The following is a 70,121-nucleotide window of genomic DNA, read 5'->3' as shown; positions in this document are numbered from 1 at the left end:
TGCCTCAGGACACATATGTGATTGGCTGGGAAACCGTGCAGGCCCTGATTTGAAAATTTGAATGTCTAAGTCCTCACAGAGGATTGGCTGCCTGGGGACCTGGCAGAAATATATAGAAATACTATGATTAAGCATAAATACTACATTTAGTAGAAATACTATGTTTTAGCACAAATCCTATAAAAAGCAGAAATACTATAATTTAGCAGAAATACTATATTAAGCACAAATCCTATAAAAAGCAGAAATAGTATGATTAAGCATAAATACTACATTTAGTAGAAATATTATGTTTTAGCACAAATCCTATAAAAAGCAGAAATACTATAATTTAGCAGAAATACTATATTAAGCACAAATCCTATTAAAAGCAGAAATACTATATTAGGTACAAATCCTATAAAAAGCAGAAATACTATATTAGGCACAAATCCTATAAAAAGCAGAAATACTATAATTTAGCAGAAATACTATGTTAGGCACAAACCCTATAAAAAGAATAAATACTATAATTTAGCAGAAATACTATATTAGGCACAAATCTTATGAAAAGCAGAAATAGTATGATTTAGCAGAAATACTGTATTTAGCACAAGTACCGAAAAGTACCAGAAATACTATGATTTAGCAGAATAGTAATAACTTACAAAATTACAAATATGGAGGCATATTGAAACAGAAATGCACAGAGGGACACACAAACACAGGCTCTAATCCAGTCAACCAGTCTAACTATATTCAATTTAAATCCTACAATGATATGCTGCCAAATAAGGGCAGGGTCCTCTCTCTCCCACTAAACACACACACACACACACACACACACACACACACACACACACACACACACACACACACACACACACACACACACAGACAGACACAGAGGGAGAGAGATGCCGCATTTAAATCCACCAATCAGAGTGGCTGTTTACATTTTCCCGCCAAAACAGGTGCATCTTTTTACACACGCAGCACAGAGACATAGACCTGCTTCTTTCAGTTTATTTCACATAGTGAGGATTCCCCTCAAACAAATGACCATAATTTCCTAACCATAGGGGCTAGAGCGGTCATTCTTACACCGTTTTGTTCAGAAGAGATGGGGGAATCTTCAAGTGTTGACAATTTATCATTAAAATATGAATTTTTAGAGATATATGACATGGATGACTTGTTGACTTAGAAGCCACGAATTCCCCAATATGCAAATTTGAATGCCTGAGGCCACATATATGATTGGCTGGCTGGGAAGCCGTGCAGGCCCTGATTTGTGGATTTGAATTCCTCAGCCCTCAGATATGATTGGCTGGCTTAGAAGCCATGAAGTCCCCAATATGCAAATTTGAATGCCTCAGGACACATATATGATTGGCTGGGAAACCGTGCACGACCTGATTTGAAAATTTGAATGTCTAAGTCCTCACAGAGGATTGGCTGCCTGGGGACCAGGCAGAAATATATAGAAATACTATGATTAAGCATAAATACTACATTTAGTAGAAATACTATGTTTTAGCACAAATCCTATAAAAAGCAGAAATACTATAATTTAGCAGAAATACTATATTAAGCACAAATCCTATAAAAAGCAGAAATAGTATGATTAAGCATAAATACTACATTTAGTAGAAATACTATATTTTAGCACAAATCCTATAAAAAGCAGAAATACTATAATTTAACAGAAATACCATATTAAGCACAAATCATATAAAAAGCAGAAATACTATATTAAGCACAAATTCTATAAAAAGCAGAAATACTATATTAAGCACAAATCCTATAAAAAGCAGAAATACTATATTAAGCACAAATCTTATGAAATAGCAGAAACAGTATGATTTAGCACAATAGTAATAAGTTAAACAGAAAAATTGGAAAAGCAAAATGGACAGCTGAAAAAATGCTGAACATGCTGAGGGTCCCTCAAATATACTTGTTAAATGAAAAAATCAGCATAAAAATGCACAGGGAGAGAGAAGTAAGTTTCTAGGTCAGCCTGGGAGCTGCTGAATTTGAATCCACCAATCAGAGAGCCTGTGTACTTTTTCCCGCCAAAACAGGTGCATCTTTTTACACACGCAGCAGAGAGAGGCACAGGATTATTGCAGCCTATTTCTCATAGTGAGGACTCCCCTCAAACAAATGACCATAATTTCCTAACCGTAGGGGCTAGAGCGGTCATTCTTACACCGTTTTGTTCAGAAGAGATGGGGGAATCTTCCAGTGTTAACAATTTATCATTAAAATGTGAATTTTTAGAGATATACGACATGGATGACTTGTTGACTTAGAAGCCACGAATTCCCCCAATATGCAAATTTGAATGCCTGAGGCCACATATATGATTGGCTGCCTGGGAAGCCGTGCAGGCCCCGATTTGTGGATTTGAATTCCTCAGCCCTCAGATATGATTGGCTGGCTTAGAAGCCATGAAGGCCCCAATATGCAAATTTGAATGCCTCAGGACACATATATGATTGGCTGGGAAACCGTGCAGGCCCTGATTTGAAAATTTGAATGTCTAAGTCCTCACAGAGGATTGGCTGCCTGGGGACCTGGCAGAAATATATAGAAATACTATGATTAAGCATAAATACTACATTTAGTAGAAATACTATGTTTTAGCACAAATACTATAAAAAGCAGAAATACTATAATTTAGCAGAAATACTATATTAACCACAAATCCTATAAAAAGCAGAAATACTATATTAGGCACAAATCCTATAAAAAGCAGAAATACTATGATTAAGCATAAATACTACATTTAGTAGAAATACTATGTTTTAGCACAAATAGTATAAAAAGCAGAAATATTATAATTTAGCACAAATAGTATAAAAAGCAGAAATATTATAATTTAGCACAAATAGTATAAAAAGCAGAAATACTACATTTAGTAGAAATACTATGTTTTAGCACAAATACTATAAAAAGCAGAAATACTATAATTTAGTAGAAATACTATATTAAGCACAAATCCTATAAAAAGCAGAAATACTATATTAGGCACAAATCCTATAAAAAGCAGAAATACTATATTAGGCACAAATCCTATAAAAAGCAGAAATACTATGTTAGGCACAAATCCTATAAAAAGCAGAAATACTATATTTAGCAGAAATACTATATTAGGCACAAATCCTATGAAAAGCAGAAATAGTATGATTTAGCAGAATAGTAATAACTTACAAAATTACAAATATGGAGGCATATTGGAACACAAATGCACAGAGGGACACACAAACACAGGCTCTAATCCAGTCAACCAGTCTAACTATATTCAATTTAAATCCTACAATGACATGCTGCCAAATAAGGGCAGGGTCCTCTCTCTCCCACTAAACACACACACACACACACACACACACACACACACACACAGACACAGAGGGAGAGAGCTGCCGAATTTAAATCCACCAATCAGAGTGGCTGTTTACGTTTTCCCGCCAAAACAGGTGCATCTTTTTACACACGCAGGACAGAGAGGCACAGGATTATTGCAGCCTATTTCTCATAGTGAGGACTCCCCTCAAACAAATGACCATAATTTCCTAACCGTAGGGGCTAGAGCGGTCATTCTTACACCGTTTTGTTCAGAAGAGATGGGGGAATCTTCCAGTGTTAACAATTTATCATTAAAATATGAATTATTAAAGATATTAGACTTCTAATGCACCATAACTGAGCAGAGCGAAGCAAAAACTGCCTTGACTTGCCCTCAAACAACGCTTTCTAACTCTAAATCTATTTGGAGTATCGATATCATTCTTTCACCGTAAGAGACAGCAGGCTTTGGTGAACAGTCATAGAAATTTTCAGGTCTCTGTGGAAATCCAACAAAAAGTTATGACGAGAGAAAAAAGTGGTTCATTTCCACAGTTTGAAATCTGAAGAAATCTGAGCGAAGGACAAATTACCTACCCTCAAACAAGTCCAACTCATTTCAGAACGGTAATAGGTGAGAAAGAAATTCTTGAATTGTGAGCGTCAGGAGTGTCTGAAGATATACGGGGACAAGCCTCATGTCTTAACTTTGCTTCGTTAAGGAGATATGACGATTCGAATATGCCTCTCATTACAGAAATGCAGCGATGATTTTGAACAAGCTCTCCATTCACTTTATATGGAGAGTTTTCTGACATTGTGTTAGTCTGAGGAGATTTGCAAAAATTCTATAAATCCCACAACAATGATAGTGACATTTTCTGAAAGCCAGCAAAAATACCTACGTTTTGATATATAATTTGTGGAAGTTGAGTGAAAATTGAGCAAGTGGCAAACAGTTGTTCGGACATGAAGAGAAGACTGCAAAAGCTTCAGTGTCACACTGGAAGCCAAGAGCATAGCAACCATAACAACGCATGTATTTTGTGAAAAATCACAATTTTGCAACTCAAAACTTTAAGAGGCATAAAAGTAAAACAGTAAAACATTTGAAAAAGCTGAATCATACCAGAATAGCCCAATAATTTGTGAACATTTTAAAATTTGAATGGTTGTTCTAGGTGAAAGTATGAGGAAGTAGTTAAGTTTCAAAAACAAGCAAAATTTAGCAGAATTGCAGAAGTTTCCCATTCATTTCAATGGGACAAATTAAAGGAAAAAAGCTTAATATTTTAAAAAGTATAATAGTATAAAATACCAAAAGTCATAGCAGGAATTAGCAAAAATAGCAGAATAGTTTAAAATTTGAACGGTGAAAATCGGCTGAAAATTGTGGAAGTAGTTTAACGGCGAAAAGTGTACGGAAACACCCGGAATAATAATAATAAAGATAAAGAATAAAGAGAAACAGGAACTCAATAGTGTGGATGCTTAAAGCATCCACACAATTAATTGCCCAACATTGGTCATTATATCCTGTATTTTGCAGACAGAGTTACAGACTCTCTCCCAGACCACAGACTCATAATACAAGTCAGAGCTTTATTAAAAAAAAAAAAGAAAGAAAGAAAGTTGTGTTTTCAAAATTAGAGTTATTTTTTACTTCCAATAGTGTTAACATACTGCACAGGTCAGGAACAAGATTTTTTGTTACATTTTCATTGTAAGTGGGCTGAAGCAGTTAATTAAAAGTAGTCTAACATGCCACACCTGTGAGGTGTGGCATGTCAAGGTGCTGATTAGACAGCATGAATATTGCACAGGTGTGTCTGAGACTGCCCACAATAAAAGGCCACTCTGAAATATGCCGTACATGTGTAGCACAATGATACATGTTGCAAAACCAGTCAGGATCCGGTTCAGCTCATGGAAACAAAAGTGTTGTGTTTATATTTGTGTTCAGTGTAACAAATACTGAGACGTCTAATAATGTTGTGTGTTGTTCATCTGAGGACGCTGCAGAGAACCAGATTATTTTTATTATCCTGTTTGTCTGTTATGTGAACCTTTAGAGGATGTACCTTATAAAGACTGAGTGTGTTTATCGCACTATGTTAAATGTAACTGTGAGCGACACGAGGCTTACTGCTCATGGTTACCTCATCAGTGGTGAAGTCAGCCAGCTTGATGCAAGAAAGAGGAAGAACAAAAGGATGAAAGAGCAACACACAGATGAAAAACAAAAACAGACTTTCTAACCGACAGAGCTGAAATCTGAACATGTCACCAGCTGCAGGAGGCAACGCTCTGAACCACGTCGTTCCTCCTCCAGATGGAGCTTTTACTGCCTATAGTCTCTTGACATACAATGGTTGGATTGTCCTATGATACTGTATCAGCTGAGCCTCAAATTCTTATGATCTCGAGCTTCAGTCTCAGTGAATCCTTAGTTGGCTCAGATGCATCATCTGGTGTTTGAGTGTAACAAGGTGGTTGTAACACAAAAGGTGTGTATGTGTTTGTGTAAACAGGTGAGTGTGGTTTGTAGTGTCCAACTAAAGCAGCGTGTCTAACCAACCACATCTCCAGGGCTGAATCAGGTGACCACGAGCCATCGCTCCACAGCTGCTGAGGGAGCTACAACCCTCATTCAGCCTTTCATAGACATACGGCAATGAACTGTATGAACAATAAACTTTATTCATACACACAAATCCCTTTAGGGTTGTGTCAGCGAGGGCAAACGTGCCACATCAAATACATGGAGCTACAAGCTGTGGTGACCCACTGTCAGTAAGGGAGCTTTATTACACACACACAGCATCAAATCATAACAACAGTTACCTCAAGCTACTTCTATGTTATAAGGCAAAGACCCTGCAGTTACACAGGGAAACATTAGGTGACCGTCTGTGAGCGACAGTGGGAACCAAAGCCTCTAACAAACATCCATCGATAGATGAGGGGCAGACGGGCTGAATGCAGAGAGGTCTACTAACACATGTTGAGTGAAGAAGAAACACCCAGTGCATTATGGGGAACTTAGACCTATAACTTAGACCTGTGTGCGCCTTAGCATATGCTACTTCCGGCGCATAGCGCTTAGTTTCCGGTGTGATATTCGCTCCTTGTTCACGGTCGGGTTTTTCAACCAAATGGACGAATCAAGTGGCAATTTACATTTTTCGAGATGTCGAATGTATCTGTAGATGATGTTGATCGACTTGTCGATATTTCCCCCCCGCGCCTCAGAGCAAACGAGAGAAAGGATTCAGATTTTATACTTCTCAGTATCTGTAAACAGCGCTCCCTCGTTTATGTTATAAATAATTATAAATTTGTTGTGTTTTCTTTAACAATGTCAGAAGGAGAGAGGCACTGAGGCACCGTCTTCCGCCCCCCGATGCTCCTGCTGCGCCTCCTCCTTCTGACAGGAACTACCTACAGAACAAGCATGAATGATGCCTGAGTGGACACACACAACTCACAAGTTCCTGGCTCTGTCAGCTCCTCTGCAGAGGGTTTCCCTAAGAAGGTGGACCTAGCAGGGTCACCGGGGGACGGGGAGCTGTGCCTCACGGCCCTCACTTCGTCGGAGAAACCCTCATGCAGAGTTCAGAAACTTGTGTGTTGAGTATGTCGCTGTGAGCCTCCACCATTTAACTAGTGGGTGCAGCCTGAACTGTCTAGAGACAGACCAGACCAGCTGCACAACACAGACACTTCAAACCTGAGGACAAATCTAAGAGAACAGAAAAAGGAAAGGAAACTTAGCTTAGAACCATGCAGCGCTACAGGAGACGGCAGCACTGCAGAGGTGAGGACCGGCACCTGTTTGAAAGAGACAAATGCACACAAAATAAGTGTTTGTTGTAGAATGTGCAGCATGAAAGTAGCATGCATGTTTTGCATAGAACTGTTTTATGCATCTGCATTTCACAAAGAATGACAAATTGGTATACGGGACAACAAATAAAATCTAATGTATAGAAAAAAGATAATAGGATATGCCCATGACAATAAGAATGATAAAGGACTTCACAAAGTCAATTTATTGCTAAAGTGTGATCTTAGAAAATTGCTATTGTGCACCACACTAAACAGAACAAATTCTGTCAAAACTTACTTTTGCAAGATCCCACAAATGTTTTGCAAGATCTTGAGAGTTTTTTTCTTTGCATTTATCATGCTTCCATCAATACCTGTAAAGCTGTACAGAGTACTGCAGCTGGTTGTTAATGAATGCAACAAAGACCACCAGATCAAAGTACACCTAGCCACGAGTGTTTCCCCTTCCACTGAGCACTATCTTCATCTCGCAAAATACATGTTCAAATTTTTTTTCTTCAATGTGCCTTGCGAGGCTCCATAACATACCTATCAATCTGTGAGCATTTCTCAGAGGCTGCAGCAACTGCAGCTTTTGAGGAAGTTGCAACAGCACATTTGTGAATTCTCACGCGTAGCCCTACAGGAACACCCACAGTTACAAATACCATAGCGACCAACATCAGTGCTACTACTGCCCACAGTTCATGTAAAGGAAACATAACGGTGTCATACAATAAACTACAGAATCAGCATTGTTGTCTGTGAAGGTTCTCAGTCATTCAGGTCATCGTAGTCAAAGGAGCTTGTAAAGAAAAGCATCTGGACTTCTTTAAGTTGCTTGAAGACGTTTCACCTCTCATCCGAGAAGCTTCTTCACTTCATCAGCATTGTTGCACAATTCAATCTTGTTACCCTTCTTTAAAGTCCACCACCTGTGCTGCAAGTGAAGTTGATGCATTAACACATTGAAAGTTGTGGCACTTCTCATTATTTGACGTGCACAGCTGCTCTGTGTGAGGGTCAAACATTTGTTTATTCAACACCTGTGAAGGTATCAGAAAAAATGCATAGATAGCAAGAGAAGCAAATTAAAGCACTGCACGTGCTTTACGTGCTATGACATGCTGCACGTCATAAAACCCAGTTTCTTGATTAACATTTTTAAGAGTTAAGTTGTAATACTTTTGTGCATTATTAAAACAAATCCTAAAATTCTGTATCACTGTGCTGTTACGAGAAGGTAGCTTGAATGTAGGTATCTGGCCCTGTGTAAATCTTGAGCATGAGTGATGTTGTGGGACAGTGCACCAACTACACAGGTACAACAGCCGGAGAACCAAGAACCAGGAACAGCTACTTGGTGATCCCGACACAGACTCCAGCTTTCCATATCTGCATCTGCAATGAATATTAATAGAGATAAAATACAATCTTTTATCCTGTCTTCCTTCTCTCAGCCCAACCGGTCGCAGCAGATTTGGCGCTATATAAATAAAATTGAATTGAATTGAATACAATTTGCGCTCTCAGAGTGCTTCTTGTTTGTTTTTGTTGTAATCTGACTGTGGATTTTGATGTTTTTAAAAGCATAATACAGCAAAAAAACAAACAAACAAACAAACAAAACCCAGAAGGCCTTTTAAATTTCTTTAAATATTGTTCTGCTTTAGTCAAATCAAAAGATTGTATATTATTAACTTGAAATTGAATTGTGATTTTAATTTTAGGAATAGAATTTTAAGAATATTAGTTTTTACTGTCTCCAAATGGACAGGTAAAAAGCAGCTTTGAATTGACAGACCTCAAATAATAATATATTTCTTGGATTCGAGGGGGCACCCAAACTCCACCTACACTACTGTGCTAGACAGCAATATCACAGAACAGTGAACTCTTGGCACACACAAAAAATCCCCAGTGTAATCAATCCTCCACAGCAATGAAACACTGGATTATTGGGTACAGACACTCTCTTGTAGCCAAAAGGTCAGAGGGTTAGTCCTTTCCAAAGCTATCAAAACATCATTTAGCAGGGCAGCGGCAAACAGTGTCTGAAAAGTGACTTTTCATAACCACTGTCATACTTATTAGATATTAAATTTACAATTGTTTTCTTCTCTGTATTGTTATCCATTCAGAACCAATACAATTATCCTGATAGATGCAGAAGGGAATGTGATCTTCACAGAGCGCACCATGCTTGACTGTGACACAACCAAATGGAGCACCAGTTCTTTCCAGTTCAAACTGCAGGAGTGAAGACACAATGGAGGAAACCTACTCTGTGCCTTTCTGCATCATCTCTCCTTCCGTTACCTTTTCCTCACCATCTCCTTCAGCTGAGCCTCATGTGACCGCAAAGACTCATCAGCACTTTTTTTATTCAGCTAGTCACTAGCTGCCTCGTTAACATCAGTTTCATATATTTCTTACTTTTGATTTAATTTAAAGATGTATGCTAATTTTTAAAAAAAAGTAAAGATGCCAAAGGACATTTAGAGTTTTGTAGAGGAAAATATTTTACCTACATGTCATGAACCTTCTCAAAAATTATAGCTTGAATGTAATTTGGTAAATATAAGATTGGTGTGATGCCATTTTCTGTCATGAACGCTAGACATTGTGGCCCTTTCACACACATGGCAAAAGACAGGAGATGATCTGTGTTAGGCACATTACATGCAGTACGTTATGACTGGTTCTGACATTAGTGGTTTTAAATACAGCTTGTCTGGGTGAAGTGTAGAAAAGCTCGTCTGCGGTGCATGAATACATGCTTTTTGGTGTCCGATGTAACCTTCCATCCATGATTTACATTTTATGCTCTATTTTCAGGCTGCAGGCTAAATTGGCATCCTATGACAAGTCATAGGGTCACATATATTTTTCTAGAAGATTTAAGTTCACACGAGTCATCACCAGGATTACTGGCTACTTTGTAAGTTTCTGATTACCCTTTCATTGGTGTTTAGGTAATTTTGCGTCACAGCATCAAATGTTTCAATGCACTGTTAAATGCACTGGATCTTGAAAAAACAGCCTGAAAATAAATAACAGTTTATCCAAACACCTCTCTTTTTGATTGTTGCATTATGATTACGGATACAAAATAACTGTCAGGAACCATGTGCTCACACACATATCAGTATAGGCCTAGGAAGCTGGCTCCGCTGCTTCCTGTATGACTCTAGGATTTACCCACATGCAGGTGACGTATGAGTAATGTATTTATTAATGTGAAGAAAGCTTTTTGTAACCAGATTGAACCCATGGTTAATTTGACTTCTGTTCCCTAAAAAAAGAGTTCAAACTTGATATGATTTGTGAGTAATATGTACATACGTATTTTGATCTTTTGTTAGTTTTTTCCATTTAAAATCTCCCTATGGTCATTTAACCAGTATCCCTGGTTTGCAGTGTTATGCCATTGTATGTACTTTAGCTGACCTGCAACTGTTTTCAAACAGTGACCCCTCCTGCCTGTGTGGAATATTGCACCCTTCAGGATGTACCTGAACATTTGGTGTATTTAAAGATTACCTTCTTATTTTTTTAACCAGCAGAATGGGCACTGGTATCTTCACATCAATGTTTTAAAGCAATACAGCATCTAAAGAGGTGTAGAGGAGTATAAATCTAGACAAGTACAAATAGAATACCAGTGGCACAGCATTAAAAAATAATGCAGTTTTTATTTTTATCTGATTAATTTCAGCTGTGAAACAAATTTGTGGTTGTATTACCATCACTCCATGTTTATAGGCTGTATGTAAACATCTTTATAGTTTTCTTCATATACTGTGTGCTGTAAGCATCCACCAGTCCCAGAATTAGCACTCTCTGCTAAAGGCAGCAAGAGTCCACTCGACAAAACCAAAGCATGTTTTGTAAGATTTTGCATCACTGATTAAATATATCTGAATTTATTGATTCATGCAGGAGGTGTGTAGCACATGCTCACTTTAATGTTATGTTATAATTTGGTTGCTCTTCCCATTTTTAAAAACATTATCCTTTTTTAATGCTTGTCGGCTACCCCTTGTAGTCAAAGTGTGCATAAAGGGATTTCACGCAATATCAGGAGTTTCAAAAATGTGAACCATCCCACTGGATGGCTTCACATTATGTGAAAATGGGGGAGGGGGGATTCCAGTTATTCAATGGGACGCCGTTTGTAAACTGAATGATGCTGGAATTAGTAGCAACATTTTTCCACATTTAGCTCAAAGCCTTATTAAAAACATGTTTTTTCAAGTCATTTTTCACAATATTCAAATTTCCAAAGAGGAACTGGAAAATGTTCTTTCCCTGAAAATGTCTTTTACTGAAGCTGCATCTATCCTCTCCATCTCAAGGCCTACTCTGTAAGACTATTATAACAAGTAAGTTATACAGTCACTTACATTTAATGCTTCATTGAGCTGTATGTTTAAGTGTAGAAGAAAACCAAAGATCAAAGACGACACAGTTCAGTGCCAGTTAGCAAAGATGATGCATTTTGTCCTTTGGATGTATCATATTGCTGGTCTCTGTCAGCCTCTGTGGACCTTCACCACCATCTGCACCACACACGAGGGTTTGAGCCCATATTCAGATAGAGATGCAGAGTCGTTCACCAATAGCTTCCCAGCGACAGTCAGCCAGACTTCAGCCATAAGATATCCTACACACACAACAGAGGACAGAGATGAACCTCACAAAATATTTAAACATGTCAAAAACTATTATGTCAGGTTCCCTGAACACCACTGAAGATGCACACATTTTAAACACACTCCTTCTGTGTCCAAAACTCCTTAGCAGTGACAACAAAGTTAATATTTCAAAATCATCCTCAGTGCACACCTTTTCCCCCACTGTGGTCAAGATGCTCTTAGCTGTTTGGTTCCTCCTGCTCAGGATTTCTTCAAAGGAAAAAAGGAAACAAAAAGCAGTTTTAAAAGTTTTTTGTTGGTGGTGTTTTTGACTTTCAAGCTCAATCAAAGCAGAAAAAGACTTCAAAACAAATTCAATTGAATGGATGGGTATAATCTTCCATTGAAAGCCAGCAAGAAATAACAGTTTTTTAGAGAGTTTTGGTCATCATACACATAACAGCAATCACTGCGTTTGCAATATAATCTGTGACTATTATGAAAGTAACATACATAACTTGAAAAGCTAAAATCAATCATAACATTAAGCTCACCTTGTTTTTGTGGAGAAGGTGATCAGGCTTTTTCTTCACGTCCTGAGACCAGGTGCACTGGATCATCACCAGCTTGTATCTTCATCCTTTTTCACTCAGTGAAGTCTTTCTCTTTGTTCCCTTTGCAACAGAAAACTACCGTGTGATCACAGGTGAAGTTAGGGATATTTTTCCTGTGCAGTTTTTATAGTGCTTCATTTGGTGAAGCTGTTGATCCACTTTGATCTCAAAGGATCTCGACAGTGGAAAAAAGTAATATTTCTCCTTACCATTAGGCTAAATATAGATATAACAATTTATAATATGTCAGCAGCATCCCCATAAGGGAGGTCTCCCTGTAGTGTCCCGAATGCAGATCCATTGTGATAAGAGAGAATGGATCAGATTTGAATGTCCTCTGTAAAGTGTGCACAGCAGTAAATGGACAGCCGTTTGAATTCTGCTTGCAGTGTTTGAGGGAATGGGAGAGTCCACGGCCTTGGAAAGACTGCTGTGAAAATCACTAAAAACACTACAAACCTGCCCAGATAACCTTTGGTTCATTGGAGGAAGTCCACGGATGTCCTTCTATCCGTCCCTGTCTCACCTCCTGGTTGAGTACAGCAAGTGGAATTGTAAATTTGTTGTTTGTCCTCGATGTAAGGTAAAGTTATGTTTTCTATGCCTGAAGAGCTATACTAAATGTATTTTTTTAAAGCGACTTCTGTGTACCATGCTCCAGCGGTGTAGCTGTATGGCAGAAGAAATAATGACAGAGACACAAAGCTTCCAAGTTTTACTTTTGATGTGGGAGTGCCTTATTTGTAATAATGTACCATGCTGTGTTTTTTAATTCTCTCTCTCTCTAATTCTCTCCAAATCAAATATAATTAGTGTTGGTGTTACGGCCGAGAGGGCCCGGCTGTGGGTGTGGACTCAAATGCAGACACAGAGGGAGGCAAACGGGCGTGAACACAGTGCTTTATTTACAAGTGTCTAGTGAAATTACACAACAAGAGACTATGAATGCTATGAATTATGAAATGCTATGAACTGTGAACTGTGAGGCCAAACTGTGAACATGAAACTGAGTGCTATGGCTAGGTGCTGGATTTCACGGATGGAAAAAGGGGCAGCGGCTTGGATGGAGGTACGCAGTCACTATAATGAGAAGAGACAAGTAGTCAGTGGCAGTCCAGTGAATCACAGCTGCAGGATTAGGCTATGGAGGTTAGGGCTTACGCGTTGCAGGTTTAAAGTGTCATGCGAGGAAGGGGTGTCCAGGGGGTTCCGGGTGAGGAGTGTCCAGAGAGGATCCAGAATATGCGTGGAGTGAGGGACTTGGCAGGGAGGCAGGCAGGTGTAGTCCGATGGTGGAGAGGAAGAAACCAGATGACAGAACCAGCGTCCAGGCGGAGATGAGAGTAGTTCGGGAAACGTGACTGCCAGGTGGGTCCTATGACAAAGAAAAACACGGTGAGGGAAAAGCAGTAGTTGAGGGTTCTCACAAGGGGTTCGCAGCCTGACATGGGTTAGCAGAAGATCTGGCAGAGGTCTGTTGTGAATGCTGGTCTTATATGCAGGTGACTTGATTGGAACCAGGTGTGGAAGCTGATTGGAGTCTCTGCCTGAAGGTAGAACCCAGCGGAGTGGAAAAACCCCGTGCTCACCCGGACCATGACAGTTGGGTTCTATTGATGAGAAATTTGCTACTAAATGTGATCTTTACAGCTGCATTATGTCTGAATCATAATGATAATAAACCTGAAAAATGTAATTCATTCATAAATGTGAAATATAGTTAATCATACATTATGTTATTACTCATTCCTTAAGATTTAGTTATTTTATGTTGACCTGTCATTGTCTGCTGCTTCTTTAGCATTAGCTTGATGGCATTAATCACTTGTGCTATTCAGGCATTTTTTCCGTGTTTTTTTTTGTTAGCTTTATGATGACTGCTATTTTTTCTTCTAAATTGTTTAAGGAAATCAATGTCTATTTTATTAAAACCTTGTTATGCTTAATAAACAGTTAGGGTGTAAAGCATGCATGTTACAAGCACGTAGATGCTTTTATTTACAGTTTGTCGTTGGTTTCTTCTGCTTGTGCAGTTTTCCAGCCACCTTCTTCCCGTGCAGCACACAGTCCCAACATGATCAGATGATGCAGAACAGCCGTGTGGGTCAGCATCCCCTGACACCACACCCTGAACCCACCAGCCAAAGCCCTCCCTGCAGCTGAGCCACAAACCACATATTATCTCATTTAGAAAAATGTTTTGAGTAACTGACAAAACACGTAGTTAAGATTAATTTTTAGGGGTTTTGTTGGTTTTATAAACAGTTTAGTTTGAAACACACTGAATAATTCATTAACTACATTTTAAAAATCTGAAAAGCACTGTGGCGGGGCAGGGCCGTGCAGAGAGGTTTAAAGGGACGGGTGCTCAAAGTTAAAAAGGGGCACATTGAACCAGGTTGAATAACAACAACACACATTCATCAAGAATCTAATATGGGAAGAGAAGGGCTGTGTTGATCTGAGACTGTAGACATTAAAAAGTCCACAGGAGAGATGGTAGCTGATTAAACAAGTGTCATGAGATAATAACAAAATGCAAAGATTGGTGACAGCGCTTGGAACCATAAGGCAACAAAAAACTGTGAGAAATAAATTAGGCTCTGCCTGTGAATCACTCTTTGCTTCTCTTCTTCCTTCCATCCCATCATTTCATATATCACTCTCCACTTGCTATGTGAGAACAAGGCACAACTTGTCTGTGAAGGTTCTCAGTCATCCCGGTCATCGTAGTCTTTGCAAGCTCCTTTGAAGGCACAACTTGCTATTGCAATAAACTATAATCTAATTATCCACACCTAACAACTCTTGCACTTAATCTATAATAAAATGATGACAGAAAAATGTTATAGCACTGCCTTTAGTAGCCTCACACAGCTCCTGCTGTTTCCTCCTCATGTCCTTACCAGGCATGTCTGGACAATGTTATATCATGAGTAATATTTTTTTAAAAAAAATCCATCTAAATAAAACACACACATGCACGCACACACAGTGACATTTTAGACCTTCTTCAGAATACTGTATATACTATGGGCATCACGGTGCTGATCCATAATCCTTACATTATTATTTATTACTAGAGCTACAATAATAACGCAATGAGGAGGGGGAAGTAATAAATATGAAATAATGTATTTATGATGATTCCATTTGTTTCACTATCCACTCTGTGCAGGGGCAAAGCTTATTACATTTTTAAACTGCAGAGATACAATCATTTTACTGCTGTAAAATCCAACTTTTGTCTTATTTAAAATATAAATCTAATATAATCTGCTTCTTAATGTATGTTCTTTAAAATACAGCGTGTGTTTTTAATATATTATAATTATAATAATTATTATGTGGACATGCATATTAGATCGTTTTTTAGTGAAATATAATCCCTCCAGAAAGGCAGGAAAAGCCCGGAAACTTACTTTAAAACTAAATATGTTCCCTAAAACGGTGACAGAGCTACAGATCCATGACAGCCTTACACAGGTAGCCAGCAGCTGTGACCAGCACTGCTTGTGCAGTTAATAAAAGGACAGGTAATGTTTGTCGCGCTGTTGCACACACAGCACGCTCGTTTGTTTCAGTTCGTCAGTTGCCACAAGACAACTTACCAACGTGTACGTAATAAGCTAATACTCCTGGGTGCTATACACTACAGTGCACGCTGTGCACCTACTTACTGGGTTTGTCGCATCAGTCTGTGTCTCTGAGTTAACTTGTGTTTCTCCTACAGCTCCGGACCGCAACAAATGCGCGTGCTCTTTGTGAGCTCGTTCCCGGCTCGTAACCAGCGCGTTCTGCCGTCAAGGGCGATCATTGGTTAAATGTGATCATGTGACTGATGCAAGCCAGATCCTTTTATTTAGCAAAACTGTGATTAATAGTTAAATATTATTGTTGATGGGCACAGACAAGACTCCGCACGCACACACACACACATAAAAAAAATAATAATTTTTTTTTAAAAAGTTGCCTCAACAAAAGGGCACTTTGGGCACCCATCAGGAAAGGGGCGGGTGCTCAAGCCCCTCTAGCCCCCCCTCTGCACGTGCCTGTGGCGGGGTGTGGTTTGTGGCTGAGCAGCATCAGGGGAGGGGTGGAGCAGTGGGTGTGTGTGTGTGTGTCCATCCATCCCTAGGTGAAGCTGCACCCGATGAAGGAGAGGAAGAGCGCAAATAAGTGGGGCTAAAAACCACAGCACTTCTCAACGGTTTTTCAGATAGAATCAGATAGAAGCGCATTCTCCTTTATAAATATGTGTATCCCTTCGTTACCATGGGAACGAAGATAAAGGAAGTTGTAGAGTCAATGCGGACTTTGTGGACATTTGAAAAGGTCAGGAGTTAAGAGTGGGACACTTGGGGTTTTTTCTTCTTTTTTTCTTTTTCTTTTTGCCACAAGACCGGAAAAACGGCATGTGTCCCTAAGTTGCGGCTTCGGTACGTTGGGATCTACCTATCCGAAGAGGAAGACGCATAAAGGGAGTGACTTTTTTTTTTTTTTTAAATTGGCAGATAATTTCAAATGCAGCGTTTCTATCAGCTCAACAAATGTCAGCACACACAAACTGTGTGTAGTGTGTAGCACAGTGCGTTGGTAGCCAAATCGCCGGCTGCGGTGTTTGACACGAAGAAACAAGAAATCAAGCTGAGACAAGAAGAAGGTTTAGAAAGACAAGACAGGAGAGGAAGAAGAGACGTTACATTTAAAGGTAAGGACTCCTCATTTAAAGATCACGTGTAAGTCCTCGTGTTTTTAAATCACATACTGGGTCTGTACAGGTAACATTGTGTTTTTTACATAGTGTGAAACGTGCTACAAATCAAACTTAGGTAGACTGTGTTACTTAAAGGCTGCAGGAAAATACTCGGTTGTGTTTAAAAAGGTTAGTTTGCTGTACTGTGATGGATTTAAAGCAAATAAGGATCCTAACTGCAAAAGAAAATAATTTTCAAAAAGGTTGAAATATCTAAAGCAATGGCAGATTTAAAAAAAAACACACACACAATAAAAACAACAGACTGCAGGGAGGTTCTGTTCTGTGATGTCACAATCAAGCTGGTCTGAATAGAGATACAGTCCCGATCAAAAGTTTAAGACCTCTTGAAAAATTGCAACAAAAAAATAAAAAAGTCATATTTTGCATGGTTGGATCTTAACAAGGTTCCAAGTAGAGCTTCAACATGCAACAAGCAGAAATTGGACAAAAGCATTTTTTGAGCATCCAATTTATTGAAAACAAACAGAAAAATAAACAGAAATCAAAGTTCCAAACATGAACTCAGTAATGAATAGCTTCACAGCTATTGCTGATCACTTCAAAAAATTTGTTGCGGCTCTGTTATAGCATCACACAAACATCTCACATAAGCTCTATCTCTACAGTTTTATGTCGCACTCATAGCACACTATGCCCACATTTGTGGAGAGCAACCTTTGCATCATTTGTGGTAATGGGAAACAGTAAGGCATTTTGTACCAGGAGCTCGTTTTGCTTGTCGACCCCTAACAGTCAGCAGATAACATGTTAATCAGGTTATGTTATGACAATCCCTGCAGCACATCCATTTAAATGTCTTGGAGACGTGAGCGGGGGGGCCAACTTCACTCACTCTTCAAATCCAACAAAAGTGGTATCAAACGTTTGTGCTGCAAAAATTTTCATTTGTGCTGCTATCATTTTAAAGATATTAATAAAAATTTCTAGAGGTCATCAGAGGTCAACCAGCCCCCTCATATTAATGGAATCAAACAAAATTGGTGTCAATCAGTTGTGCTATGTTTGTGCTGGTTTGTGCTGCTAAAGTTGTCGTTTGTGCTGCTTCTGTTTTCAAAGACATTAATGAAAATGTAAAGGTCAAATGTACTGTTTATAAGATTGGGGAAAACTGCAGTCAGCTGAGACTGAAGAAGTCACTTGGATGAGTGACGAAACGTTTCTCCCACTGAAAGTGTCCGGATGAACAGAATCAACCTTTTGGAATTTACTTACCCGGATGATTAAGCACGCATCAAGACGTTGTTTTATTAATATTTTTAAAATGATAGCGGCACAAACAACAATTTTAGGAGCACAAACCAGCACAAACATAGCACAACTGATTGACACCAATTTTGTTTGATTCCATTAATATGAGGGGGCTGGTTGACCTCTGATGACCTCTAGAAATTTTTATTAATATCTTTAAAATGATAGCAGCACAAACGAAAATTTTTGCAGCACAAACGTAGCACAAACGTTTGATACCACTTTTGTTGCATTTGAAGAAGGTGGGGGGGCCAACTTCACTCACATTTTGGAGACCGTTGATCAAACGTAAATATGTCCAGTCACTTTTGATTCAACCTGCTTAGCTTGATCTCACATTTGCCGTTTCCTCTATCTCTATCCCCTGTGTGTGTCTGTTTGTGTGCTTGTGTGTTTGTGAGTGTGTGTGTGTGTGCGTGCGATGATCTCACATTTGTCATTTCTTCTTTCTCTCTCCCCTTGTCTTGTGTGTGTGAGTGAGAGAGAGATTATCATCTAACATTTGCCATTTCCTCTATCTCTTTCCCCTGTGTGTGGGTGCATGTGTAAAGGTAAGAAGCTTAGTAATGAAGTAAATGAATTCATTGACGGGTGAACAAACAAGGGCAACACGGTGGCACAGTGGTTAATATAGTTGCCCGCACAGCAAGAAGGTCCTGAGTTCAACTCCACTATCAGGCTGAGGTCTTTCTGTATGGACTTCTCATGTTCTCAAAGTGTTTGTGGGGGTTCACTCCACGTGCTCCGGCCTCTTTCCAAAATCCAAGTTTGTGGAGAAACTCTGAAATGCTCTTAAGTGTCTAGGGTTGTCTGTATCTGTGTTAGCCCTGTAACAGACTGGTGACCTGTCGAGGGTGCACCCTGCTTCTCGCCCTAAGATAGCTGGGATAGGCTCGAGCTGCCCTGTGACACTGGAAAAGAAACACAGCAGAGAATGGATGGGTGGCTGATCTAACATAAACATTTCCAGTCACTTTCAGTTCAAGCTGCTTAGCATGATCTCACATTTGCCAATTTCTCTATCTCTTCCCCCTCTGTTGTGTGTGTGTGAGATATTCTCACTTTTGCCATTTCTTCTGTCCCTTTCAACTGATCTGTGTGTGTGTGTGTGTGTGTGTGTGTGTGTGTCCAACATATTGCATACTCTGCTTTTGTCCTCAAATCAGGTAGGAAGTGTCTGTGTGGTTGAGCTGGTCTGGTCTGTCTAGACTTTCACTAGATAGATCAGGCTGCACCCACCTGTGAAACAGGTGGAGGGTCACCAGGACATGCAGAACTCGCTGACAGACTCCTGGCCACCTCTTGCCTCCTTAGTAGAAAGGGGCCACTCCCAGAGGCAGAGGGCTGTGAGGCACCGCCCGCCGGGCCCTCTCCTTTGGGAAAACCCTCAACACTGGGCCGAACCTTGGAGTTCTGTATGTCCATTCAGGCACACTCCATGCTTGATCTGTGGGCAATTCCTCTCAGAAGTGGAGGTCACGGTGGAGGCGTCGGAGGGCGGAAGGCGTTCCCTCAGTGGCTCACCTCTTCTGAGATTATGTAAAAACATAAGTCAATGTAGTGTAAGCAGCTTGAAAGAAAGTAACTGAACTTTTTTAAATTTCTGGGAGACGGTTGCTCACACGCGGGCGGCACAGTGGTTAGCACCGTTACCGCACAGGAAGAAGGTCTTGAGTTCAGCTCTACCGTCGCTCTGTGTGGAGTTTGCATGTTCTTCCTGTGTTTGCGTGGGTTCTTTCCTTGTACTCCTGCTTCCTGCCACAGTCCAACGACCTGCAGTTAGTGGCAATAGGTAATCGAAGAGTGTAAATTGGCGATAGGTGCGAATGGTTTTCTGCGTCTATGTGTTAGCCCTGTAACAGACTGGTGACCTGTCGAGGGTGCACCCTGCTTCTCGCCCTAAGATAGCTGGGATAGGCTCGAGCTGCCCTGTGACACTGGAAAAGAAACACAGCAGAGAATGGATGGGTGGCTGATCAAACGTAAACATTTCCAGTCACTTTCAGTTCAAGCTGCTTAGCATGATCTCACATTTGCCAATTTCTCTATCTCTTCCCCCTCTGTTGTGTGTGTGTGAGATATTCTCACTTTTGCCATTTCTTCTGTCCCTTTCAACTGATCTGTGTGTGTGTGTGTGTGTGTGTGTGTGTGTGTGTGTGTGTGTGTGTGTGTGTGTGTTTGTCCCACATATTGCATACTCTGCTTTTGTCCTCAAATCAGGTAGGAAGTGTCTGTGTGGTTGAGCTGGTCTGGTCTGTCTAGACTTTCACTAGATAGATCAGGCTGCACCCACCTGTGAAACAGGTGGAGGGTCACCAGGACATGCAGAACTCGCTGACAGACTCCTGGCCACCTCTTGCCTCCTTAGTAGAAAGGGGCCACTCCCAGAGGCAGAGGGCTGTGAGGCACCGCCCGCCGGGCCCTCTCCTTTGGGAAAACCCTCAACACTGGGCCGACCCTTGGAGTTCTGTATGTCCATTCAGGCACACTCCATGCTTGATCTGTGGGCAATTCCTCTCAGAAGTGGAGGTCACGGTGGAGGCGTTGGAGGGCGGAAGGCGTTCCCTCAGTGGCTCTCCTCTTCTGAGATTATGTAAAAACATAAGTCAATGTAGTGTAAGCAGCTTGAAAGAAAGTAACTGAACTTTTTTAAATTTCTGGGAGACGGTTGCTCACACGCGGGCGGCACAGTGGTTAGCACCGTTACCGCACAGGAAGAAGGTCTTGAGTTCAGCTCTACCGTCGCTCTGTGTGGAGTTTGCATGTTCTTCCTGTGTTTGCGTGGGTTCTTTCCTTGTACTCCGGCTTCCTGCTTCCTGCCACAGTCCAACGACCTGCAGTTAGTGGCAATAGGTAATCGAAGAGTGTAAATTGGCGATAGGTGCGAATGGTTTTCTGCGTCTATGTGTTAGCCCTGTAACAGACTGGTGACCTGTCGAGGGTGCACCCTGCTTCTCGCCCTAAGATAGCTGGGATAGGCTCGAGCTGCCCTGTGACACTGGAAAAGAAACACAGCAGAGAATGGATGGGTGGCTGATCTAACGTAAACATTTCCAGTCACTTTCAGTTTAAGCTGCTTAGCATGATCTCACATTTGCCAATTTCTCTATCTCTTCCCCCTCTGTTGTGTGTGTGTGAGATATTCTCACTTTTGCCATTTCTTCTGTCCCTTTCAACTGATCTGTGAGTGAGTGTGTGTGTCCCCCACATATTGCATACTCTGCTTTTGTCCTCAAATCAGGTAGGAAGTGTCTGTGTGGTTGAGCTGGTCTGGTCTGTCTAGACTTTCACTAGATAGATCAGGCTGCACCCACCTGTGAAACAGGTGGAGGGTCACCAGGACATGCAGAACTCGCTGACAGACTCCTGGCCACCTCTTGCCTCCTTAGTAGAAAGGGGCCACTCCCAGAGGCAGAGGGCTGTGAGGCACCGCCCGCCGGGCCCTCTCCTTTGGGAAAACCCTCAACACTGGGCCGAACCTTGGAGTTCTGTATGTCCATTCAGGCACACTCCATGCTTGATCTGTGGGCAATTCCTCTCAGAAGTGGAGGTCACGGTGGAGGCGTTGGAGGGCGGAAGGCGTTCCCTCAGTGGCTCTCCTCTTCTGAGATTGTGTAAAAACAAAAGTCAATGTAGTGTAAGCAGCTTGAAAGAAAGTAACTGAACTTTTTTAAATTTCTGGGAGACGGTTGCTCACACGCGGGCGGCACAGTGGTTAGCACCGTTACCGCACAGGAAGAAGGTCTTGAGTTCAGCTCTACCGTCGCTCTGTGTGGAGTTTGCATGTTCTTCCTGTGTTTGCGTGGGTTCTTTCCTTGTACTCCGGCTTCCTGCCACAGTCCAACGACCTGCAGTTAGTGGCAATAGGTAATCGAAGAGTGTAAATTGGTGATAGGTGCGAATGGTTTTCTGTTTCTATGTGTTAGCCCTGTAACAGACTGGTGACCTGTCGAGGGTGCACCCTGCTTCTCGCCCTAAGATAGCTGGGATAGGCTCGAGCTGCCCTGTGACACTGGAAAAGAAACACAGCAGAGAATGGATGGGTGGCTGATCTAACGTAAACATTTCCAGTCACTTTCAGTTCAAGCTGCTTAGCATGATCTCACATTTGCCAATTTCTCTATCTCTTCCCCCTCTGTTGTGTGTGTGTGAGATATTCTCACTTTTGCCATTTCTTCTGTCCCTTTCAACTGATCTGTGAGTGAGTGAGTGAGTGAGTGAGTGTGTGTGTGTGTGTGTTTGTCCCACATATTGCATACTCTGCTTTTGTCCTCAAATCAGGTAGGAAGTGTCTGTGTGGTTGAGCTGGTCTGGTCTGTCTAGACTTTCACTAGATAGATCAGGCTGCACCCACCTGTGAAACAGGTGGAGGGTCACCAGGACATGCAGAACTTGCTGACAGACTCCTGGCCACCTCTTGCCTCCTTAGTAGAAAGGGGCCACTCCCAGAGGCAGAGGGCTGTTAGGCACCGCCCGCCGGGCCCTCTCCTTTGGGAAAACCCTCAACACTGGGCCGAACCTTGGAGTTCTGTATGTCCATTCAGGCACACTCCATGCTTGATCTGTGGGCAATTCCTCTCAGAAGTGGAGGTCACGGTGGAGGCGTCGGAGGGCGGAAGGCGTTCCCTCAGTGGCTCTCCTCTTCTGAGATTGTGTAAAAACAAAAGTCAATGTAGTGTAAGCAGCTTGAAAGAAAGTAACTGAACTTTTTTTAAATTTCTGGGAGACGGTTGCTCACACGCGGGCGGCACAGTGGTTAGCACCGTTACCGCACAGGAAGAAGGTCTTGAGTTCAGCTCTACCGTCGCTCTGTGTGGAGTTGGCATGTTCTTCCTGTGTTTGCGTGGGTTCTTTCCTTGTACTCCGGCTTCCTGCCACAGTCCAACGACCTGCAGTTAGTGGCAATAGGTAATCGAAGAGTGTAAATTGGCGATAGGTGCGAATGGTTTTCTGCGTCTATGTGTTAGCCCTGTAACAGACTGGTGACCTGTCGAGGGTGCACCCTGCTTCTCGCCCTAAGATAGCTGGGATAGGCTCGAGCTGCCCTGTGACACTGGAAAAGAAACACAGCAGAGAATGGATGGGTGGCTGATCAAACGTAAACATTTCCAGTCACTTTCAGTTCAAGCTGCTTAGCATGATTTCACATTTGCCAATTTCTCTATCTCTTCCCCCTCTGTTGTGTGTGTGTGTGAGATATTCTCACTTTTGCCATTTCTTCTGTCCCTTTCAACTGATCTGTGTGTGTGTGTGTGTGCGTGTGTGTGTGTGTGTCCCACATATTGCATACTCTGCTTTTGTCCTCAAATCAGGTAGGAAGTGTCTGTGTGGTTGAGCTGGTCTGGTCTGTCTAGACTTTCACTAGATAGATCAGGCTGCACCCACCTGTGAAACAGGTGGAGGGTCACCAGGACATGCAGAACTCGCTGACAGACTCCTGGCCACCTCTTGCCTCCTTAGTAGAAAGGGGCCACTCCCAGAGGCAGAGGGCTGTGAGGCACCGCCCGCCAGGCCCTCTCCTTTGGGAAAACCCTCAACACTGGGCCGAACCTTGGAGTTCTGTATGTCCATTCAGGCACACTCCATGCTTGATCTGTAGGCAATTCCTCTCAGAAGTGGAGGTCACGGTGGAGGCGTTGGAGGGCGGAAGGCGTTCCCTCAGTGGCTCTCCTCTTCTGAGATTGTGTAAAAACATAAGTCAATGTAGTGTAAGCAGCTTGAAAGAAAGTAACTGAACTTGTTGAGATGGTTGATCAAACTGAAATATTACTGTCATGGTCCAGTTACGCTACATGTATTTGTTTTTGTTTCTCTCACTTTCTTTCTTGCTTCCCTGCTCACAACGCGATGCCTGGGTGGACCTAATCATGGACTCCCGGTTGCTGTCCTCACACCTGCAAGCAATTTCTCACCTGAGGTTCATCATCCTGTTTACCAGCCACTTCTGAAGGCAGTTGCTTGGAGCCCTTTGTCGCTGGACTACTGTGTAACATTCGTTAGTGCAATTCTAGCTTTGGAAATATTTTGATTTCTCTTTGTGCTTTGCTTGGCATTTAACATTTTGTCCTTGTATATAGATTTTCCGTGCCCCGCCTTGAGACCCTGTTCGTGAGTGTGGCAGTTGCAGTGAGCCTGTGGAGCCCCCCACCCTCCATGGACCTCTGGATTCGCTGGACCCCTTCTCCCCACTTGTATATAGTGCACTCTGTGTCATGTAAATAAAAAAAATGTTTATTGTGATTCGTAGTCTGCGCTTGAGTCCTGCTCAGCCTTGACAATTTTTAGTCACTTTCGGTTCAAGCTGCTTAGATTCCCATGATCTCACATTTGCCATTTGTGTGTGTGTGTGTGTGTGTTTGTCCCACATATTGCATACTCTGCTTTTGTCCTCAAATCGGGTAGGAAGTGTCTGTGTGGTTGAGCTGGTCTGGTCTGTCTAGACTTTCACTAGATAGATCAGGCTGCACCCACCTGTGAAACAGGTGGAGGGTCACCAGGACATGCAGAACTCTTGCCTCCTTAGTAGAAAGGGCCACTGCCAGAGGCGGAGGGCTGTGAGGCATCCAACCCCCATCTCATCAATAGGGGGGCATGATCTGAAATAACAATAGATTGATAATTGCAAGTTTCAATAAGTGGAAGAGGACATTTATCAGTGACAAATGAATTTATCCAATAGAACATTTTGTGGACAGGAATATAGTCGGAGCATGCCCTGGATGAGTATCCTTATTAGAGCTTCTTTCTAGGTTAGAGAGCACACAGCTTGTACCTCCAGCTAAAATGAGATTGTGTGTTGTCATATCCAGAATTCACGAGAATTAATAGACAATTAAGGTTTCATCATCCCATTTGGGGGCGTAAATGTTGGCTTAAATCAGTTCATAAAGTTGTCCATAAAGTCCATAATGTTGGCCAACCACAGTAATACGGACCCATAATAAGGACCCATAGGATCAGATAAAATGGTTGATACAGGAAATGGGACGTTTTTACCCATAAGGATGGCCACCCCTCTGTCTTAGAGTTAAAGTTGGAATGGACTATTTGGCCAACCCAACCAGTCTTCAATCTATATCGGTCTGCTATACAAAGGTGAGTCCCCTGTGGAAAAGACATATCAGATTTTTTCAGTTGTGTAAGCACCTTTTTGTGCTTAACAGGGTGATTCATAGACTTAATGATCCAACTTACAAAGTTGGCTGCATAACCCGTAAGCTTCGCCTGTATATTGACAGCAGCCATAGAGTTATCTAATCAAAGAGCAACAGTATGAACGTGTGTGTGTGTGATAGCCACTAACGTCTAATCACATTTATGTGAATTAACTTATATTTAAGCTATTTTACTTTAAATGTAAGTGATATTTTCTTTTGAAAATCCTCTAAATTAACTAGTTTTAACTATAGACCTGGTAACTAGTCTGGGATATTTGTAGCTGATGCTCCATTTTTGTACCAGTAGGTGGCAGTGTGAGACCATGGTTTGGCCTGTTGTTAGTAGTCGGAAGCATGCTCAGCACTGTTTTCTCATAATGTTACATGTACTCCCTGCCTTATCATTTCTTTCCTGCTTGCAGGCTAGTATTGTACCAGAAATAGAAAATAAAAGCAGTCACACCCGATATATTGCATAGATTAGTTATTAAGGTCAGAAACTGAAAGCACAGAAACATTGTTTAGTCTAGTAAATTCAACGTTCTGTAATGTTACTGATCGGCTCCACCTTTATAGTGTGTTGTTTTAGTTGTTTGTTTTCTGCCATAAAGTATTTACTTAAATTCAGTGTACATATCAAGATGGTAGTGATTACACCATTCTTTCGGAATCTTTCGAAATTCATGGATTATCTTTTTAGCATTCATTTTGAAGCGAGTTTCATAAGAAAATCGGCTTTGTCTATGACAGTGGAATATGTTCATTCTCTTTGTCTATCTGATAACGGAACACGTATTGAGAATATGTGAAATCCTATCTCGCTCTTGACGGAAGCAGTTGCATCTTTTCCCTCTCCCTTCCCTTATCTTTCCTGCTTGGCTTCTCATGTCCTTGTGTATTCTCGTGTAACTTTCTAACCCTCAGAGAGTCTCTCAGTCTTGTTCTCTAAGACCTAAAGAATTATGAATTTGATCAACTGGTCCCTTAACGAAATTGACACCCTATTTTTGATGAGAAGCCTGGGCTCGGGAGAGCCTGATTGTCCTGCAGAGCCCCTTGCTGCCGGATACTTGGTGGTCAGTTGCATCGTGTGTCTGGCGACACTCTCAATAGAGGACGTTGAACGAGATCTACCCATTCGGAACCATGATAACAGAGTTCTGGCTGATCGGAGCTGGCTTGAACCTGGCTTATCGAAAACAAAGAAAGCGGTCCCACAAGGCTGGCCGACGTGATTGACGATGGGCAATCTCTGAGTACTCACACTGCGTTTATTGAACGCAATATGGATAAGATCTTAGAGAAGCTCACGGCTCTGCAATGGGAAATTGACAGATCAAGTGACCAGTGATGGACATTAGACCAACTGTGAAATTGCATGCAGTTGTTCACATTAACCCAAACAATCATCTCCTTCACTCATTTGGCTCCTGAACAAGAAATTCTCTCTGATCGTATCCTTCAAGGACACCTGCGTCGGATCAGGACTGTTGACTTTGCTTAACCAGGTAAAAGGACACTCTCTCTCAAGTTGAACAGGACACACACACACGTACACTGACGCAGATGTACACTCACCCCTCTCCCCCCTCCAAACGCCTCCAATGGTTGCACCCACCCGATGCAGACGGCGATTGACCGGGCCAGCGTGGAATCATGCTGCTGTCTACACTGGCGACCTCTCACCCCATTTACCCATCCCTGTTGCTTGTCATGTGTTTTCATGGTGTTACAGTGTGAAGATTCATGTGCTTTTTGTGCTGAGGAATTTTTGTTTTCTGTTCTCATACTGATCCCCTACCAGGAGCTCAGTCTGAGTAGAGTTCTCTTTTTTCCTCCTCCACTCCCCTATTGTGTTGTACATTTCACTGTTTTTCTGTAAGCTCCCTGTTCTGACCTGTCTCCCCAATGTGATGTTTGTGTATGTATGGTCAGAAGGGGTCCAATTTTGCTGCAGGCAACTGCAAGTGACGAATAAAGCTTCATCATCATCATCATAATGTGAGCTATTTTTGGAAAAAGTAAATACACAGTTGTAATACTATAAAGTAACAAAAGACTGCATGAGCTTGAATTGGAATAAATAATGGAGCAACGACTAGCCACGTCTCCCTGGCTAGTAATTTCTTTCCTGGTTGCAGGAAAGTAATTTTGGAGTAATTTTTGACCAGGATATGTCCTTCAATGCACATATTAAACAAATATGTAGGACTGCTTTCTTCCATTTGTGCAATATCTCTGAAATGAGGAATATCCTGTCTCAACGTGACGCTAAAAACCTAGTTGTAACACATGATACTTTACCACTACAGAACGTAGAGGAAGTTAGGATCTTGGGTTTATGTTCTCTAGAAATCGACTAAGGAGCACGTGACACACAGCTAAAAGAACAGTTAACATTTATTTAAACAAAACCATAAATAGTCATTCAACAATTCACAATGAGAAAATTCCAATAGTCCATGTTTGTCAGCCTGTGTACTCAGTTCAGAGTTCTTTTCAGTCTTTTCTGTTCAGGTGTGTGAAGTGTGTGTGGATAGTGTTAATGTTAGTAGTACTACCCAGGCAGTGTATTGTTTTGAGATCTCATAAGCTTATCTGTCAGGAAGTAACGCGTCTGTCACTTCTAAGTAGGCTGCAAACCTTCCTCCATCGCAGCTGGGATCCTGAATCCTGGCTCGCTGCAGGTGAATTTACTGGTCTCACTCGCACAATTTCACACTCCAACAAAAAGACCAACCTGCACAGGGCAGTGAACACATTTTGCATTAATATTATAAAACAACTTAATCAACACTAGTGACCATACACCTCTCATTTTCGTAAATGACAACTTAATGCAATCGATAATAACAGAATTAAAGAACCTTAAAACGGTTTCCATAGGCACTTATCACACAAAATTAACTCACATCTCCTCTTTTGTGAACAGCAGTAACAATAATCCAGCGCTTACTGAATTGTGAGAATGCACCTCATCGATGCACGAGAGAAGTACAAAACGTGGTCGCAGTACTATTTATTCAAAGACTGGTCATATTTATTTCACTTCAGTTCATTTTTATTTCAAACATGTACATTCACCATCATTACATAATATCATTCAATTCTTTTGTTTGAAAAGGAGTAGGCAGAAGTATACACTTATTTGCCCCTACCCCCTCAAATTTTACATCTCATTCATTTAATTTTCTTTTATTCTTAAATTAAACAAACAAACAAATGAAACAACAGCAAAACAAACAAAAAAATGACAATATCATTTCTTTCATATAAATAAAGACAGAATATGTAAATTAGATTCACAAATAATGAAACAAACAAACCAAAACATCACTTCAATTACGGTCCTGGGTTTACCCCGTTTTCTTCATTCTTATATTTGTTTAAGATTTGTTTTTTATATTTTATTTTAAACTGGTTTATGTTAGGGGTGGGTGAGATAAACGATATAATTTTGGCCAACGATAGAGATTTTGACTATATCACTCTATCGCGATGGCGCATGTTGATGATGTCATCAAACTGCGCCTGTTTTGGTTGAAAGCATCGCAGCGGCTACAACCATTATCATCTGCAAATTATGCTGGGCGACAGTCATAGCAAAGAGATGAAGCACTTTTGAAATATGGGGAAAGCCAAAAACTGCGCTTCCTCCACTTCCGTAACATTGATTCATTAATGTTGAATTCTCTCGCAGCTGTTCTATTCTCATGTTGTTGCAGTATATTAATAACTAACCTCGTATTGTGGATGAATAATCTTAGTTGTTCTCCTGACTGAAGTTTGGCCCGTGTATAGCATCCTGCTATGCGATTGCATTTGTCCCTGACCACCAGAATCCCTCACGTTAAGTTTTAATGAGTGATAAAAAAAAGTTGGCGTTCATCCTTCATCCTTCACTGTGCTAATGTTATGCTTAAATAGCTGTGTCGCTAGCAATCACGTAGCACAACATTATATACCAGGTAGTCCAACTTCAGTAACCCTACAAACGCCACTGCTGTTTAGTTTCCTGTTTTCATTTATGTTGGAAGTGGTAGCAGAGCTGTACGTTTGAATTAGTTTCAAAAATCTCTCAGTCAGAACATGGTATGTCATGTTTAGGTGTAAACTAGCGAGCTAACTTCCTGTTAACTTCTAACTCCGTTAAATGTAATAACTTCTGTTTTCATGGACGCATGGATGTTAAACTTAATTGTTACACCTGATAAAGCAGCAACGCTGATAATTTTATTAAAGATGAAAGAATTTAGACCGTTTTTAACTCTCAGTGTTCGTTTGACTTTGGGACCTGAAGCAGACGGAGTTTTGGACCCAGATTACTCCGCGAGGCTCCTCACTACGGCAGCTGTAATGCTCTGACAATCCATCAAGCAGTGCGGCTTAACAAAGTTGTACTAAAACATTTTTTAACAGATTTCTGCACGCCAAAATCGGTTCGAGGTCCGTAAGCACAACCAGAATTCATACATAAGGCACACTCTCGATTTTTGAGAAAATTAAAGGATTTTAAGTGCCTTATAGTGCGGAAAATACGTTATACAGAAGAAAAGAATATATCGCGATATATATCGTTACTGCACATGCTTCAAATTATATCGCGATATGAATTTTAGGCCATATCGCCCAGCCCTAGTTTATGTTGTTACTTTCTTTTATTTGTTCTGTTCTGACTGTTCCGTAATTTAACTCCCGCTATTGAGATAGACATACTTTGTCGTTCTAGGACTTTGTATTTTTAAATTCCATTTTCCTCTTAAGTTATACCCCCCTTCTCTTTCTATAAACAATTTACAGATGTCTTTTGGAAGCATTTTATTTCTTGCTTTATATATTATTTGCGTTGTTTCAAACTTCACCAAGTCTTGGAATTTCATGCATTTTGATAAAGAGTGCATTTGTATGTTCCCTGTACCCTGCATTATTTATTATTCTAATGGCCCTTTTCTGCATTATAGTTATTGTTTGTGTATTACTTCTGCATGTGTTTCCCCAGACCTCTACACAATAGCTCATATATGGTAGTAGTGAAGCACAGTATAATATGTGAAGTGCTTTCTGATCCAAGATTTGCTTTGTTTTCCCCAGAACGGCAATGCCTCCTTTCCAATTTCCCCCTAACAATGATGGTGGTCAATGATCACACCAAGAAATTTTATTTCATTTACTCTTTCTAAATATACATTGTCAACACATATTTCTACTTCGATATTTTTCTTATGGTTTCCAAATAACATAAATTTGCTTTTATCTAGATTTAATGATAATTTATTTATATCAAACCACTTCTTTAATATCTTTAATCCCTGTGTGATCACCTCCAAAACCTGTGGCAATTCCACACCTGAACAAAATATATTTGTGTCATCTGCAAATATTACAAACTTTAGAATCTTCGATACTTGGCAAATATAATTTTTATACATAATAAACCTTCTGCCCCCCAGGCAGGAGGCTCAGGAGCATTAAATGCAAAACCACCAGACAGAGAAACAGCTTCATTCCAGAAACTGTGAGACTTCTCAGTCAATAATGGACAAGAACTGTTATTGTAGCACCTAATCACTACTGACATCGTCACTTTATCAATGCTAGACATCATGCCATTTGCTGCTAAAGTATTTATACCTACATTTCTATATCTATACTCCATACTGGTACTCAGGTTGTTGCACTCTATTTATTTTATTTGTATTATTTTAATACTTGCATTTATAATACTCAGGTTGCTGCACTTAATTTATTTGAAATACTTATTACTTGTTATTCTGTTTTCTTTTTATTCTGTTTCTTCGTTATTCTGTTTCTTTCGCTCCGGGACCACGTGCACGTAATTTTCGTTACACCTCATGTAAACATGTGATGCGAATGACAATAAAGAATCCATGAATTCTTTTGGACCTAATACTGATCTTTGAGGTATGTCACAAGCAACATCCATCAATTTAGATTCCTACTCATTTATTTGTACATATTGTTGCATATTCACTACATAGCTTTTTATCACTCCAAAACCACTCCCCTAAACCCATACTTTCCATTTTTTTTATTAGAATTTCATGACTGACAGTATCGAATAGGGCTGCCACAAACGTTTATTTTGATAGTCGACTAGTCACCGATTATTTTTGCGATTAGTCCACTAATCAGATCATGCAACACAGAGCTTACTGCACCAGCATGCATCTGCTCTAATATAACTATCATTAGCTTACAGCTTTAAGTGTATGTGCTAACTAAAAAATAAAGACAAGATGATAGTTTATTAAATTTTAATTAAATTTGCAGATTGTTTCGGTGAAGTTTAATAAACTCAGCCGTCTGCTCCTTGCTATCTAAAATATAACAGGGCACCGGAGTAAATTCTCAAGCATCTCACACTTCTGATGATCAGCTGTCTGCTTGACGTTTATTCAGCTGTGTAAAAACTATAACTTTAATCTCAGCCAAACCAATTTACTCAGGAACAAATAAAATACTGAAAAAAGCCAAACAATAACATTTTTAAGTTATCTAAGTGACTTGGATATCATGTTTAACCTGAGTAGCGAAAGACGGCGGTGGGTTTGAAAATGGTTTGCCAGGAGTCTGGTGTTCTCACCGGCTCTAGCGAGCCTTGAACCCCGGCTAGCTATCGAGCTAGTGGGTAACAGACGTCTCCGAAAATGTCGGGGCGCTTTTGAAAATATGTGGTGTCTTGATAAACTGAGCACATATTTGAAGTTTACACAGCTACATTCTCTCCTGAAATATGTTAAACATTTATTTTGTGACCCAGAAAGAATAATAAGAGTAATATTAAAACTAACTAGCTGCTGCCATTTTTGGAATCTTCTGTTTCAGTCCGTTATTACACTCTTAAATCCTACTACTTATTCCTGTGTCTTTTGGGATCTTACAAAGCTTCAAACGACGCGTCGACTATTAAATTAGTCTTCGACGATTTTGATAGTCGATGTAATCGTGACTAGTCGACTAATCGTGGCAGCCCTGGTATTGAACAGTTTTTTTAATTTAAAAAAACTCCAAGTGTGTACTTCTTATTATGTAGGCAATTCACATTTGTCCACAAAACTGTCAAATCTTTTTATAAATTTTTATAAACTTTTTATAAATAGTCACTGGTCTATAATTTGCAAAGTGATGCTTTTTACCTGTTTTGTAAATTGGAATAACTTGAACAACTTTCATTTTTTCAGGAAAAAAACCTTTTTGAAAAGACAAGTTGAAAACGTATTTTAACGGTTTTCCAATACCATAAATAATCAGCAACTCTCTTACTGTTACAACATCAATGTCATTCCAATCTGTACTGGTTTTGTTCTTAAGTCCTCTAACGATGTCATATATTTCATTCTCTTCCACTGCTCTTAGAAACACTGAGCTTCTATTCCTTTCAATATTTTCACCAGTGTTCCTTTCTATTCCATCGGCCTTTATTTCCTCTGCCAGTTTTGGCCCCATATTTACGAAGAATTCATTAAAACCATTTGCTTTCTCTTTCATTTTGTTAATGCTTTTTGTCCCTTCTATAAAGTACCCAGGGTAATCATTGTTCCTTGATTCATTTTTGATTGTACTGTTTATGACATTCCATATACCTTTTGTGTTTTCTTTATTGTGTTCTAACCTTTTAATAAAATATTATATATATATATAAGATATAGGGTGTTCTTTTTTTCCTGGCATTTTGCAGTCCTTTAGTCATCCATGGTCTTCCTGCATAGTTGTGTTTCCTGTTGATTTCAATCACCTGGCAGTTTTTACCAAGTAATGTGTTACTAATGTGTGTTTAATGTGTTCTTAAAAATGCTTCATAAGGTTTATTAACTTCTTCGTGTTCATAAACATGAACATGAAGAAGTTTCTTGCTTTAAAAGTTAATTTTTAAGACAGTTAAATGTCTTCTCTGTTCGAATTCTTTTGTAAATAATCTTGTGTTCATTTCTGTTAATTTTATAATGGCAATTATAAGATGCAAAGACTGGTAAATGGTCACTTATATCATTGATTATCATTGATTGATTATCATCTCCTTACAGGAAATAAAACTTACTTCCTAGCTTTCAGAAAAAAACATCTCCGATTGGCTTAGAGTATCAAAGATAATACAGCACTTAAAAAACACATAGAATTTACACTACACTTAACTAACGATTAGCTTGCTATGCTAACGTAGTGAGTCAACTCACCGGAAATGAACAGGGATCATAAAAGAGGTACATCGGCATCAACCAAAAATGTCCGCACTTCCCAACAAGCGGAAGAGTAAAATCCATTTTTTTTTTTTACAAGAAATAGGGAAAAATTCCTGGTGAGTTGCTCCGACCAGCATTTGTAGCCTTAACGTTGTTCTCCTTCGCGATAACGATTCAAGTTCACAAGCACTACACAATCTCAGAGTGCCACCTACTGACATTCTTTGGGAACTGCAGTTAATTTCATGATGCAATTTTAGGTGGGTTACATAGTTCATGCATTTATTACTTCTAGGCTGGACGACTGTAATTCATTATTATCAGGATGTCCTAAAACTCCCTGACAAGCCTTCAGTTAATCCAAAATGCTGCAGCAAGAGTACTGGCAGGGACTAGAAAGAGAGAGCAAATTTCTCCGATATTGGCTTCCCTCCATTGACTCCCTGTTAAATCCAGAATTGAATTCAAAATCCTGCTTTTTGCATACAAGGTCTTAAATAATAAGGCCCCATCTTATCTTAATGACCTTATAGTACCGAATCACCCCATTAGAACACTTCCCTCTCGCATTGCAAGCTTACTTTTTGTTCCTAGAGTATTTAAAAGTAGAATGGGAGGGAGAGTTCTTCAGTTTTCAGGCCCCTCTTCCATGGAACCAGCTTCCAGTTTGGATTTGGGAGACAGACACTATCTCTATTTTAAGATTAGTCTTAAAACTTTCCTTTCTGAAGCATATAGTTAGAGCTGGATCAGGTGACCCTGAATCCTCCCTTAGTTATGCTGCAATAGGTGTAGGCTGCTAAGGGATTCCCATGATGCACTGAGTGTTTCTTCTTCAGATTCACATGGACCAAATTCAAATTCAAATTCAAATTTTTATTTGTCACGTACACAGTCATACACAGTACGATATGTAGTGAAATGCTTTGACAACTGCTCGTGACCTAAAGAAAACAAAAAAGGAAAAGGCTATGAATAAGATAGGAAATAAATATGAAAAATTAAAAAGGGTAAATTTAACTAGGAAGGAATAAAATATAAATTAAGGTTAAAAATGAAATAACTGTACAACACAAATTAGAATGAAGGGTAAATTTAACTGGGAGAATAAGATAAAATATATAAATTAAATTGAAAATAAAATAACTGTACAACAAAATACACAATATAGAACTATATAAGAATGTATGAACAAAATACACAAGAAGTATAAATAAATATATACACAATAACAGCAGCAGTGATTTAAGTGATGAAGTGAAAACAATGTCCAGAATGTCCAGTGTGTGTGTAAGAACTATATGTGTGGGTCAGTACTGTGTGGTGGTGTGATTGAGAGACCGTATCGCCTGCGGGAAGAAGCTCCTCCTCAGTCTCTCTGTGTTGGTCTTCAGGGAGCGGAATCGCTTTCCTGACCTCAACAGAGAGAACAGTCCGTTGTTGGGATGGCTGAGGTCCTTCACGATCTTGCTGGCCTTGGTCCAGCACCGCCTGCTGTAGATTGAGTGCAGGTCAGGGAGCTTGGAGCGGATGGTGCGCTCAGCTGACCGCACAACCCTCTGTAGAGCTCGTCTGTCCTGCATGGTGCTGTTCCCGAACCAGGTTAAGATGTTTCCCGTCAGGATGCTCTCTATGGTGCACGAGTAAAAGTTCCTGAGCACCTTGGAGGGCAGTTGGAAGTCTCTCAAGCGTCTGAGGTGGTAGAGACGCTGACGGGCCTTTTTCACCACGGTGTTGATGTGACAGGACCATGACAGGTCCTGCGTGATGTGAACTCCGAGGTATTTGAAGCTGTCCACTCTCTCCACTGGGCACTCGTTGATGACGGGGGTCTGGTAGTTCCTCTCCTGCTTAGTGCTGAAGTCCACTATCAGCTCCTTTGTCTTACTGACGTTTAGAAGGAGGTTGTTCCTCTGGCACCAGTTCTCCAGATTCCTAATCTCCTTCAGGTAGGCCGTCTCGTTGTTATCAGAGATCAGGCCCACCACGACGGTGTCGTCAGCAAACTTGATGATGGTGGTGGAGCTGGTAGTGGCCACGCAGTCATATGTGTACAGAGAGTACAGCAGGGGGCTCAGAACACACCCCTGGGGGGCTCCAGTGCTGAGAGTGGTGGAGGCTGAGACATGTCCGCCCATCCTTACTGCCTGTGGTCTGCCAGTTAGGAAGTTGGAGATCCACTGACACATAGATGAGCTGAGTCCCAGATGCTCCAGCTTGGTGGTGAGTGTGGAGGGAATTATGGTGTTAAATGCAGAGCTGTAGTCTATGAAGAGCATTTTAACATAATTCCCCCTTCTAATGTCCAAGTGAGTGAGTGATGTGTGGAGGAGATGAGAGATGGCATCGTCTGTGGAACGATTTGGACGGTAAGCGAACTGTAGTGGGTCCAGTGTGTCTGGTAGTGAAGAAATGATGAAGTCTCTGACCAGGCGTTCAAAACACTTCATCACTACTGAGGTGAGGGCTACAGGGCGATAGTCACCAGATTGGACACCAGGGATCAGACATCAGTTATAACAGCATCTGTCACCAGATTGAAGAGGGTCTCAAAGAACAGTTTAATGATGCCGAAATTGTGATGTCTGTCATGATATAAAACCTGGTAATTTCAAAGACGTGCTAATGAACAATGATGAAATGACTGTAGAGGACAGTAGAAAGTAGAGCTCAAAGTGTCATGGTCTGGAGTCTGGTGACTCCATGTTCATGTTTTGTGTTTATTAATATTTAGAGTTTTCAGGTTTGTTGTTGTTTTTTCCAGTGTTTAGGTGTTCTCTGTGCTTCCTTTGTGTTTCTTGTGTTCATCTCATTTTACTTTGACCGTCCCGTGTCTCATGTCAGCGTGTCTAGTTTTGTTTTCCCTTGAATGTTATGTCTTATTACTCCCAGCGGTGCTCCTAGCCCTGGGTTTCTCTCTATCAGTGTCGCGTCGTCCCCTCACCACTCCTATGTGTATGCGTTTTTCCTTCCGAGTTCCCTAGCTCTGTTAGCATTTAGTTTCGAGTTTTGGTTTGTTTTTTGCAAGTGTTTTTTCATGGTGTTTTGCAAGTGCAATAAAGCAGCCTCCTTTGGTTAACACTTTGAGTTCGAGTCCTGCATTTGGGTCTACATCCTGCCTGCCACACAGCCGTATCATGACAGAACAATGTGACCAAACAATGGACCCAAAAGTGGCTGGATCATCCTGAGGAGAAGTATTGCTTGGTTTCCGGTCTCCCCTGGCTACTGAGTTCCCTTCATCCGCTTATACAGGATTTTCTCCTTAACACTTTGCATCTTCACTCACCAACTGCAACCAATCACCTGCCACCTCCGCCGGAGGATTTGCTGCCTGGCCTGCCGGAGGACTTGCTGCATGAACTGCTGGACGTAATGTTACCATTAGCAACTTTGACATAGAGGCATGTGGCTCAAGTCACTTCCATTAATATTTATGTGGCGGGGTGTGGTCAGTGGTGCAGCTGCGGCAAGGTGGACACACCTGAGTAGCATCAGTGATCATCTGTATTAAAAGGCTGTATTGGGTCTTGAGTGTTGTTGTTAGTAGTGTGTATGTTCGGCTGCAAGCTGAAAGGCTGCAGCCGTGTCTCTAAAAACACCAGCCACCAGCCAGGTGATAGTACCTGATACCTGGTACTTTTTTAGTACCTACTCCGTCAGGGTTCCAAGAGATTTGAGGTGATGCCCAACAGTGTGAGCATTCATCCATCCACCTATCATCCAGTAGAGTTAGAAGTCTCGCCTGTATGGGCAGTTAGCTGCCAGTGTCCATCCCAATTATCAGACTCAAGCACCCACCAACCATCTGGGACCAGCACCATTCTTTAGCAGCACAAAAACCCATCATAACATCATTCCAGTATTTTTTTTAAAAATGTATTTATTTGATTAGCATTCAAATCTCTCAATGAATACAGAATAAAGATCTACCACAAAGTAAGAATGCACGAGATGAGGCTAATCAAAAAGGTACTGGCTGAAGCACATGCTTATTATGCCAAGCCTTTTAACAAAAGATCATTTAGCATGCAGCTCATGTAGATAGAGCTCGAAGCAAAAGAGTAAAACAAAACAAACAAACAAAAGAACAAAACAAAACAAGTATAAACCTCATTCCTCCCTTGCATACCAGCCATCATACATAACTGCACAAAAGAGAATGTAAAACTCCTTCTATTCCAGCCCCACCAGTTAAACTCACAGAAAGATTGCAAGTGTCATGGATGCACCAGATAGCCGTCGTGGGGATGTGGGGACTTTTGAGAATTTTGTGCTGCAGATTTGTGCTCTTGTTGGTATACTGAAGACCCTTGGTCTGGATGGTTAAGTGAAACTGATTTGCGGTTCTCACGTGTCATGACTCCTTAGTAAGCTGCCAGCTGAAATGAGGTTTGAGTTTTGGAGACACATGTGACTGGTTGAAGCTGAAAACATGGAAACATTTAGATACTTGGTAAGTTTATAGCAAAAGGACAGAGAGAGGACCATCCAGAAATCAGCACCTGAAAGAGTCAAAGCCAGTAACACGCACAGCCACTATACTCCATGGCACAGAGAATCTGCTGGCAAAGCAGTCTATTGAGCTACTGAACTGCAAATCGTCTGCTCAGAGCAAGAAAGGCCCACTGAAAGCCTACTGTCCATACTGCAATACAGAGGACTAACATTCAAATCCTTTGATAAGGTTCAAATCATAGACTGGGTTAAGACAAACCAACATTGCTGGTGATGTGAAAGATCACATCTAGCAGTACAGTGCAACCTGAAGAAAGTGTGCACCATACATCAAGTCAAACATCTCGGGATCCTACATGAGGTCAACATCAAGAGTGTGAAGGAAGGTACTTTCCTGGTGAGCTCTGCCACCGAAGTCCTCCAACTAGACAAACCTTCAGACCTCTCCTGTGTTCTGCTTAAAGTGATCAAAGTCCTACTGAAACATGGAGACATGACACTGGACACTTATGCTGTCTTGCATGATGGCTCTGACTGCACCATGCTACGTTCATCTTCAGCTTAGCAGCTAGGATTAACAGGCACTCCTGAGGACCTTTCCATGAGAACTAGCAAATATTTCATGCCTTCACTACTTAGCGTTTTGATTTAGCTCAACATTCATATCCAGCTACTTTCCTCAAGCAATCTACAGACTTCTCGAGTATTTACGCCTACAAACCTTCAGCCAAGTTTCGCAGCTGCACCTTATAAACCCTGCAGAACCTGTGCACTTTGAATCACTAGGGGGGACAGCTGCAAGGGTTGAACACTGCAAGACACAGCAAAGACTCTTGAGTCACAGCTAGAGCTGCAACTGTGCCTCCTGCAGCCCCCTATCTGTTGAGCTTCAGAGGCGTGTTGAAAAACAGTGGCAAGTTGACATTCTACCATAAAAAAGTGAAAAGGAGGTAACAATGTCCAAGGAGGATCAGAAAGCCCTTTAGATACTGTACCGGTATGCCAAACCCTTGTTGAGGAGAAAGGATATGCCATTTTTCCAAGCAACCCAAGAGGCAATATTGCCAAACTATAAGAGTATAGAGAAACATCTAAGCAATGGGTGCTGCAAACAATGCAGAAATTGAAAAACTGGTAAGCTGTGGTGTTGTAGCCAAACTGCAACCGGATGTTACCTCCCAAGAGCAAAGAGAGATGGTAAATACTTCATCACATGGTCCAGCGCAATGGCAAAAATAGAATGGTCTTGAACTGCTCCTTTCATTACAAGGAACTTAATTTGAACAAGACTCTATTGCCTGTCTTGAGTCCTTCCCCGGTTGGAGTGCGCTTCAAGGAGCACAGCATCAGTGATGTAGGGGCATGTTTCACCAGGTGTGCCTACTCTCCAAAGACAAACAATTCTTGAGGTTTCTTTGGTGCATAAACAGAGATGAGCCCCCATCCATACATGGATAGCAGGTCCTTCCATTTGGGAGTACCTGTAGACCATGTTGTGCATCTTTTGCTTTTCAACCTGCTATCAACATGTCGTCCTACACAGCAAACCCACAGAGGATGTAAGGTTTTTAATCCATCAGACAGTGATTCTATGTAGACAATTATCTGAAAAACTGTTTCATCAGTTAAAACTGGGGTGAAGTGCACCAAAGCGTTGGATTTAGTTGTGATCATGTGACCTGTGTGTTTTGAAAGGCATTCTTTTCTATAAGCTTCTGCAGCTTCATAAAGTTTCCGACTTGTGATTTCCATAAGGGAAATTTGGATGCAATCCAACAATAAAAACAAGGCAGACATTAAAAACTGAAGAAAAGAATTTATTGTACACAAAGCTGACAGTTTCAAAACAAAACATATCCAGTTTAAGTCCAGGTTATCTATTCCTATCAGTAAAACACATAAAACAACTAAAAAGTTCAAGGTCAAATTTATTTATATAGCACATTTCCATTGATTACTGTGGATATATTTCATGGAGCCTCTCGACAATGGTGAAGCCCAAACTTAAGAAGAACGACGTGAGCGATGTAGGCCTCGAAGCCTCTTCAGACTCTGGTCTGGTGCGCCCCCCCGCCTGCACTGGAAAAGGATGAATGCAAGCCGTCGAATAAAGCGCTACTAACCGCTATAACTAGCTTACGTTCAGAGATAAATTCCATCAAGTCTGAATTGTGCGCTACACTGGACACTCGCAGATTAGAGATTTCTACCACCATAAGAGGCGAGATATCATCCTTGAACCAGAGCATCCAGGCCTCAATTTCGGACATAAAAAGCGATGTGGCCAGGCATGATAACACTTTAACTGAACTGCAGGCCTGTGCCTCAAACCACTCTGACACCATTGGCACTCTCGAGGCCACTGTGGAGCGTTTGTCTACAGAGTTAAAGAAGTTAGATGAGAAATGTGAAGATCTTGAGGCACGCTCCAGGAGGAATAATGTAAGAATCGTGGGAATACCAGAGGGCACAGAGGGAGTTTGTTTCGCAACTTTTGGCAGAGGCGCTATCTCTCGAGGAGAAGCTACTTATCGATCGAGCACATAGAGTGAATCGCCAACGTCCCAAACAAAGTGATCCTCCTCGGCCCATCATCTTGAGATTGCTCTACTACAGGGGTTGGCAACCCTGGGCACACGTGCCACAGCTGGCACGCGAAGGGTTAAATAATGGCACGACCATAGCTGGACTGGCCAGCGGGCATTTATTTGCCCGGTGGGCCGATTTGATATTTAATTTTTATGGGCCGATGATTTTTTTTTTTTTTTTTTGTAACGGTATAAACAATGAAAGGTGGTGGATTGGCCAGATGCTGGTCGATGTGTAAAAATAACTCAGGATATACAGGAGGAGGAGAGACCCAAGGCGGTGAACTGAACTTCAGGTAAGAAGTTATGAACTGCAGTCTATCTGGGTCAGATATAATCCAAGTTTAGATGTTGTTTATTTTCGTTGTGCTGACTTTTTACAGTCAGTTACAATCAGTAGCGGTTTTAGATAAGGAGCGACACGGGCAGTTGCCCGGGGCGGCATCGTGGTGGGGGGCGGCATCACGGGCATCGGCAAAAAAAAATAAAAATTCTCGTACTCATGCTGCCCCGACGTCAGCCAGCGCATATTGGGAATGGTACAGGCACCGATCGGTTTTCTATCGCCCATTTGCTGGGAGTAAGGGCGCCCTTCGTTTGCGAGGTGCGCCTGCTGCTTGCGGCGCAGAGAGGAGAGGGCGGGGCGGCGGGGGATTTTCTGACCGGCTGGAGCAGCATCTAATAACCATCTCGCAAAGTAAAACAAAATAAAAACAAACCAACAAACACAAACACACCAGACATCATGATACAGATTTATAATTTGCGCCTGCTCGCTGCTGAAGTCAAAGTAAACTTTATTGTCATCTCCGCTACATACAGTCCAGTATATAGAGAGACGAGACGACAAGGCTCCAGTTACAGCAGTGCAAGTAAACAAACAATATATATAAGAAGAGTAAGAAAACAAATGTACACTTTAGGACCAGGGGTAAAGGGATCAATAACAGTTTAAAATTTATAGTTTGATGATTTAAAGTCTCACACACAAGCCGTCGAAAGGGGAGGGGGGCCGGCTGCTTCCAAATAGAGCACATTTCATTTATAATGTTGTAAATCCAAGCCCATTATGTATTCATGATTTGAATCCTGGGTTGTGTGAAATCTCAGAAATGCACCCTAGACAAAGTGAATCTGTGAACTAAGGTGTAGGTGTGTTAGATCATGTTGTGGTGATCCTTGGGTTGGGGGAAGGGTGTTCATATTGGAGTGCAAAATTAAAACCAATGGAAGATGGACAAGAAAAGTTCAAAGCCATCAGGTCCTCAGTTTAGAAAAAAGAGAAAAGAAGAGGAGGAGAAACGAGCAAAAGATGCAGGTAAGCAGATGTGTCATTGAATAATGGCAGGTCATCCTGAAACAATCAGAATACTTTATTAATCATAAACAGACAGGAGCTCAGACAGATACTGAGGTAAAAAAGAAAACCTGCCTCACAAACTGCTTGTCAGATTAACTTTTACCCTGAGCACATCAGCAGAATTACCCACACTTTATAAGAGCAAAAACATAGCAGGATTAATGAAGCTCAAAATCTTAATATGAAAACTAAATATAAAAACATAATAATAAAAAACATTGGGTGGGGGCTGGGGGGTTAAACTACAAATCAATTGATAGATAACTTAGGGCTGCCCTAAAGTGTACCCTACTTTATCTCCCTTCTGGACTATCCAGTGGGCTAAAATCTACAAAGTAAACATGAATTTGATGAGACTTGAAAATATGAATTGTTTACTATAACCAAAGATTTCTGCAGTCAGTCTCAACCTGCTGGCCTGCCTTTTAGAAAGAATGCAGGTCAAAGAAACAGGCATGGGCTTCACATTTTGACCTGAAAGCTGTTTCCTTGTTTAGTCAATTCTATATGTATCAAAACCCAAAATAAACAAATATTTAGAAGGTCATATTGATTGTAAAAAAATTGAGGCGGATATCAACAGCAATCCCTACTTTTTAAAAAAAATTACATTTCTAGTTTTTACAGTGCTATCTTTGCACATTTTTGCATGAAATTTGGGATTTAACTGATCTGATCGTTGCATTATGTTTTCAATATTACAAACTTTTTATACACATGAGCAAAGCATGAATGATCTATCAGTTAACAGACGAATATAGATTTACCAATGTTGTAGCTACAGCAGTGTCCATAACCTTAAGACCATGCTGTATAACTGACATCACTGACTCTTGGTCTCAGTAACCAGCAGCTTTGCCTTTTTTCCTTTCATCAGACCATGCAGAGATACAGCTGCCCGCCTTTTCCACAGCGTTAACTGTGTTGTAGAATTTTGCTATTTTATGTCCCTTAGCTTCAAGACCATCAACTACATCCTGCAGGGCAAAGAGGAGAGAGACTCAGATGGAACAAGAGAAGTAGAACTTATTAATTTATCATTTAAATACATTGAATAAATTACCTTTTCAAGCTTGGGTTCAGGTTTTACTTCACTTTTAGAGTCTACAAGAACAACAGGCGTAATAATTGCCTCCTTAAGGCTCTTTCCAAACCAAGGGTGGTTCATGAGCGCCTTGGAGAGAAAAAAAAATGAGATGAGAAAGTGATGATTACAGGATAAATTAGGGTGAAGAATCTTGTTGCTATGATGCAAGCTTTAACAGCAAAGACCAGCATCAGTCCACATCAATTTATTTTATTTAATATGTAACGGCACCTTTGTGTGTACCATGCATACATACCGAGGCCACAGCCGGTGGAATCGTTTCAGAACCAGACCCTCCAATCACCAGCGTCTTCGACGGAGACTTCAGCACAGATGGGGCCATATTGGAGGGAGGCCGCTCCCCTGAGAAATACAACAAAGACCTTGAATGACAAAACTAGAAAACAGAAATCAGTCTGTACACACATATCTGTGCATAAATCATTTACACAAATGTTTCATACACGAATCAGTGACTGTATTTTCATGCAGTATTTTCATACCTGAATTTTTTATACTCTACAACAGGGGTGTCAAACTCCCGGCCTCGAAGGCCAGTGTCCTGCAGGTTTTAGATAAGACTCTGGGTGAACACACCTGAATCAAATGATTAGTTCATTACCAGGCTTCTGGAGAACTCCAAGACATGTTGGCTGTATCCCAATTCAGGGTCTGCAGCCTTAAAGGCCGCATTTTAAGGCCGATTATGTTAAAGTGAATTGTTAAATGTTTGTCATTTTTATGCTTACCATCTCTACATTGTTTTAACTCTGTGATGAAAGAAATTATTTCTTCCCCCCTCCCCAGATTCTCGAGGTTCTGGGTGGGGGCTGTAGTGTTTTATCACAGGCACATCCTTGTGAAGGTCTGTTTGATGTTGGTAAACTTCCTCCCCTTTGTATGGCTTCACTTTGTTATCTAGGGTGAACCATGAATTGGGTGTGGGGGAGACTACCCTCTTTATGACCAAGGATGTTGCTCCTGCTTTTATGCTTTTATGACCCTTTTTGGTCAGCAGGAGAACACACACATACAGTGCCTTGTCTTTGTAACCAAGGGGGGTTATGAGGGGAGGTGTTTGTAAACTATTGTTTATTGTGTGAACGTTTTCAATAAAAGGCAGCGAGAGGAGGCCATCATCGGGGTCACTCGTAAGGAGATTCGAAGTGCGTTTCTGAGATACCGACGAGGCCTCCCTTGCAAGTAAATCGATTGATCGCTGTTGCCTTGTTTTTCTTTCACGGGAATAAGTCCTGGATACAGCAGGGTCTGAGTTTAGACCCAACAGATTACGTCACAGCGACGCGACGAAGGCTGTCCCAATTCAAAGGCTGCTCGAAATGCTGCCCTCAAATGCGTCCTTCATTTCCCTGAATTTTAAGGATGTGGCAGTGTAGACTTCGTGGCCCAACATATCCCATAATGCATAGCATGGCGGTGGGTGTCGATAATTTTGCCAAAAAAAAAAAAAAAAAACGGCGGATGAGGGGCGCCCGAAGAGTAAACTTTAAGTAAGTACTGAATATTATGTCACTTATTTATGTGCAAATGTTTAATAACGAAGAACATTAAACATTACTGTTGGCCACATGTCGGCAAAGTTATGTGACATTAGTGACGTTTGTGCTAACTTGGTTTTAAAGCCTTTACTTTAAAATATACGCCGTTCAATACCTGAGCTTAATCTTACAGAGAATGATCAAAGCTCATGTAGAAACAAACAAACAAATGAACAAAAAGGTTTCTCCTTCATTCCTGTCAAACAAAGCTGTATGAAACGTTTCCAGCTGTTAGTATCATGGTTGCTAGGCAACCTGGGCAGCGCGACGGAGGCTAGACCGTCCCATTTCACAAGCCTCGCACTTCCGGCCTCAGCGGTCTTTGATTACGCGGCCCTTGTGGACCGTTAAGGCTGCGTACTTTAAGGCTGCAGACCCTGAATTGGGATACAGCCGCTGAGGAGGTAATTTATCTGTGTTTGATCAAGGACACATGTAAAATCTGCAGGACACTGGCCCTCAAAGCCTGGAGTTCGACACCTGTGCTCTACAAACAAGTTTAGAATTGCATCCGCCCATGCTTATCAACAAATGATGAAAGTGCACACACAACAAGTGAGTTATCTCTACTGAATCTGTATCAAACTAAAGTGAAATGTCTTTCAAAGTGCAGCTATTACTGAGACTCTGTCAGTGTGTTAGATTAATGTTTGAATGATGCTATGTCCAAACTGAATTATACAGAACCTTGAACACACTTGAATCAATATTATAGATCTATATATAGATTCATCCATCGATTATCTTCAGCTTATCCTTCTCAGGGTTGCAGGGGTGGTGGAGCCAATCCTAGCTACCATAGGGCGAGAGGCAGGGTAAACCGAGGTCAGGTCGCTAGCCGGATGCAGCGCTAACACAGAGAGACACTCGCATTCACACCTATGGGCAATTTAGATTCACCAATTAGCCTAACCCTACTAACTGCATGTCTTTGGACTGTGGGAGGATGCTGCAGTACCCAGAGAGAACTCACACAAACATGGGGAGAACATGCAAGCTCCACACAAGTGGGATCAAACTCAGGGCCTTCTTGCTATAAGGCAGGGGTGTCAAACTCAAATACACAGTGGGCCAAAATTCAAAACTGGAACAAAGTCGCGGGCTAACATTAATATTTATTGAAATATATTTATTCCTCCAGATATAAGAATGAATCTTTTCTTATGGACTCAAACACGTTTTGCTGAAAAACTGAATATGGAACAAACAAAGCTTAATACTAAACAATATATCTATTAGCTGTATAATACCAGTAGGCCAGCTCTAATAGTAATTTGGTATGGCTTTGCGGGCCAAATGTAATTAGGCTCCGGGCCAAATTTGGCCCGCGGGCCAGAGTTTGACACCTATGCTATAAGGCAACACCGTGCCAGTGTGCTGTCCTCTATATAATTTTAAATGAATATAAATATCCATATACCGTCAAATCACAATGGTACATTTATATTATAAGGTTAACCCACTTCAGTAGAGAGAAACCCCCAACAATAAGAAGAGCCCCTTATGAGCAAGTACTTGGTGACAGTGTGAAGGAAAAACTTCACACAACAACACGTTGACATGGAAACAGATTTTACTACAGCAGTAGTAAAACTGTGCCTGTTCTTGAACATTCAAACATTTTAGCAGGCTATGGTATTAAACAGAAAATGCAATTTTAGTCCAAATTCACATGATGTGTTTCAGTTTGGCAAAACATCGTGGAAATGATCAACAAGTTTAGTTTTTCCATGATCAACAAAATATGATGCGTCACAATGAATTATGAAATGCCATTTTCTCCTCTCATTTCCTCAATGGCACTATTTTGCCATTATTAGAAATTACTTAAAGAAATATGTCCTGTCAGGAAAATAATTTCAGGAAAAAAATTAAACTCTTTGTGTTATTAGTTTTGAAATAATCCACCTTCCTCGTCTAATTACTTGTATTTCATAAAAAGCATCCTACTGATCTCTTACCAGGAGAGACGCTATTAGCTCTACCACAGAAGTCAGACAGCTGGTTGTTGAGAATGATTCCAGTGCTTGGAGAGAGGACCCCGGAGCCGAATCTGTAAACAAAAAAACTAAATTAACTACAAAGCCAAGACACTCTTTGTAGTATAGAAATAGTCTAAAAATAAGTTCCTCCATAATCTCTTAAATCTTCAGTTTCAAGAAAGAAAAATATCTGATAGCTGGTTTCTAGCAGTGAAACAGAATGATGCAGGTACTGACTCATCGTTGATGCTGCTGGTGACAGACACAGCAGATCCATCTTCAGCCAGCACAGATACATGTGTGGTGCCGATGCTGTCCAGATACAAGTTGATGCCAGGATCACGAGTCTTGTCGCTGCTGATCAAGCTTCGTTTGCTGTCTGCAAAGCTATCCTGTGTCAGTTTCTTTGCCATCTGTGTGAAATACAGAGAATTAATAAAATGAATTAATAAAACTAAATAAATATGCACATTACAGAAAATACATTGCTGTCAAGAAATTTATAAAATTAGAGCCAAATGTTAACAGAATTTTGATCATTGATCCATCACTGATGTAAGATGAATGAATGAATGAATACTAGAGGTTATAATATTGGTTAGTGATCAAGCTCAACATATGACTGCCAAAGATAGAGTCTCTGAAATTCAGTCATCTGTGTGAACTACAGAGTATCTGAAAACATCACATTACACAAAATTATACTTATATTTAAATACTAAGATAATAATAACAATAATATATACATACTAAATTAAAGACAAATATTAAGCCAATTTAGGTTTATGTGCTTTTAAAACTTGTATTTATATGTATATGTTTTAAAAGCTACATCACTGCTCAGAATGATGCTGAAATGAAAATGCTGAGACTCAAAGAAATTCTTACAGCACTCTACTGGTTCTCTTCACCCTTAGTGCTTCTATAAGAACTTTAATTGTAAGTAGCAGCCAGGTACTGATAATCAAATGCCCCTGATTGATCATTAACAAAGGTGAACACTTCTGTAAAAACACTTTGTTAACACAAAGTCACAATCTCAACCCAACAAATTAACCTAAAGTCCAACTGTGCAAAACTCAGAGATATTACAAAAAAACCTCAACTCATTATCAGTGTGCATAAACTGACTGTGGTGGGGTGTAGTTTGTGGATGAGCTGCAGGCAAGGGGCGGTTTGTTTTGTGTTTTGTGATGTGGTATTGTTACTTTTAATTGTTTAGTCACTTAAATAGAATCATTCTTTATGCAACAAAGCAGGTGCAAATCTGTAGGATTTTGAGATACTTACTTCATCTGAGCTGAAGTTTGGATCGCTGATATTTGTCTTTAATTCATTGGCAAATTTTAAAGCTTCAATATAACGGTGATAAAACAAAATCTTTTCATCAGTCGTCTTAGGTTCTGAATTCATTTTGTATCCTAAAAATATTTTTAAAAAAATTATTTTTTGGATTGAAAACATCAATTCTTAGTGTATCACATTTGTAAAGATTGATAAGGATCATTTTCCTATATGAATCAAACTCTACATGCTAGAAGCAACAATCAGGAACCTTTCATGATGTTGAGGATGAGGCTGAGGATGGCTCCTCCTGCAGGGGGCGGAGGGAAGTACAGCTTATACTCTCCCAAAGAAATATTCCACGCATCAGTCACTTTAGCTTCATACAATTCCAAGTCCTCCCGTGTGAGGTTTCCTCCTGAGCAAGAACAGTGAAACAAATGATTCTGCTGAGTACAAATGAACACAATGCATTTCATAATCAAGAGTTTGAATGGATCGAGACAGATCACAGTGTAGCCTGTGAGGGATCATGTTACAGTTTTCCAAAACCAATAGATTTTTGTAATTTGTAATTAGATCATTGTGCCTGGCAGACATAGAAAACGGTCAGAAAGAGAGCAGGATGAAACCCATCTGATAATACCTTCATTCTGTATGTCACTGGTTAAATTCTTTGCTATTGTTCCGTTGTAAAACACATCTGGTCCCTCGTTTGCGATCAAAGTGTCAGCCAGTTTCTCAAATTTCACAGTATCACCGGTCTTAAGCAGGTTCCCATTTTTATCTAAATATAACTCCCTAAAAGACAAAGACAGTGAAATAAAGCTGAACCATTCATTGTTTGCTCTTTGTATTTTTGAAATCACATTGTGGGTGTATTTCATACCGTAGTGACGTGTTACCAATGCGTGGGATGTGTTGACCTTGGTAGTAAGGAATAGGGAATCCTTCTCTGGCTAATTTGATGGTCGGCTGAAAGAGGTCGGCCCAGGGCAACTTCCCATAAAGCCGGTGTGCCGCTTCATAACCTCGAATTTCCCCAGGAACCCCAATCCATCTGCTACCTGGTTAGATAGATAATGGATAGTCAGTGCTGGAAAGTCCCACATACATTTGCTCGTGTTTTGAGTAAACTGTAAGGTCCTGACCTTTAATGATCTGAGATGACATTTGTTATAATTTGGTGCTTTGTAAATACTCTATTCTATTCTGCTCCATTTCAGAGGGAAATGTGTGTGTTTGTAACTGATTATGTTAGAGATAACATTTTGCATCTTACAGTTATTTTAAGTTTATTTCACTATATTTACACTATTTCTGGCTCAAAGAAGCATTTAGCATATCTTATATTTACTTTTCTTACTGTTTATGCAGCCTGTGTGCAGGAGTGTAGCACAGAACTCTGGGCCATATAAATAAATGTTGTCTGTAGCCCCCTTTCTTTTCTTGATTCATCTTTCTCACACATATTCTAATGTCTAATTTCTTTATTTTTTAATGTCTGCCACAAGTGAACTGCTCCAACTACTCCCAGTTCTTATTGCTGTCCATCCCATACTCAAATGCTGTCAAAAGACGCTTCTTAACAGAGACTATGCTGATTCTACATATGGATCCACAGCTTCCCTTCAAAGTCAACACACTATAGACAATCAGGGAGTAATGCATGAAGGTCATTTGTACTCTGCTGACAGGAACATATGGGACAGGGACATGTGCATCCACAGCAGCCTGTGTCTCTGGCCCCACTTTAGCATCTCACAACATTTCCAGCTTCACCTCCACAGACAGATAATCTGCCAGGGAACGAGTGGAGATTAGCCAAATTAGAAACAATGACTGATAAAGATGGACTTGTGAGGAGAGTTAAGATTGGTCTTGGGGAGGAATTAACATTAATTGAAGACCAGAAAATGGGAAAGATGGGACAGCATTCTGGCAAGCTGTCTATTGTTGAACAGCCCATTCAGTAACTGATCTTGCTCTTAGAAGCTGTTTAATGCGACGATTATATCTATATCTGGCCACAACCAGGCTCTACCACAGGTCGACTGGGTCTACCTTTTTTTTCCCTGTTAGTCAGCATGTTATCCTCAGTAGCCTTTTTTCCTTTATTGATTTTATTGACAGCTTTTTGTCTACATGAGGTGCAGGAACAGTCTGCAGAACAAGGGAAATCATACTTCTTACTCCTCTCAAAGGGAACAAGGTGGGATTTTACATCTTTTAGAAGCTTCTCAAATGTGATCATCAGCAGAGATCTCATTCCATCTGATTTAACTGATTTATTCATTCCATATCACTGGTTTATTTCCCAATTCTCTCACCACCCAAAGAGATTGAGCTGTAAGAGAAATCAGTCTGTTAAACTACAAAAAAAATCTGTGAAAAGAAAATGTTTTTGTTCTTCTGCTTCTTTTATCTGGAAATACAACCTAATCCTGGTCCAGATTGCAAATGCTTGAGTACTCCTTGTGATTTTAAAGCTTGAACGGGTCTTGGTATCACTCATTTAAATGTCAGAAGTCTTCTTCCCAAACTTGATTTCATGAAAATTTGGATGAAAGAGTTATATACTGATATTCTTACATTATCAGCAAAGTGGCTTACAAAATCGGTTACTGACAAAGACATTGCAATAACGCGCTATAATCTTTTCCGTTGCGACCGCACCAGAAAGGGTGGCGGTGTTGCAATTTACGTAAAAAACAAATTCCATGTTACTGTCCAATCATCAGTATCTGTTTGTAAACAGTTTGAACTTCTTGCCCTCAAGCTCTAACTTTTGAAGGGCTATTTTATTACCATTGTGGGCTGTTATAGACCCCCCTCAGCTAGTAGTGAGGCTTTAGTTTCACTTAGTGAAAAACGATCTACTTTAGATTTTAATGAAATTGTGCTGGCTGGAGATTTCAACTGGGACTGGTTGTCTTAGGGTTAGGGTTAATTAATCTAAACTCGCTTTGTGAAACCGAAAACCCAGAGTTTTCGTTAACTCGGGGTATACTTACTCAGAGTTTGCACTAAACCGGCTTCCTGAAATAGGGCCCAGGGCTCGTCGGGGGAGCTACTTAGGAGAATGTTGGAGCTCCCACTGGCGTGGGATCATTGAGTTATCGTACCAAGTTAGTGTGTGTCAGTATATGTCAGTGCTGTTCGTATATACCTGCCGAGGGTTAGTGTTGACGGCTGCTTCTATGGTTTCCCTGCAGGAGGAAGAGTGGTCCAGAAAGGCAGCACGCACGGGGTGTGCGGAAACACAACAGCAGGGAGCACGAACACAGACGTCGGAGGGAAGCATGCACACGGGGTTCAAGGGAGCAACGGGGAGTTATTGTGTTTACAGCTTTTCACTGTAAATAAAGAGCACTGTTTGCATCGCAGAGTCGGCGTTTTGGGTCCTCCTTTCCCCACATCCCCACGGTCTGCCAGCCAGACCATGACATCAGCTCTCCAGTCTACTCAAAAAAAGGGATGCCAGAAAAACCAAATCTGAAGCGGACTGGCTGATTTTTAGACAGCTCAGAAACCGTTCAACTTCCTTAATTTAAAAGGCCAAATCAGAATTCTATCTTTCAAAAACTACTAAACATCTGAACGATCCTAAGAAATTCTGAAAAATAATAAAATCTTCTTATGGAGACATAACTACAAATGAGATGCCAGCCTTTGTCGTAAAAGACTCCTGCACCTTAATGGAGAAATGTGATATTCTAAACTGCTTTAATGAGCTTTTTCATTCTTCAGGATCTCTATTTGAATCTTTATATCCAGATTTAAAACAGCTTAATCAACAGGAGGCTCTCTCTGCAACCACTCAAACTGAATCTTTGGTCCAACCCTTCAGTTTTTCTCCACTAAATGTTTTTGAGGTCCACAGGGCTTTAAATCTGTTGGATCTAAATAAATCTGCAGGACCAGATCAACTTGATCCTTATTGTCTTAAGTTGGCTGCAGATTTTATAGCAGAACCACTAACTTACATTTTTAATCTTAGCCTCTCGAAAGTGAGATCCCTGTAATACAGAAATCTGCCTGTGTTCTCCCTTTGCTGAAAAGAGGTGATCCTTCAGATGTTAATAACTACAGGCCCATATCGAAATTGTGTGTTCTAGCAAAAGTTCTAGATTCAGAGTTTAGCTGTTCATTAGTGAACAACTGAAAGACTTTTTTGACAAAAATTCAGTTCTTTCCAACATCAGTCAGGATTCAGAAAACAACACAGCACACTAACTGCTGCTATTTAAGTGGTTAATGACATCATTGATTCAATGGACTGCAAACTTCCTCTTTTCTCCCAGTATCCAAGTATCCAAAGAAGTTCCACAGGGCTCCATATCAGAGCCATTGTTCTTTTCGCTTTACATAAACAACCTTTGTGATAATTTGTCAAATGCTGCATTTCATCTTTATGCAGATGATACAATTATCTATTGTTCATCTCCTTCACCAACCCTGCAATTTCTGCAGTCTGCCTTTGATGTTTTTCAGTCCCATTTAACCCAACTTAAGTTGGTGTTAAATCGATAGAAATACAAGTTCGTGTTATCCTCAAATGGCAAAGAGTTGTTAGCTACATCTCCTAAGATTACAACAATTCAAGGAACTGAAATTGAAATGGTCACATCTTACAAGTATCTAGGGATCATTATAGATCAGAATTTGTCATTTAAAACTCAAATTCAAAGGCTTGTGTCGAAGTTAAAACTAAAACTAAGTTTCTTTTTTAGAAATCAATCCTGTTTCTCCCTCCAAATGAGAAAACACTTGATTCATGCAACTTCTTTACCTTTAATGGATTTTGGTGACCTGCTTTTTATTTTTTAATGCACCTGCTCACTACCTAAAGAGGTTGGATACTGTGTACCATTGTGCTTTACTTTTTATTACTGGTTATGGAAATTGTGTACATCATTGTTCTTTGTATGCTGCTGCTAAATGTCCATCTTTCCATATTTGTAGACTCTCCCATTGGTTGATCTTTATCTATAAACCTCTCCTTGGGCTGGTTCCATCTTATTTATGTGTTTATATGTGTAAAAACCACAACCAATACAGCCTTCATTCGCACAATATCATACAATTGATTGGCCCAAAAATCAGAACAGAATTGGAGAAAAAGGCTTTTAATTACGCTGCCCCTGCTTCCTGGAATAATCTGCAGGAGGAACTGAAATGATCAGAATTGGTTACCTTGGGGGAGTTTAAGTCTGTCTTAAAGGAACGAGAGAATAACTCTTTTACTCAGTGTCATTGTATTTAATGTCGCTCTTAATTAGATCTGTTATTGTATATTTCTCACATGTTTGTACGGGATATTGTATTTTTTTAAATGTTATATACTTATGTGGTACGTCTATTTTGACTTTTGTTGCCATGATGCCATGGCTCTCTTGGAAATGAAATTTTTAATCTCAATGAGATTTTTTACCTGGATAAAATAAAGGACTAATACTGTATGAAGACCTTATGTGTGGACATTCTCTGCAGACTCGATTAGAGTCTATTAGAGTTGGCTGTACCACAGTCACCTTTCATTATTCTCTGGGCTGCAATTGCTTATTAATCCTTTTTTGTCTTTTAACAAATGCATTTAATAAAGGCATTTTAATATTGGAAATTCCCCTAGGTGGCGGTGTTGCATTTTAAACATAAACATGTTGAATGGGCCAAAGCTCATTCAACAAGGACTGAGGCAAAGTGGAAAACTGTTCTAATGTCAGACAAATCAAATTTTTTTTTAGAAAATGTGGATCCTGCATTCTGGGCTAAAGAGTAAAGGGCTTTAACGTTGTTAAGTGCTGCTGTTTTTGCAGCTTGTTATCAACACTCAATTCAAAACCTCTGAAGGTATGTAATTATTTTACTGCCTATAGAATTGGCTGCTTGCACATCTGGCAATGCACCAGTGCTGAAAGGTGTACACAGGCAACTTGTGCTCCCATCGAGTTGACATCTATTTCAGCAAGACCACGCTAAACCGCATGCTGCATCTATTACAATAGCATGGCTTCACAGAAGAAGTACCTGGGTGTTAAAATGGCCTGCCTGCAGTTCAAACCTTTGACCAAGAAAAAACACATCGAGTGCATCATGAAATGACATATATGACAAAAAGGACCCAGGACTGTGGAGCAGCTATCCTTTGGCAAACAAAAAATGTGGGTTTTTTGACCCAGTATTTGAATTTCTCTGGTCTTGTTATATATTTCTTTGAAGAGGTATAAGATCATTTAGGTTTTTGTTGCTGACTTTATTATTATTTTTTTTTCCAATAATTATTATTTTCAATAATTAAATAAGAATAGTTGTGCACTCTTTAGTGTATTAGAGTCTTGACTTTAATTCAGTAGATGAGGTTAGAGGTGAGGAGGAGGATGACATTTTAATAAGACACCAATCATGCTGTCTCTTTCCTCCGCTTCTTTGATGACAAGAACCCTCTCAGGTGATAAAACAAAGGTATGATCCTTCATATCTTGAGTTTGACTTGCAGATTAAGGTGCAGAATTTAAAATATATCTCTACAGATAACTGACTACACCTTTAAAACCTTTGTGTTACATCTTGTGTATCATTTGGAGAAAGACCTGTTAAGACCAGTTTGGAGAAAAACCTGACTACTTCAATCTCTCTGGTTGTTTCTGAAACTAAGGAGCATGTATTTCATGGTGTTTATGCTAGATTATTCTGATAGTGTCATATACGACACCGACTCATTGTCTTTAATATCTGCTGACAGCCAAACCCTCTGTAGTGGTTTGCTTTATCTTTTTTCTTTTCTTTTTATATTATCCCAGTTTTGCTTTTTTGAGGAAAGCTGAATGAGGAATGACTCACAGTGTGCATTAGCAGTGACCTGTACAGAATAAATTAGCTGTGTCATAAAGGTGAGTCCAAGAGCAGATTAGACTAAAACCTTATAAATATTAGCATTATGCCAGATAAACAGCCCACCGTGCGGCCACTCCACGGTCCACTCTGTGGTGTTAGGACACGACTTAAGCAGGTCAGAGGTCACGTTGCTGGGGACAGTCTCTCTGGAGGTGATGATTTTCACTTTACCTTTGAAAAGATGACATATTACTACATTAATCCACAGCAGAGCTGAGCAAAGAGTAGCGAGGGTGTCTTGTTACCGGAGCTGTCCATCACAGTGAATATGACCCCGCCTCCAATCCCCATGCACTGTGGGTTCATGATGGAGGTGCACAGCAGCGCAGCAATGGCAGCATCTACTGCAGAGCCATTTTTCCGAAGAATGTCCCTGAAAGAGTTCATCGTTATCACTTTAGTGTTATTGTTATCATGTGTGCACAATTAATTTAATTTTAATCTTCATCAAAATTGTAATGTCCCACAATTAAATTGTCATGACAGAACAAAAAGAACATGCATACTCTCTGTCATATGGACCTGCATGAATAAACTTTCTGAATCCTTTATCATCCGCAACTGAAAATAGTTGTGGATGATTACTATACCTTTCTAATCTGACGTTGTTGTCCCTGGCTCTCTTTCTCTCTCTCTCCCTCCTGCTCTGTTCCTGTGCTACTGCCAGTGTAACTACCGCCCCTCCCCCCTCATCCCAGCGCAAAGCTCAAATGCGGAATGAAGCAAAAAAAAAGTGCAAGAGGGAGAGAGGGTGAGAGAAAGAAAAAGGTGGCCATGTCATTATGTCATTAGTTTTTCTTCTTTTATACCCTTTCTTGCCAGCCACGCTGTGGAGTACTTGGACTCGTGTGATGGAGCATTGTCCTGCATGAAAATCATGTTTTTCTTGAAGGATGCAGACTTCTTCCTGTACCACTGCTTGAAGAAGGTGTCTTCCAGAAACTGGCAGTAGGACTGGGAGGCTCGCGATAAGGAGCCGGCTTGCGTCGTTCACGTCAAAGACCCGGCTCTAAGAGCCATTTCGTTCACAACTGACACATCACTAAGGCACACACAAATTCTTTTTACACATACAAATCCTGATTTACAAGTACAAAATATTTATGACCACAATTTGAGCCCATATGTTCGCAGTTCTTGGAGATTTTTTAGCGTTTGCATTTGGATCAGTGCATAATCGTATGTGTAATGTGAAAAAAAAATGTATCAGAAGTTTCAAATGTTACTCACTTTCCAATCTCCGAACAATTCTCGGAGTCTGCGGCCACTGCAGCTTTTGAGAAACGGCAATTAGGGTCCTCGTCGTCCGACGGGGCAACCTGACCTTTACTTTTACATACCCCTAACCAAATACTACCAACTATTGCACAACCTAAAACCCCCCCCAAAACAAATCAAACAGATGACGAGACGGTTTGGGCTGCATATTTTGGGACACCAAGAGAAGCAAGGTAGTGTCACCATAACCCCCTTGGGGCTATTAGGAGTCGTATTTGCCCCCTCAGTGTTCTTGCTGGTGCGGAAAGTACCACGCTCCTCGTCTGACTCAGACATCGCTGTTTTCTTCTCTGCGTAACCGTCAGTAGTTCACTTCCTCTGAAAGTTTACCGCTTGTTGATGATTCCCCAGACAGCACAGCTACGTGTTGCGCACATATTTCCGCTGTGTGGGCACTGATAGACGCAGCGTGGCGCAGACGTGTTCATTGGTAAGCAGAGGTATCTGCTACGTCGTTTGACGCTGCTTCTCTCTCTCTGGCCACTCCACACAGAGAGGGGTCCGGTAGCCAGTAGCGGTTTTTGATACGGGCGACACGGGCGGTTGCCCGGGGCGGCATCACGGGCATCGGCAAAAAAAATAAAAAAAGAATGGTCGTACTCATGCTGCCCCGACATCAGCCAGCGCATATTGGGAATGGCACAGGCACCGATCGGTTTTCTATCGCCCATTTCCTGGGAATAAGGACGCCCTTCGTTTGCGAGGTGAGCCTGCTGCTTGCGGCGCAGAGAGGAGAGGGCGGGGCGGCGGGGAAGTGTCTGGCTGGCTGGAGCAGCATCTAATAACCAACCAAAATAAAACTAAATAAAAACAAACCAACAAACACGAAAACACCAAACATTATAATACAGATTTATAATTTGCATGTTTTTCCGAAATTCAGGCGCACCGAGTCAAAGTCAAAGTCAAAGCTGCTGAAGTCAAAGTAAACTTTATACCATACCAACTTTATTTCTAAAGCACTTTAACATAAAACCAGAGTTTCACAAAGTGCTGTACATGTTAATAGCATACGTAAAGAAAATTAAAATGAGATAAAATAGATACAATAAATTGAAACATGTTAAAAGAAATTGAGTCAACCCCTCTAATCAATGCCAAAGGCTTCAGCGAATAAATATGTTTTAAGAAGACTTTTAAATTCAGAGAGAGAAGAGGCCTGCCTAACATGCAAGGGCAGATCATTCCACAACTTTGGAGCAGCTACAGCAAAAGCACGATCACCTTTAAATTTATACTTAGTTTTCGGTACCTTAAGGAGCTGCTGATTGGCGGACCTAAGGGAACGGGCAGGTGTATATGGTTGTAGTAGCTCCGAGAGGTAGGGGGGGGCCAGGCCATTAAGAGATTTAAAAGCAAATAAGAGAATTTTAAAAACAATCCTAAAATGTACAGGTAGCCAGTGGAGTGAAATTAAAATAGGGGTAATGTGCTCAAACTTTTTTGTTCCAGTTAAAAGACGTGCTGCAGCATTTTGCACAACCTGCAGGCGCCTAATGGTCGCATCACTAACCCCAAAATAAAGTGCGTTACAATAATCCAGCCTAGAAGTAACAAAGGCATGGATTACTGTCTGAAAATGCTGTTTCGATAAGATAGGCTTTATTTTGGCTAATTCCCTCAAATGAAAAAAGCTAGATCTTACAACAGCTCTGACCTGGCTTTCAAGTTTAAGATTTGCCTCTATTTTAACTCCCAGATTAGTGATGACTGGTTTAACATACTGTGCCAGTGAACCAAGATCTATAATAGTGGCCTCAGAAGCGCCACCAAAAACCATCACTTCTGTTTTCTGTTCATTAAAATGTAAAAAGTTCAAAGCCATCCAAGTCCTTATTTCATCAAGGCATCTGAGCAGCGGGTCTACTGAGAAGCCATTTATCTTTTTAAGTGGGAAATAAATCTGGGAGTCATCGGCGTAGCAGTGGAAAGAAATCCCATGTTTCCTGAAAATAGACCCAAGGGGTAGGAGACAGAGGCGGAGCCAGACATTTGAAACACCCGGGGCTTAGCCCAAAAGGATAGTATGCATGTGGGATTTTTTTTTCCCTTGGGGGGGGGGGGGGGGGGGGGGGGGGTAGAAATGACTGAAAGATTAATTGGCTCTGTTTTGAGTTTTGTTCAAAAAAGAATGACTTCATATAGGGAAAAATATATATATCACATGTGCAGAACACCTTAAACTAGTTTTTTAATTAAGCAGCAAGGCATAACAAAATCAGGGCTGTATCAAGACACGAGGACTAAACCCCAATTCAACCAGACCAAGAACTGATCCAGAATTAAAACAGGACTACAACAGTTCAAAATCAGGACTACTTGGGACTTAACCAAGACAGAATCAGAATCAGAACTAGATGATAGTAGCACTAAAAATCATCATAGACCTGCACTACATTTATTTTTTAATTTTACCAAAGTACAATATTTAGATTGAGAAAGGTTTATATAATTATTTAGCCTTGTTGTGCAAACAAGCCTTCATAACTTAATAAATATAGAATTTGAAAAATAACAAACCTAAAAAGAAACACTAGGTATGAGATACATGAGTACCTATGATACGGTGATACTTTTGGTAAACAACCATTTGACTAACATGTGTGTCTCACCTGCTCTTGTTCATCTCTGTTCTGTCCTCATTCTCCATCTCCCTCTCTGTTCCTCTCTCCCTCTTTGTGCTGACAATCATCAAATATACAGATATTTACAAACTCTTCAGATCAAAACAAACACTTTTTTAATTGTAACATCAAATCAGACTAAATGTTTATTTTTTTAGATTGATAAATATAAAAAACATATTTGTTAACTTTAAGAGTAAAGAGAGAAATCGTCTGTATTTCTTAATTGCAAATGGCACCAAATTGTATTCAAAATTGAGCCACACTTATGGAGCTCCACAGTTCTTTTCCTGGTGTTTTGGTTGACATCTCTTGATTTTCCCATGTCACAGAAACAGGCTCTGTGTTTTGCCTTATATGCATCCACAGCTGTGCCACCTGTTTACTCACATGGACTCTACTAACCTATCAGAAGCTTCTTCAGCTCAGAATGGAATCGTCTGGAGTTTTCTTATTAATTAACAATAAACTTAGTGTACATGTACTCCTAAATTTGATGAAAGTGATAAAAAACAGAAAGCTCTGTCTCTCTTTATTGTGACATTTAACTAATTCAAAAGATATTTCAATATTTATCTAAAACAAAAGTTTACTCTAAATTGATGTTGTGCAGTAAAAATGTTTTATGTTTTCTCCCTAAAGTGTAAATATCTGGTTACAAATGTGAATATCCTGCTGTGTACTGAAATTCCTCTTGTTTTGCATACAAATATACTGAACAACATACAAAGCATAATATATAAAATAACATTTACCTGAGTTTTTTCTTTGAAAGAAGCCTCTAATGTCCATTCTTATATTTCAGTACATAACTGAAACCGATTTAGTCGGGGAGGGTAAGAACTGAAAATATGAAATAAACACACGTAAGCTAAGACTCTAAAAAATAGCATTTGTTCGGCTTTTCATTTCGCCATTTGTTGATTCACTTGAAGAGCAAGTAACGTAATATTGGTCAAGTGATCAGTTTGATATCAATCTTTCGTGATGCACCGTCATATTTACATTATTTGTACGGTACGAATGATTTGCTTTGGTACCTGGTCAAACTTAAGCTCTCCTTAGTATGGCTGGCTCCGTCTCTCCAACAGCGCACTCACGGGCAGCAGCTCCCCCCGCCCCCTCGCTCAGTCGCTTAGTGCCTGAGCTTGGATCATATCAATATCAGGGGGGGATTCACGCACAGTCGTAAATTCCCACAGTGTGCACTATGTGCTTCGAATATTGTGTGTACTTTTTGTTTTATACAGTTGTCAGCCAGGCATCTAACTATGAAAAAATTGCACTCCAAAATACCCCGGGCTTCTGACAAAACAACCCGGGCTTAAGCCCAGTAAGCCACCCCCACGCTCCGCCCCTGGTAGGAGATATAGAGAGAAAAGTCCAGTATATAGAGAGACGAGACAACGAGGCTCCTGTTACAGCAGTGCAAGTAAACAAACAATATATATAAGAAGAGTAAGAAAATAAATATACACTTTAGGACCAGGGGTAAAGGGATCAATAACAATTTAAAATTTACAGTTTGATGATTTAAAGTCTCACACACACCCATCAAAAGGGGAGGGGGCCGGCTGCTTCCAAATAGAGCACATTTCATTCATAATGTTGTAAATCCAAGCCCATTATGTGTTCATGATTTGAATCCTGGGTTGTGTGAAATCTCAGAAATGAACCCTAGACAAAGTGAATCTGTGAACTAAGGTGTAGGTCTGTTAGGTTATGTTGTGGTGATCCTTGGGTTGGGGGATTTGTGTTCATACTGGAGTGCAAAATTAAAACCAATGGAAGATGGACAAGAAAAGTTCGGACCGATACGGTATCGGTCCAATACTGACGTAAAATACTGAATCGGATATTGGAGATGCTCACGTGATAGAGCGGCTGAGTGTATTTGTAGCCTCGCTACCAAACCAGCATTTCATCTGGGATGAAGTTATCTCAGAGAGAAGTAAAGCAAGTGTGTAAGTTCATCTCTGAATGTTTGTAAAGCATTCCCACGTTAAGCTTAACAACCGATATATGGAGCGAGTGCCTCTCCTTGCTGCTACTTCAATCATGAAACTGATTAATGATCAGCTGATCGGCTTTTCTGTCGGAGTCCGTCTCTCTTGTTTGTTTTTGGCCCACTTCGCTCCAGAAAGAGGAAACCAGCGGCTGAACAACAGCAGCACGTTTAAGCTTGATAAGCTGTTGTTAGAATGTATTTAATATTACTTTCTACACCAGGATCTTTTTCTACGTAGCTGACGGCTGGTAACTGTGCAGGGGCGGATCTAGCAAAGTGTAGCCAGGGGGGCTGATAGGGCATGAACAGGGAAAAGGGGGCACAAAAACATACTTTTCTTTCTTATTCTCATTTAAAATGTCTAGCTTTTAATAAATAATTATCTGAATCTTACACCCAATGTTTTAATCTTATGTAAAATATATAGAAGTCCATTACTGTATATGGTAACTGTTAAGTCTAATATACGCTAGTACAGCGGTCCCCAACCTTTTTTGCGCCACCGACCGGTTTATGCCCGACAATATTTTCATGGACCGGCCTTTAAGGTGTCGCGGATAAATACAACAAAATAAAACTAGTACCGGTACCGAAAAAAAGACAATTTATTCATAACACACGTGAAAAGACCCAGGAAGACCGAGTAAACGATAAAAACTATAACAAAATAACGCTGAAAACCAATAAAAACCCTGAAAACTATACATTTCACACCTGAACCTCAACTCTCGCGGCCCGGTACCAAACGACTCACGGACCGGGCCTGGGGGTTGGGGACCGCTGCCCTAGTAAGCTATACTACTTTTTCCTTTGGGAAGGTACCATCTCTGCAGTCTGCAGTTCTGTTGAAGAAAGATGTTGAATCTATTTAATTATTCTTGAAAAATAATTTATTTCTGTGCATTTTTTCTGTGGGACCAATTCCTTCTGGAGATTATCCGGTTGTTCAGTGATGACGAGACGAATCCTACTTCCGGGTCTAAAGTAGTCTGCGTTTAATATGGCTTTTGTGTTGTTAACATGTTTAACGTTATGTATTTTCTTCTATTTGATCTCAAAAAGCTCCTAAAACAATCAGTGATCACTGTTGACCTCCCTCGGCTTTTATTACCACTAATCATTCATTTAAGCTCAGTTTTTAAAACCTTAGGATGTAACTACAGCCCATCCCATGCAGCAGTATATGAATGACTAACCTCATATGTGGATGGATTATCTCAGTTGTTCTCCTGGCTGAAGTTTGGTCCTTTTACAGCATCCTGCCATGCGATTACATTTGTTCCTGACCACCGAGAACACTCATGTTAACTTTTATCGAGTGGAAAAAAAGTTAGCTTGTTTATATTATGCTAACATAGCTGTGTCGCTAGCGGTCACGTAGCACATCATTATATACCAGCTAGCCCAACTTCAGTAATCCTACAAACGTCACTGCTGTTTAGTTTTCTGTCTTCATTTATGCTGGAAGTGTAATCCAGTATAATCTGGCCACTGTCATGGCACAGTGGCCCGTGGAAATGGGATGGACTCAAGTGCAGATTCAAAACCGGAGGCCAGGGGTGAGGTGTAACGAAAAGAGATTTTATTTTACAATGCTCAGAGGCTAACAGAAAGTGCAGACTAGAATCAATGAACATAAACTAGATGTCTGAGGCGAGAGAAAATACTGTGATGATAACTAGATGGCAGGGATAACTGGGTGCAGGTACTGGGCAGGGGAAACTGTGGCGGGCCAGGGCACTGAAACAGAGGAGAGAGCAGTCAGGGGAATCCCACAGAGGGTTGTGAGTGAATCTAAGGATAGTACACAGAGCTGTCTTACAAGCTTGCAGGTGGGGTTGCGTGGAGGGGGGAGGCAGGAGAGGTCCAGGTGGGTGCTGTATGCAATGCAGGGAGGCAGGCAGGAGAGAATGGCAGTTCCAAAACGGAGAGGGATTACCGGCGGCAGCAAACTGGTATCCAGGAGAACTTGGTAGGTGGGTTTCACAGGCTGACGAGAAAAACAGAGATACGGTTAATACACACGATGAGTCACCAAGGAACGGATATGAGGCCGAGAACTGACTAAAGTTGGCAGATAATCTGGCGAAGACCAGTTGAGTGCGCCGGTCATAAATACTGCTGGTACGATTGCCATCAGGTGAGGAACAACAAAGACTCCACCCAGTGGGGAGGAGCCGATGCTGTGGAAAACCACCCAGACCACGACAGGAAGTGATAGCAGAGCTGTACGTTTTAATTTGTTTCCAAAACCCCGCAGTCAGGACATGCTATATTGTATTTAGATAGAAGCTAGCGAGCTAACTCCCTGCTAACTTCTAACTCCGTTAAATGTCATAAATTCCGTTTTCATGGATGCCTGGATGTTAAACTCAATTGTTACACCTGGTAGAGCAGAACGCTGATCATTTTATTAAAGATGAAAGACTTTAGACAGTTTTTCAACTCTCAGTAATGCCATAGTGATCGTTTGATATATGGACCTGCAGCGGAGTTTAAACCCAGACACGGCTAGTAACGTCAGACTGAACAATCGGATTGGGGATCAGGCCTGTCTGCCCTTGTGTGTCATCCAACAGCAGCAGGTTTATTTGTGCAGCCAGGTGCTCATGGAGTGCAGTTAGCTTCTTTAGCCACTGGGCAGAAATCATACCAGGGCCTGGTGCTGTCTAACACTTCATGCTCGAGGCTCTTTCTTGGATGTCTGTCACTGTGATGGTCACTGGAGCTAGTTCAGGGAGGTCGCTGTAATGTGCTCTTATCTCCACTAGCCACTGGACATTGTTGTTATGTGTTGTGTCTTTTTCCATGTGCTATTCCAGTATTGCTCTGCAGCATAACTAATCAAGGATTCAGGGTCACCTGACCAAGCTGGTTCCACAGAAGAGGGACCTGAAAACTGAAGGCTCTGCCTCCCATTCTACTTTTAAATACTTTAGGAACAACAAGTAAGCCTGCAGTGCAAGAAGGAAGTGCTCTAATGGGGTGATATGGTACTATAAGGTTATTGAAATAAGATGGGGTCTGATTGTTTAAGACCTTGTATGTGAGGAGCAGGATTTTGAATCCAATTCTGGATTTAACAGGGAGCCAATGAAGGAAGCCAATATAGGAGAAATATTGAAGGGCATTTCCTGGTCAAAAATGACTCCAAGGTTCCTCACAGTGTTACTGGAGGCCAAGGTAATGCCATCCAGAGTAAGAATCTGGTTAGATACCATATTTCTAAGATTTTCTGGGCCAAGTACAATAACCTCAGTTTTATTTGCATTTAGAAGCAGAAAGTTAGAGGTCTTCCAGGTATTTATGTCTTTAAGACATTCCTGCAGTTTAAACAATTGCTGTGTGTTATCTGGCTTCATGGATTCATAAAATTGTGTGTCATCTGCATAGCAGTGAAAATATATGATATGCCTTTTGATTATACTGCCTAAGGGAAGCGTGTATAATGTAAACAGAATTGGCACAGAACCCTGTGGAATGCCATAATAAACCCTAGTGTGTGAAGAGGACTCTTCATTTACATAAATATATTGTAGATGTGATACAAACCACTGCAGCGCAGTACCTGTAATCCCTACAGCACGCTCTAATCGTACTAATAAAATATTATGGTCGACAGTATCGAAAGCTGCACTGAGGTCTAGCAGGACAAGTACACACCGAGTCCACTGTAAGAGGCAACATTTGTAACCTTCACTAAAGCCGTTTCTGTGCTGTGAGTTCTGAAACCTGACTAGATCTCATTTACAGTGGGGGCAGGCTCAATTACAGTGCATATGAAAAAATAGCTATTTACAAAATCTTTAAGCAAGGAAAATCTACAGTATTTGTTTGCAAAGTCCATTGTTTTTTTTGTTTTTTGCCTGTCCCGTTTGGCTCTTTTGTCATCAGAATTGTTGTCTAAAGGCAAAGAAAGATGCCCAACGGATTTACTTTACCAAATTGACCATCCCAGCCTTGCCGTAATGGTCCATTTGATTCACCTTTTATTGTTTATTTTATTTTCACTTACTGAATACGGGACAGACTTGACTGGGGGAAAGAAGGGGAGAAAGAAAGAGGGAAGGAAAAACAGCTGAGAAGAGGGACGGGGGAGAAGGGCAAAAAACAAAAACCAACAGAATGAGCAGGAAAAAAAAGAAAAGAAAAAAAATGCATATATCAATCACCTGGATCACCTGCTGAGAAAGAAAAAAGAAAACAAGCAGAAGAGAACAAGAGTAATAGAGTAAAAAACATCACAATGATATATGGGAATATGACAGTAAATACTAAATGTTAAACATTATTGTGCAGCACATAAGATCAACAGAACACAGTGTGCTTTGAGGTAGGAGCCAAAAAGGGTGTAGTTTGTGGGTGTGATCACCCGTGTGTACACCTGTGAGCATGGACGCGCTTGTTTTTTTTTTTTTTTTTTTTAAAAGGTTCCTTCATGTAATGATCTGCTAGAGGGTGTGGGGGGGGGGCCACAGCCCCGTCCTCCAGGGCATGAAGCAGGTATGGAGGAGATCAAAACTCCAGACATCAAGAGGCCCCCAGAATACAAGAGACCAAGGAAGACCAACAGAGGGGCAGCCGCGCCACTGTCCCAGAAAGAGCTGAGGAGAGTCCCAGATGAGGGCTCACTCAGCAGCCGCGGAGCAGAAGCCAGGGGGAGTTGGCAGCCAGCCGTGCCTGAGTGACCGAGCCCCAGGCCGAGAGGCCGGGGGCACCCCACCTCCAAAGTGGCCCGAGCGAGCCCCAGGCTCCAGGCCCCGATAAGCGGCCGCCAAGGAGTGAGCCGGTGTGTACCCGGACGCCCATCCCCGGACACAAAGAACCACCAACGCACCGATGTCTGAGGGAGTCCGCCACCGGCAGGGGAAGTGGTGGTCGGGGGGAGATGTAACACACCCAAAGAAAGATTCTAGGTCTGACCAACCGTCTCTGTCGTGGGCAAAAAGATGACAGTCAATAAAATTCTAAAAGATAATTTATTGACAAAAAAATATATCAAGAGATAAAAGATAAAACAGTCCAGTGTCCCATTTATGAATTGTATAAAAAACACACAGTCCCAAGGCCAGAGCCAGCTATGCCACACGGCCAGTTGCACTCCACGTGTTGCCTGTAACAGGGTTAGAAGTTGTCCTTGGAGACCCACCACCCTGCAAGCATATAGCCAGTGGTCACTCCAGCCTCTGCAACTCTGCTACCTTTAGGCTGTGGCATATAATAGGCCCTGGCCTGCACAGAGAGACAAAACGACACTTTCACTATAGAATTCATAGCACAAAATCCATTCATCCCAAACATATCTGATTTCATCACATTACATACCTGCACAGAGAGACAAAACGACACAGCAGTGTTTGTAGTGTGGGCTAGTGATGGGACGTTCTGTATCGAGGCTTCGGAGCGTGTGTCGAGTAATGGAGGGGGCGTTTCCGCGAAGCGCGTATCGAGGCTTGCTTCATTTATGGGAGGAGCTGAAAATGATGACGTCCGAAGCCTCGCTGCCCGGCTGTACCACGTGACTGGTTCATGAAGTGGTTCGAACTTTGCCGCGAGATATGACAGCGATATAAACCCCTCAGACTTCATTCAAAATGTGGGTGTTTGATGGAGAGTTGCGGTTAGAGAGAGTTTGGAGACCGTTTGGAGGTTTATGAGAGTGAGGAGAGAAAGTCAGGAGAGAATGGAGCCAGCTAAGAAGAGGAGGATGTCCTCCCCTGTGTGGGAACATTTTGATTTTATTCCTCCCAACAAGGTATGTAAATTTCTACAGAAGATGTATTTTCATGATACTGATGGTGCAATACAATTTATGTTGAGCTGTCTTGACTTTTGTACAAGGTGAAGTGTTTGCTATGTGCCAGGGAGCTGGGATATAACAACAACATCCATGCTTAGGCACTACAGAGCTTTGCATGAGAATAAGAGGAACACCGATTGTGGAGCAAGACCAGGTGAGCCATCAAATGTCATGATAATATAGCATGCAGTAATGTTACTAAATGATATAACAATATTATACAACTGTTATAAGTTACGTGTGTGATATTTATATTTGTGCTTTGTCTTTATTGTCTTTCCTCAGGAGAACAATCTCAAATAGATGAAGACCTGGTCAGCATGGTGATTGAGGACTCCCAGCCATTTAGCATTGTGGAGGACAAAGGATTCAAAAGATTTGTTAAATCATTAAATCCTAGCTATGTTCTCCCCACTAAAAAGGTCATAAAAGCAGTGAAAATTTAGTTTTTACAGAATAAAATGTGAACAGGCAGGACTGAGGCTCAAAGCCTCAGTGTGTAGCTGTCCATACCTCAACGTTACAAAAGCACAACTACTGTCCACACCCCAACCACACCTCACCTCACAGTAAATGATCATTTCCATTTCAAGCATTTCCAAATAATAATTTTCCACACTGCCACTATAAATATACACAGTATACTGCCATCACTACAATATACATGTTTTACACACTCCTTTTGTTGTTGACATTTACAGGCTGTGTGCAAAATGCCACACTCTTCAAATTCATGCCAGCTATTATTTTTACGTCCAGTAGGTGTCCTGCTAGAGCAAATGAAGCTTCATGAAGCTTCGCGTTGGGGTGAACCAATTGGATGAAAAGCTTCAGTGCTTCATGGGGCTTCATCTGCCCATCACTAGTGTGGGCTATAAGTAGACCAGTGTATCAGTGCAATCAAGTACACCTGCCTCTAATTAGTCCAACCCCATTCCAGCCATTGGCTCACCAAAAATGTGACACACACACAAAACCACTCCCAACCCAGTGCAACTTCACACAATAATATGGAGCTGAATTAACACAGGCACATTAGTCTACCATGTTACAGGAGATAGGCCTCCAAACCTTGGAGGGCCTGAGATGTCCTCAGAGAGGTGGCGTCTGACACCCAACCTGACATATAGACACAGACATACAGGCACACACAGATACACCATATATAAAAATAAACACATCTAACCCTCACTTGATGCTACTCCAGTGTTGTTTACGTCCTGTTTGTAAATTAATTACTGTGCTGTTTACAGTCAGGATTGCACATGATGGGCTTCGGCCTAAAACTTCTGATACAGTTTAGTTGTTGTTGTTTTTTTTTACCTGGCCAACAGCCTGTATCCACAGGCTGTGAGGCTCCTGAACTCTCTGCCCCCCTCTCACGGACAATAACCATATCCAACTTCTTAATAGCACTGAACTGGTCTGGTGCATCATATCTTTATTCTCTTTCCCCCTCCTGCCTCTTTCTTAAATAGATAACTATTATATCTGACATCATATCTCACAGTACAATAATATTGAATGGGTTGCATTGTTATACTTTGTCATGTTTCTCAGGTCTTTGTCTGAATTTCTTATGAACATTACTTGTCATGTTCTTATGTTGTTGCTAAGGATTGTCTTATTGCACTGGAGTCACACTGGGTTAAATATTTACACTTGGGTTTTAAGGGGTATTTATTATTTTCTTCATTATTTTATTTACGGGTTGTACGGAAGCCCCAAACGCAATTTCATTGTTCTCTGACAATGACAATAAATACTTAAATAAAATAAAAATAAATAAAATAAACAAACATCCATTCCCACCCTCATGCTCTCATATGCACTTACTCCACACTCAACCAACGTGGAGACAGACATGAAGAGACGCTGTACACACGATCACACTCCCCAAGCGTACTCTACGAACCGGGTCTAGGTACCCTTGCCCCTGGAGGGGGGAACTGCACCCAGACCCAGGTGGTGTTACCCTTTTCCCTGCGGTGGGGGGAGGCAGACCGCCCCGACTCCGCAGCAGCAGGAAGGCCCCACACTCCAGACCGCAGTCGGAAGGCCAACTCCTCCACCTAGCCCCCCCGCTCCAGCAGGCCGCAGAGAACGGGGGTGAGAGACGACTCCAAGGTGCATTTAAAACCCAGGAGGGCATGGAGCTACCTGCCAGAGAGCAGCAGGTAAGCGCATAGTCCCTCCTGCTAGCCCTCAATGTCTACGTGTATTTAAAATTGAGAGGTGGGCAACAACGCCAGGGGTGAGGTGTACACCCTGATGGTAATTTGGATTCCGTGTATCGTGCCCACCCCCAAGATCCTATATGTATGTGTAATGAGAGTGTGAGTAATGTGAATGTCTAAGTTGTGGGATAAAATTGAGGCAGAGGCAGCCAGAAGGGGACAGGGGGGGGGGGGGGGGGTAGCCTCCTCTGCACCCTGGTGACATACCCCTACTCCAAGGTCCTGCATGTGTGGGTGGTTGTGGTGGAGCGGGAAGAGGGAGGCAGCTGGAGATGGGGAGGGAAGGAAGGGAGGGGCAAGTGACCCCTCCCTGGGGCCAGCTCCCCCGCTGACCCCAGTAGGCACCCCCATACTCCGCGACCCGCCAGGGAAAGGGGGCCCAGGCCCATCCAGACCGGGGCCCAGTGCAGCAGCGCCGCCCGGCCCCACAGAGCCCGGGACAGTCCACCCAACCCCACCACAGAGAAAACTGCACCCACCCCACCATCCACTCATCTTCCAGACTACATAAGACAATAAACACACAGGCTGAGATCTTCCTCCACCTCTCCTGTATCTCCCCCTCCTGCAGAGAGAGTTCCTGAAGAGAGGAAAGTTCCTGCAAGATGTGACAATCTCCCCCACCACTTGAAGAGCCCCCCAGGTGGCTCGATGCACCGGCGGCACCCTGCTCCAGGGATGGGCCCCCATGCACCCACCCGCCAACAACCCCGGCAACACACCAACCAGGACTCAAGCCCCCGAGGCCCGGCCCGGGCCCCAGCCCAGAGACGGAGCGCCCCCAGAACCTCACGCCCATCCCGGACCCACCCAGGGGCAGCCAGGCTACCAGGTCAGTAACCCACGTCCGTCAGCACAGACCCTCCCCTAGCCCCGCTGCACGCAGCCGCGAGGAAACAGTCACCTGAGAGCCAACAGAGCCCCTAACCGGACATGACCGCTACCCCGGGTTGAGCCCCCCAAGGAAGATGCCTCCGGGGAACCCCCCGACGCCCTAAGCCTGTCCCTACCCCCACACCAATCACAACAGTGAAGGCGGGACCAAACTATGACCCCCCCCACCCCCACTAGGTGATGGAGCCCAGAGCAATTGATCTGATGTGGTGGCAGAGGCTGTATCAAGACTAATGTAATCTAATAGATAATTTCTATATTGGTTAG

The 70,121-nt window shown here is 41.3% G+C and overlaps 1 protein-coding gene and 3 long non-coding RNA genes across 4 annotated transcripts; 2 read left to right on the top strand and 2 right to left on the bottom strand.

The window, feature by feature from the left end:
* Positions 1-12,008: 12,008 nt before the first annotated feature.
* LOC146656645 (uncharacterized) lies at positions 12,009-23,544 on the bottom strand. The gene is made up of 4 exons (XR_014913909.1): positions 22,795-23,544; positions 19,680-22,288; positions 12,353-12,472; positions 12,009-12,068 (listed from the first exon to the last, which is right to left on the bottom strand). It is a non-coding gene; the product is annotated as an uncharacterized LOC146656645 (long non-coding RNA).
* A 725-nt stretch (positions 23,545-24,269) lies between these two features.
* LOC146656644 (uncharacterized) lies at positions 24,270-24,680 on the top strand. Its single transcript, XR_014913908.1, has 2 exons — positions 24,270-24,435; positions 24,518-24,680. It is a non-coding gene; the product is annotated as an uncharacterized LOC146656644 (long non-coding RNA).
* Positions 24,681-42,827: 18,147 nt separating this feature from the next.
* LOC146656643 (glutathione hydrolase 5 proenzyme-like) lies at positions 42,828-56,343 on the bottom strand. The gene is made up of 12 exons (XM_085424433.1): positions 56,244-56,343; positions 55,259-55,386; positions 55,077-55,184; positions 49,006-49,183; positions 48,763-48,917; positions 48,388-48,534; positions 48,123-48,253; positions 47,070-47,245; positions 46,812-46,903; positions 43,548-43,654; positions 43,268-43,378; positions 42,828-43,181 (listed from the first exon to the last, which is right to left on the bottom strand). Exons 2-12 carry the CDS (start codon positions 55,317-55,319, stop codon positions 43,044-43,046), a joined length of 1,404 nt encoding a protein of 467 aa, XP_085280559.1. The 5' UTR covers positions 55,320-55,386; positions 56,244-56,343; the 3' UTR covers positions 42,828-43,043.
* A 9,963-nt stretch (positions 56,344-66,306) lies between these two features.
* LOC146656642 (uncharacterized) lies at positions 66,307-67,560 on the top strand. The gene is made up of 4 exons (XR_014914202.1): positions 66,307-66,678; positions 66,822-66,877; positions 67,009-67,046; positions 67,483-67,560. It is a non-coding gene; the product is annotated as an uncharacterized LOC146656642 (long non-coding RNA).
* Positions 67,561-70,121: the final 2,561 nt, after the last annotated feature.

Source organism: Rhamphochromis longiceps, linkage group LG12 (assembly GCF_057381845.1).
Source record: "Rhamphochromis longiceps isolate RC_006_pf linkage group LG12, R_longiceps_female_GT1.1, whole genome shotgun sequence".
In the NCBI taxonomy this organism is placed as follows: Eukaryota; Metazoa; Chordata; class Actinopteri; order Cichliformes; family Cichlidae; genus Rhamphochromis; species Rhamphochromis longiceps.
Note: the sequence above shows the minus strand (reverse complement) of the source record. Positions and strands in the feature narration are given on the sequence as shown.

What these genes read in the sequence shown, in the direction of transcription:
- LOC146656643 (XM_085424433.1), bottom strand. Translation starts at nt 55,319, where the DNA reads ATGAACCCACAGTGCATGGGGATTGGAGGCGGGGTCATATTCACTGTG. An exon ending in ATTGGTAACACGTCACTACG is followed by an intron (nt 48,918 to 49,005) that starts GTATGAAATACA and finishes TTTGTCTTTTAG; the next exon opens with GGAGTTATATTTAGATAAAA. An exon ending in AGCTAATAGCGTCTCTCCTG is followed by an intron (nt 43,655 to 46,811) that starts GTAAGAGATCAG and finishes TGTATTTCTCAG; the next exon opens with GGGAGCGGCCTCCCTCCAAT.